General features: G+C 41.5%; 5 protein-coding genes across 6 annotated transcripts; 4 read left to right on the top strand and 1 right to left on the bottom strand.

Moving 5' to 3' along the window:
* Positions 1-7119: 7119 nt before the first annotated feature.
* On the top strand, positions 7120-16457 carry smad5 (SMAD family member 5). Its single transcript, XM_061235774.1, has 6 exons — positions 7120-7882; positions 8705-8974; positions 11797-11907; positions 13365-13589; positions 15122-15378; positions 15624-16457. The coding sequence occupies exons 1-6, from the start codon at positions 7480-7482 to the stop codon at positions 15765-15767; spliced, it is 1410 nt and encodes a 469-aa protein (XP_061091758.1). The 5' UTR covers positions 7120-7479; the 3' UTR covers positions 15768-16457.
* An 8810-nt stretch (positions 16458-25267) lies between these two features.
* Positions 25268-37114, top strand: syvn1 (synovial apoptosis inhibitor 1, synoviolin). Of its 2 annotated transcripts, none has more exons than XM_061234440.1 (16): positions 25268-25895; positions 27526-27669; positions 28224-28316; positions 28527-28679; positions 28784-28832; positions 29720-29823; positions 30160-30286; positions 31182-31281; positions 31471-31536; positions 31969-32085; positions 32305-32462; positions 33338-33487; positions 34066-34206; positions 35248-35431; positions 35729-35826; positions 35922-37114. In XM_061234440.1, the coding sequence occupies exons 2-16, from the start codon at positions 27535-27537 to the stop codon at positions 36098-36100; spliced, it is 1854 nt and encodes a 617-aa protein (XP_061090424.1). In that variant the 5' UTR covers positions 25268-25895; positions 27526-27534; the 3' UTR covers positions 36101-37114. The 2 variants fall into 2 exon arrangements, with proteins under 2 accessions (XP_061090424.1, XP_061090423.1); XM_061234439.1 differs by having other exon boundaries at positions 27523-27669.
* A 987-nt stretch (positions 37115-38101) lies between these two features.
* On the bottom strand, positions 38102-44715 carry gpr137 (G protein-coupled receptor 137). The gene is made up of 8 exons (XM_061234441.1): positions 44577-44715; positions 42511-43539; positions 41377-41426; positions 40764-40995; positions 40139-40288; positions 39861-39989; positions 39641-39756; positions 38102-39315 (listed from the first exon to the last, which is right to left on the bottom strand). The coding sequence occupies exons 2-8, from the start codon at positions 42886-42888 to the stop codon at positions 39219-39221; spliced, it is 1152 nt and encodes a 383-aa protein (XP_061090425.1). The 5' UTR covers positions 42889-43539; positions 44577-44715; the 3' UTR covers positions 38102-39218.
* An 891-nt stretch (positions 44716-45606) lies between these two features.
* pld7 (phospholipase D family, member 7) lies at positions 45607-57204 on the top strand. Its single transcript, XM_061233906.1, has 13 exons — positions 45607-45998; positions 46765-46932; positions 49115-49816; positions 49880-50245; positions 51403-51584; positions 51702-51885; positions 52417-52531; positions 53046-53173; positions 53313-53516; positions 53748-53887; positions 54116-54281; positions 54626-54725; positions 55072-57204. Exons 1-13 carry the CDS (start codon positions 45918-45920, stop codon positions 55269-55271), a joined length of 2736 nt encoding a protein of 911 aa, XP_061089890.1. The 5' UTR covers positions 45607-45917; the 3' UTR covers positions 55272-57204.
* Positions 57205-60335: 3131 nt separating this feature from the next.
* On the top strand, positions 60336-69671 carry polr2g (RNA polymerase II subunit G). Its single transcript, XM_061234975.1, has 8 exons — positions 60336-60480; positions 62038-62147; positions 62276-62435; positions 64391-64441; positions 64558-64623; positions 65182-65253; positions 67230-67263; positions 69092-69671. Exons 1-8 carry the CDS (start codon positions 60469-60471, stop codon positions 69103-69105), a joined length of 519 nt encoding a protein of 172 aa, XP_061090959.1. The 5' UTR covers positions 60336-60468; the 3' UTR covers positions 69106-69671.
* Positions 69672-70748: the final 1077 nt, after the last annotated feature.

Here is a 70748-nt window from a genome sequence, read left to right as displayed (position 1 = left end):
TTATCTCGTATTTACGATTTGACGTGTAATATAACTGCAACAATTTGTCGAAGTTAAATCCAGAACAAAACGCAATTTATATCAGAATTCAGATTGGGATTCAGATACGGTCTCCATCGTGTTCTCAATTCTAGGTTGTAACACGTTTGGTTGGATAGATGGCTGTAGCGAAATTCAAGTGAAAGAATGACTCATTTAGGCTGAGATTCTTACTGAGGATTGCAGGAAGGATGCGACATGTAGTCTTTAAGCGTCATCTGTAAATTGGTTAAATTAATTTTATTTAATTTCGTGTTATCGCACTTTTTATTTTATTTTATTTGAGACATCAGGTTGTCTTCAAAGTGGATATCAAATCATTTTTACCGAACTTGTCATTTACATGAAATCTTATGTAATTCATGATTCTGACACACCAAACCACACATTGAAATCGTTCGGTTGTATTAATTCTTTGTTGAATTCGTTCGAAGAAATCAAATCAGTTTGTTAATTTATAATCATACAAAGTGTTGTGTTTAGTCTGATGTTCAAAGTAGACTGAAGTAGATCAACACAGATTATTGTTTAATTCTTGCAGTTTTGTAGTCAAAAAGAAGTATGGTGAAAGTGGTATAACGACGTCCTCTGTTAAATATGATGTGCTTTATTGGAAAGGATCAAATTGTGTAGTGTTTCAAGCAACGCACCCAAACTAAGCCACAACTTCAGAAAACAGCTTCCATGCTTAATAATTAATCTGATGATGCAGGTCACTTTTTGGGATTGCTTCCTATCTGAAGTGTACTGCTTCAGATTTGTAACTGTGTATAGGATTGTCAATATGACTTATCCAGTGTTATAATTGAATGATTAGAAAAATGGGTTTATATTGGAAAAGCAATTTCCGCATATCCGTCAGTTAAGTGAAGTGAAGTCTCTGTATATTTAGCTTACCTTCTTTGCAGTCCAAACATCTGATGTTTCTTCGGGCAAGTTGTCATTTTTGATATTGTCTTGTCACCATTTCAAATTTTGATTAAATTTCTATGCAAAAATGTGCACACGTCAACGGTTTCTGTCATGCTGAAACATTTGACAACTTTTGGGCACATTCATATTAAAATCAAATTCAGATAATACTCATTGTGCATTAAAAAACTGACCACAAGTTCTGCAGCCAAAATGATTTGGGTTCAGCCCACACTTGGCAACTCTGTGCACTGTGGCTACAGTATCGAAAAACAGCCTGCCGTCCATGGCATATTGGAATGGTGGAACTTTCCAGCATTTCAAAGAACTATCGCCATTAGGCTTGCATGCCTAGTGATCAGAGACTTGCAGAAGAAGTGGTTCACACATAGTGATAGCAGGTTGCCATTCTCAATATTTTCAGCTGCGGTTAGGTCACCTGTGAACAAACAGCTGAAGTGTTGACTGGCAAGGTTTAATTTAAGCTCTGGTCAATCACTGCAACAGTTTACTCTTATAATATTTTTCAAGAAGGAAGTGAGGAACTAGTTGTCTAGTAGTCTTTGCTAAGGACTATGGCAAAGCATATTTGGGACTGTAGACCTCATGGGAAATTTGGATAGATTGCTCATGAAGACAGCCAATGGTCCTCTCTGTATAGACTGCAGTGGCCTGCCCTGGGACCCTTTGAGTTCCAAACAGGGCAGGCGGGGGTGAGTAAGCCTAGATATCGGGGCACCTGTGAGCATTGATGGGTGGAATGGCAGAATATGCTAAAATGTTGTACTCGTGCAGTTCCAAGTGTACATTCAGAACCCAGGTGTAAGCCTTTATTTTTGAGTTTTGTGTCATTTATGGGCCTTTTTGTTTTTTATAGCTTAACTATGTAAGCAGCTGAACATCAGTCAGGACATTGCTTGGCTGTTTATGGTAAGACAATGCCATGGTATTCTGAACACACAGAAAATATGATTACATTAGTTAACATCAATAATTTGAAATCTCCTTTGTCCTAAAGTGTATCAAGTCATCATTAAGAGTTCATAGTAGTGCCTTCAGTGATTTGTGAATGTGGTTTTGTGAATATACACTCACCAAGCACTTTTACTACACCTACTTATTCATGCAATTATCTAATCAGCCAATTGTGTGGCAGCAGTGAAATGCATACAATCATGCAATATGGGTCAGGAGCTTCAGTTAATGTCACATCAACCATCAGAATGTGGAAAAAATGTGATCTAAGTGACTCTGACCATGGAATGATTTTTGGTGGCAGACAAGGGTGGTTTGAGTATCTCAGAAACAGCTGATCTCTCACACACACTAGTCTCTAGAGTTTGCAAAGAATGGTGCAAAAAACAAAAAGCAGTGGGCAGTTGTTCTGCACACAGAAAGACCTTGTTAATGAGACGTCAGAGGAGAATAGCCAGACTTGGTCAAGGCTAACAGGAAGGTGACAGTAATGCAAATAACCACACATTACAAGTGTGGTATGCAGAAGAGCATCTCTGAACAGAACGCATCATAACTTTAAGTGGATAGGCTACAGCTGTAGAAGTAAGACAATATAAGTCTAAAATACCTAATAAAGTGCTCACTGAGTGTATATGTAGATGTGCGTATATACTATGACCACTTTATTAGGCATTAATCAGACTTTTTTGGACTTAATTGTTTTTTTGCGGCTGTAGCACACCCACTTCAAGCTTCAACATGCGTGTTCAGAGATGCTCTTCTGCATGCCACTGTTGAAATGCATAGTTATTTGAGTAACTCTCCCATTCTGGCCATTCTCCTCTGTCCTCTCTTATTAGCAAGGCATTTTTGCCCACAGAACTGCTGCTCACTGGATGTTTTAGTTTTTTGCACCATTCTCTGTAAACTCTAGAAACTAGTGAAAATCCCAGGAGATTTCAGTTTCTGAGATACTGAAACCAACCTGTCTGGCACCAACAATCATTCCACAGTCAGTCACTCAGATGAGTGTGTCTTAACTCCAGTCCTCGGGACCCACTTACCAGAAGTTTTTTTTGTATCCAGGAAATTGCACGCCTGATTGAACTTATATTTTTTAGTGGTTTGATTGGTTCAATCATTAAATCACGTGTCAGTTCTCCATGCTTTTGTGCATTGGGGTGCTGCCTCATCATTGGATAATCAATGGATCATTGCATTTATATAGTGCTTTTCTAGGCACTCAAAGTACTTTACAGTGTAGAGGGGGAAACTCTCCTCAACCACCACCAATGTGTAGCACCCACCTGGGTGATGCGTGACTGTCATTTACTGGCAGAACGATCACCACCTACCAGCTGAGGTGGAGAGGGAGATGCATTTTTTTGCCAGTTGAATCGGGGTCCAAGCCCACACCTGTTGAGCTTCAGCCATTTGGTAGGAGCAGGGAGCATGATGGTATGGCTGCTGGCTACAAATTAGAAAATTGCTTTAAGGAGCTGGTGTACCTAATAAAATGTGTGTGTATGTATATACACTCAGTAAGCACTTTATTAGGTATCTACTACACCTATTTTTTGTAGATTTAAGTCTTTTGCTGCTGTAGCCTATCTAGCTACTTAGAGGTTTGACGCGTTGTGTGTTCAGAGATGCTCTTCTGCATACTACTGTTGTAATGCATTATTTGCGTTCCTATTACCTTCCTGTCAGCTTCGACCTGTCTGGCCCTTGTCCTCTGACCTCTCATTAACAACACATTTTTGCCCACAGGACTGCTGTTCACTGGACGGTTTTTGTTTTTTCGCGCCATTCTCTGCAAACCCTAGATACTGCTGTGCATGAAAATCCTAGGAGATCAGTGGTTTCTGACATACTCAAACCACCCTTTCTGACACCAACAGTTATTGCATGGTCAAAGTCACTTTGATCTTATTTCTTCCCCATTCTGATCGTGTGACCTCGTCTGCATGCTCTTATGCATTGAGTTCCTCTCACATGATTGGCTAATTAATATATGTATTTAAGTAATATATTTGCATTAACAAGCTTGTGTACAGGTCTACCTAATAAAGTGCTCAGTGAGTGTGTATATATATATATATATTACACCTACTGATTTGTCCAATTATCTAATCAGCCAATTGTGTGGCAGCAGTGTATTGCATACAATCATGTAGATACGGGTCATGAGCTTCAGTTAATGTTCACATCAACCATCAGAATGGGGAAAAACACACAACGCATCATAACTCTTAAGTGGATAGGCTACAACAGTAGAAGTCTTTTTTTATTTTATTTTTTTAAAGTTGAATAAATACCTAATAAAGTGCTCATTGAGTGTATGTGCATTTGTTTGTATGTGTGTCCAGATGCCAGCCCTAGAAGCTTGCTGGACAAGACATTTCCACCTCTGTGCTCATTGAAAAATTGAAAGTGCTTATGGTTTGCAAAGCCCCTTCATCTGTCTCTCCCATTTATTAATGTATCGGCAAAACCACTGTTAGCTGTGCCGTGTCTGTGCAGAAACTGTGGAAGCACTTTTATTATGCCATTTTGAGTGGCTGTCGAGGCCCATGCCTGGTCACCGGGTTGGTAAATAAGTGTATTGTGGTTGTGTTGAGTATGAGCTGAGGTGTCACCCCAGGGACAGTATGAGTGCATTTGGCCCTGAGTCAGAGGCAATTAAGCCTGGCACTCTGTCCCTGGGGCATTTGGGCTGGGGGGCTTGTGCACGCTGGGGCAGAGATACACAGATCTGTGTCGCCAGAATTGTCGCTACTGGTGTCCCAGGAAAGCCGCTGCGCTGTGTGCATGTTATGTCAGTGTGACGCATCTTTTGGTGTTGGGGAAAAACACACACTGCTCTGTGTCCTTTAAAACCAAGAGACCAGGCAAGTAAATTGGAAGGTTGTGGTATCTGTAAAAGGAATTAGATTCTTTTGGCATTTTGGGGCCTTTATGAACAGGATAACAGACACCAGAAGCTACGGGATTTTTAGCCGGGAAAGGAGATGCTCGAGTGACTGGTCTGTATGTCCGACTCTCGCTCTCCTTGTACAGTGAAATTGCGCAGGTTTTTACGGGCGTATAAACAAGGCACGTGCTGCCTGGATTAATGTCATGCTGAAAGAGCACAGCCATTAGAGCTGGACTGCAGCGAGGGGCATTATTTCCGTAAGAGCCCTGGAAAATCAATAGCGGGAGCCGGAGTGGAAGTGTCCTTGTCTGACTTTGCAGAAGGCAGAGCGCCGGGCCGCTCTCGGCCCCAGAGCAGCGGGAGAGCGGCGGGGCTCAAAAGCCGCCTGCCTGGGCCGCGGTCACCCGAGGCGGGGGGTGGAAGGAAGTCTTCGGAGCGAAGTGTGTGCACGTTATCGGCGCGGGCCCACGGAGTCGCGGCCCCGCTTCCTGTAGTGGAGATTACCGCCATCGCCGCGCTCCCTTACCGCCGGCGCGGGGGGAGGGAGCGGCTGCCGATAAGGAAAGGGAAGTCGCCCCCCCCCGGCTCGCCAGCTCCTCGCACCCTTCGGAATAAAAGATGTCGCTTGATTGTTTTCATTTGTGCTGAGCCGCTGCCCCACCCTGCCCTTGGCTCTGAGAGAGGAGGAGCAGCGCTACGGCTGCGCTAGCGTTTTCTCGTGCGAAATGAAAGGCATCGGGATGCATCTTCGCTCGAAACACATTTGTTTCTTTATTTAGTTTTCTTTTTGTTTTATTTTGTCTTCTGGGGGAAAAAAAACTTGACCAACATGTGTAATGTAGCTTTTGTTGTACGTACAGTTGAGCCAATTAGCATGAATTTGTTGATGTGAACAAGCATTAATCCTGGGATTAACTGGGATTAAAATTTGAGGCTAATGCAAAAGAGGGCTGAAACACATGGGTTTCTCGGTAGTGTGAGAAGTGTTCGTCTTGGGTGAATTCACATGATTTTTTCAATCCAGTTGGGCACAAATGAAAGGGCATTCAGGCTGGTTAAAGTAGCCTTTGGTTGAACATAGGATGAAATGCAATGCCTCATCCATCCTTTTTCTAATCCTTCGTATACCGGAGAGTTTATCTATCTTTTGCTAAGACCTTCTTCCTGCATCTTGTCTGCAGATGTGAAGGTCTGTGAGCTCTCTCGATGATCTGTTGTCCCTGTAGTTTATTTCCCTCTTAGGAGCCACAGGCCACATGAAAGGGCTTCTCTTGAGTTTGCAGGACAACATGGCAGTTCTGTTCTAAGCCTGCCCTCCTGCTTGATTTAAGGGATGCAAACAGAGGAGCCATATACATCAGGTTGTCCTGTTAATGGAAATGCAGCCCTTATAGCCAGCAGCATCAGGACAGTTATGAGGACAGTCGACGCATCTGCAGTGTACCACACACCAGGAAGTTGGCTGCGTAACGACTTGCACATCTGTGTGTAACCCCGCTCAAAACACCATTTTTTTTTGTGTCTGCATCAGCCATTGTTTGCGGCCGGTGTAAAAAAGCAGTGCCTCTGCGAGCCCATAGAAAGTTCTTTCCTGTGTTTAGACCGCCCAAGGTCAGCCTTTGAAGAGCCCAACCACCTGATGCCCCAGCGGACAGCTGTGGGGTGCCCCTCCTGTCGGAAGGCGGGGGGAGTTCACACCGGGAAAGGATAAAATGCCCTCTCCCCTCTTGCAGCCTTCCTCTCCTCCATTTCTCCTCCCGAGAGCCCAGGCGAGGAGGAGGAGCGTGCTTGCTCCCAAAAAGGCCAAAAAAAAAAAAAGACACGGTGATGTCTCAGCTGTAGGCTGGGGGTGGGGTGGGGTTAGAGGAAGCGGCTCTCAGCTTTGACATCCTCTTCGGGTGGGGGAAGGGGGTTGTGGGTAGTTGAGCTCACAATCTTTTTGGCCATGCAGCTGTGCCGCCAAGAACGCTCGCCGGGTGAGGTTTTGTGGGCCCGCTGGTCCTGACCTGTTCTAATTCAGAGCAAAAGTGCGTGTTCCCGCAGAACGATCCAGGTGGAATTTGAGCCGGATAATGTCACTCACCTCCAGCAATGTGTTTTTTTTTCAGGTTGCTGTGAAGCTTCACTCCTGCTGTAGCTGATGGTGTGATGCCTTTTCCTTCTCTGTTTTAGGCATTTTCCTCGGGCTGCGCGCTCCTGGTGTGGCATGGATTAGCCGACCGAGCGACCGGACGCCCCAGACGAGCTCCAGGCCGCTGTCTTCCAGCCTCTGAGACGCAGAAGCAGTCCTCGAACCCTCAGCCACACGAGTCCAGAGCGCGCCGGGCCGAGCAGCCCCTCGTTTCCCAGAACCGCTCCCCGCTCCCGTTCCCAGGCGCGGCTCTGACCCAGCGACATCCCGCTCTCCCCAGGCCTTCCTGAGCACAGGCAGCTGCTTCCTGCCTCTACTTCCTGTCCTTGGTGGTGCAAGGCTAACCCCTCCTTCCACCAACCCCCCACCCCCCCCCACCCCGGCTCTCTCTCTCACACGCTCACACACACGCACAAACACCCTAACCCACACCCTCACCCCGCCTTCGCTGCTGCCGCCTGCCCGACAGCTCGCGCCTGGACTCTCCGAGTCCCCCCCCTTCTCCCCGGCGCGACTCAGCGCTATGACCTCCATGTCCAGCCTGTTCTCCTTCACCAGCCCGGCCGTCAAGCGGCTGCTGGGCTGGAAGCAGGGCGACGAGGAGGAGAAGTGGGCCGAGAAGGCGGTGGATGCCCTGGTGAAGAAGCTGAAGAAGAAGAAGGGGGCCATGGAGGACCTGGAGAAGGCCCTGAGCAGCCCCGGCCAGCCCAGCAAGTGCGTAACCATCCCGCGCTCTCTGGACGGGCGGCTGCAGGTGTCCCACCGCAAGGGCCTCCCACACGTCATCTACTGCCGAGTGTGGCGCTGGCCCGATCTGCAGTCCCACCACGAGCTCAAGCCCCTGGAGGTGTGCGAGTACCCCTTTGGCTCCAAGCAGAAGGAGGTGTGCATCAACCCCTACCATTACAAGCGCGTGGAGAGCCCAGGTAGGTTCACACACATCCTGAATTACTGTTAGCAATGTACATCTTTGTCCGCGCATTTATGAGTCACACGCATTTAATTGGTGAGGAGGCTTGGCCTTTGTGCACTGTACTGGTTATTGAAACGTGTGTGTTTTGACACAGTTGTTTGTTATTTATCAGGAAAAAAACTGTCCATCCTTTCCTCTTTGAAAAAGCCACCAGGAAATCGCAAATGGACGGGAAACTGAAGCTTTTAGCGATTCTCAGAATTAGATTACCAGCAATGTTTGATGGATGATGCTTTAGATGGTGGAACGTTTTAAATTGAATTTGAAGGGAGATTTCTATCCATTCTGACGATGCTTTTAAAGCTCTCTTGTGGAAGGGGCGGGGTGCCCTGATGGCTCTCCTCCCTGGTGAGCTGCAGGGGCTGCGATGTGTGCGGTATTGAACTGCTCAAGGGCAGATATCACATGTCCCCCCTGGAGGAAAAGCACACTCGTACTACAATCCCTTTTGTCTTATTGCCTTGCAGCCAGAGACGGCAGCTAAACCACTTCAGTGTGCCCGATTTCTTCTCTTGTATCGTTCTGCTCTGAATAGCTTTGTTCGTTTTTTTTTGTGTTTTTATTTTTGTATCATAGGGATTGTGTAAAACAATGCGTACATTTCAGAATTTAATAAACGGTGGATTGAGCTTGATATTGTGAGGCAATTGTGTTATGAAAGTTGGTTGCATGTATTCCAAGTATCGATTGTGACACGCAAAGCAAATAAAGGATTTCAGTGAAAACTGTGACATCTGCGGTCCAGTACGGGTGAACACACTCTCTCCCACCGCAGTGCTGCCTCCGGTCCTGGTGCCCCGCCACAGCGAGTTCAACCCCCAGCACAGCCTCCTGGTGCAGTTCCGCAACCTGAGCCACAACGAGCCGCACATGCCCCTGAACGCCACCTTCCCCGAGTCCTTCCAGCAGCACAGTGGCGGTGGAGGGAGCGCCGGCTCCTTCCCCATCTCCCCCAACTCACCCTACCCGCCATCCCCGGCCAGCAGCGGCACCTACCCCAACTCCCCCGCCAGCTCGGGGCCCTCCAGCCCCTTCCAGCTGCCAGGTGAGCACATCCCAGCATGCACAAAACGGGGGCTGAAGGCTCAGGGACCGACACGTGATGTCAAATAAGCAGGATAAATAGAGTAAATGCACTCATACACTAACAGTGCTCCTGGGTCGATAAGAAGGATTTTCTTTGGGCATTGCTGGTTGGCAAATGCTATTCCTTTTAATGAAAGTTGAGAGACCATACGTTGACATTTGATTTGCTATAAAATGAAAGTTCTGAACTATTGGTATAAGTGGGTGGGTATAGGTGTGGGAGAGGACCTCATTACGTGACCTGATTTGTTTTTAGTATTTGCTCTGTTTTTGTACAAATATTTCTATTTCAAAGATATGTTACTTTCATTCAGTATCTTTGGAGGTAAACCTGGAGGTAAATGTGACACTTTCACGCTATAGTTTTCCCCAAGCCTGTGGTTTTTAGTTGTTGTCTTTGTACCGTCTCCATGGAAACCAAGCGCTAAGCGGCAGTGGGCTGTTCCTCTTCTGGGCTGGTAAAGGGTCGTGTTTTTCCAGAGGTGTGGAAGAGAGGTGAGGTGCTGAGTGCTTCACCTCACATCTGTACATCTGTCCAACAGGCCAGCTCACCAACTGGAGTTCACTTTCTCAGGTTTTCTGGTATTGTTTAAGCTTTAGTCTGTGTCTTAGATTGGCCCTGATTGTTCTCGTGTACGATGAAGGATATATGAGATAATTTGAGAAGTTTCTGAAGACCTGCCAGCTTTAAAAGGGCTGGTGTGGGGGCATTAGAAATATTGTGGTCTAAAGAAAGATAATTCACTAAGTATCTCCAAGGTAGCTTGTACAGTGATGTTGTGTTCCAGAGGCTGAATTTATTTTTAAAGAATGTATCAGAATATATTTATATTTTCATGACATCATGGTTCCAGTTATTTTTCCTTGCCTGTTGTTTTAGCATTATTCTTTACAGATGATCCAGAACAGCCAATACAACTTCTATTTGATATAGCATTCATGAATCCAGCTATTCATGCCATACTTGCTATCGATGAGCACATCTGCTGTTGGTTTATGCGATATCCATTAATCAGTACATCTTTTTTATTTTATTAATGTCCTGAGTCTCATTTAACCCTGCCCAGTTGAGTTAGGGTAATAAGACAAACTCTGTGTTCGCAACTCTATGCAATATACCGTATGGTTGACTTTCATTGTTTCTTGTACAGCTGCTTCTGTTTTACATCACATCCATCTTTCATGCAGCTGCATACTTTCAGCAGAGTGAAGGGTCTGGCAGAAATGGCCCATCGGAGGTTACAATCCGCAGCTGTTCCTTTATGGGTTTAGTTCCCCAGCTACTATGCACACAGTTCACTATGCTGGTATGACAAAGTTCACAAGAAGCCCTGTGTGCTGGGCTCGCCGGCTCTGTGCCATGCTTGTGCTTGTAGGGTCTCGCACTTTCCAGAGATTACCTTTCCAACGGCAGCCAATTTCAGGCCTTGAAATGGTGTGCTTACTCTTTATCATTTACTTAAAATGAGCACTAAAGTGCGGAAACCGAAATGAGGCCCTCCAGGATGTGTGTTCTAGTGATTCGGTGTAGATACCTTTTTTTTTTGTTTGGTTTGGTTTGGTTCAGGCAGTCGTCATTTTCAGGCTGTTTTGCCCAGTTGTGCGATCAGGAGCCCACCCGGCACAGCACGGAACGTTCCAGACTGGGTTCCGGTGTCAGGGCTGGCAGCGGACAATGAATGTGCCGGCTAAGCGCCTCTGCAAAGCCGCGTGGCACACAGGCACAGGTGCCCGGCGCTGGGCACGGGGCGGCCCGCACCGATTCGCTGAGGCACGCACGCGTGGCCAGAGCGCAGTCAGGCGGAAGCCGGCGAACGATTGTCCAGCGGCGCTGTTAACGGGAACGTTTCTTTAATCCGGGTGAATTACCCTGATCACACGACTGTGAATCCAGGCCTTTCTAACGCGGGGGCTTTGCCAGACAAACACTCCGCCACTGTGTCCTCAGTTGATCTCGACCACCGACTCGTCAGCAAGCTTTGGTGTTGGGAAATGCAAACTGTTTCACCCGTACACTGGCAGATTAGGCCCACTATAGAAGCCAAAGGAACCCAGGCAGCACGATTAGATCTTTCAGCCATTTATTGCAAGTCTTCTTTTTGAGTATTTTCTGTGCCAAGTACTTGCGGACAGTCATCATTTTAAGTTTCATTGGGATTAATTCTGAAGTGCTCACACAAAGTATTTACTTGTGTGTCATTTAACAGTAAGGTAAACCACCGATATCTTTTGAGAAACATGCGATCTTTAGTGACAGCCTCTTTTCCGTCTTAGCAGTTGACATGTCTAGTTGACCGCTCTGTCAACTTGAGAGCGAAAGGTTTGCCTTCAGTGTCGCCTTGGCATATCACCTGTGTGAAATGTTAAAGGTAAATGTGAAATACTTGCACTCTCCCAACCTTCATACCAGTGATAGAATAACAGGGCTGCTTCACTACACTCGCCCTGACATTTTACACTCCCCGAACCCACCCCCCACTCAAAATGAGGACTACAAGATGTTCTCTCGTGTCCCCCTTGTGGACCGTTTGTAAATTGCTCTTGAGTGCCTTGCATTTATTAATCTATGCAAGTACTCACTTCTTTTTATGACAAGTGGCGATTATACCCCTGTTAAAATCCAAATTTGGATTGCCAGCATTGTAATCCAGAAGTCTGTGTCTGGGATGAAAATGGTGTCGGTCCAGGAACATCATTCCCCCGAGGAGAGCTATGCTGGCCCATTTGTCTGCAGCTGCTGTGCCTAGCCTAACTGTTGTCTTTGTGCTCTGCCCACCCCAGCTGACACCCCACCCCCAGCCTACATGCCCCCTGATGAGCAGATGGGACAGGACAGCTCTCAGTCTATGGAGACAGGGAGCAGCATGGTACCCCAAAACATGCCCAGAGGAGGTGAGGCCGCACGTGTACTGCAATGCAGAGCAAAACCAGTACTTTACGTCCTACCCAGTAAACACTACAGTGCCAAACAACACGAACACCACTACATCATGCAATAGACCCAACAGCAGAACATAAACTCACAAGTGGGCTGTCGCTTTTTCCAGAACTGAGTTTGAACAAGTCTCATAAATAAAAAAAGGTTTTTTTTTGTTTTATTTCCACTGTCAGTATTTCAATAAAACAAATTATGGCCCAGTTTCCATTTCACATTTAACCTGTTGTTAAATGGCTTAAATGAGCTATGCTCTAACTAGGAAATAATTACAACATTATCTTGGAGTTTTATTAAACAAATTAAAACCAGGATCAAAGTGCCAATGATGCCATTCACAGATTTAACACAGATTTAAATTAACTGTTGCTCAAACAAAACAAAATAATTATAACAAGTTCATTCATTCAGAAAAATGGCATGGCTTGCTTAAACTGAACTGAACTGATTGATGTCCTTTAGAGGGGGAAAAGTGTCCCAAGCATTTGGAGGGTTAGTAGGGCAGTTGCCGCTTGCATAGTTGCAAGCAACTTTGTTTTGTCTCCCAATGGCATATAACCCATAATATTTCCAAATGTGACTCCTGAGGTGTGGTGGAGTTCATTTGTCTTGGCTCCTCCATTTGGAATGTATGGACTACAGGCTATGCGGACAGCATGACCCACACATGAACTTTATTTTTAGGCTACCTAATGGTATTCCCTCCAGACAAAACAATAACATGGTTTGTTATTGTTGCTTGTTGCTCTACCTTGAGTTCAACATAGATGATCACTGAATGGCTCCTTATTCTGCCTAGGCAAAGAGAGTCCCAACCCTTTATTACATATTCATAATCTGTAATTTTCCAGAGTTTTGGACAAGTGTGATTATCAGATAAAAATTGTGACAACCCTAACACACCCTACATCCACATGTGTACCTGTGCCAGGAGAGAATGGTGTTTCTTAATCAAAGCAGTGTTTAATCAAGTCAGCGATCAAAGCTCAGCTCTGTCTGAACTCGCCATTATTTAACTGGCCACATCCCCACTTAGTGCTCTTGAAACAATGGAAGCACTTCTTGCTCATCTTTTAAACGGGGGGTAAATCACCCTGATTGTCACAGTTATTCAACAGCATTAACTAGCCCTTCTACAAGTCAGGGCTGTTCTCCCATGAGATTAACCTTCAAAACAAGTTTGTCAAGTCAAAATGTCTTCTCGGGCATTTTGTCACACAACCCCATTTTATGGAAATGGATGGGCAGAAGCTTTGCATGTTGATGGAGCTAAAATAAATCCAGGGTTAAATTTCCACTTAGTAAAATGTGAAGTTATTAATGATATCCTGTATATTTGACATCATGTTAATGAATACAGTGGCAAAGGGATCTCTATGCTAAATTGTTTTGTGTTTGCGTTTCGCCACCGCAGTGGATGTGCAGCCAGTGGAGTACGAGGAACCCCTCCACTGGTGCTCCATCGTTTACTACGAGCTCAATAACCGCGTGGGAGAGGCCTACCACGCATCATCTACCAGCGTGCTGATCGACGGCTTCACCGACCCCTCCAACAACAAGAACCGCTTCTGCCTGGGCCTGCTCTCCAATGTCAACCGCAACTCCACCATCGAAAACACTCGCCGCCACATTGGCAAAGGTGTGAAGCCGAGCCTCTAACTACACCACAACCGCGAATCAACCTCCAACCACACACCACAACCATGAATCAACCTCCAACCACACACCACAACCATGAATCAACCTCCAACCACACACCACAACTGCGAATCAACCTCCAACCACACACCACAACCGCGAATCAACCGCCAAGCACACACCACAACCGTGAATCAACCGCCAAGCACACACCACAACCGCAAATCAACCGCCAAGCACACACCACAACCGCGAATCAACCTCAAGCCACACACCACAACCTCTAATCGCACACTGTAGCTGCAAATCTACCTCTAACCACACACTGTAGCTGCAGTCTACCTGTAACCGTACACTATAGCTGCAAATCTACCTCTAGCCGCACACTATAGCTGCAACTCTACCTCTAACCGCACACTATAGCTGCATATCTACCTCTAGCCGCACACTATAGCTGCAACTCTACCTCTAACCGCACACTATAGCTGCATATCTACCTCTAACCGCACACTATAGCTGCAAATCTACCTCTAGCCGCACACTATAGCTGCAACTCTACCTCTAACCGCACACTATAGCTGCATATCTACCTCTAGCCGCACACTATAGCTGCAACTCTACCTCTAACCGCACACTATAGCTGCATATCTACCTCTAACCGCACACTATAGCTGCAAATCTACCTCTAACCGCACACTATAGCTGCAACTCTACCTCTAACCGCACACTGCCCCAACATGGGGATATGGGGCCTCCATTAATAGAAATCTGTGTGTAAAGACTTACTTTTTCAATGATTTATGTGTATGTGTTTTTTTGTTTTTTATTGATCCCTGGAAAAAGTAAACATTGCAAAATGAACCTTGCTGGATGCCGTTTGATAGGACCTTGTATGTGCCAAGTCTAATTCATGAAAAAAATATATTTATTGATGTGTGGTGTGAGTTTAAGTGTATGCTATGGAAACATTTGCCACACATTGTTAAATCTGTATGTTGCTACTTATGCTAATTGTGGTAGTAATCTGATACAAAAATGCAAATAGCTATATTTTGAGTTATGCTCTGAATAACTGGTCATTAAATTTGCCATTGTACCACAATTCCCTCCAAAAAGTTATATTATGAATGGGTGGACAAGTATTTGAAAATCTATACATAATTTTTGAAATGCCACTGAAAAGATAAGTTGTTGAGAGCATGAATGCTGACGAATTATGCGATTTTGTATTGTATTTTGAGGTGATGTGGATTTTGTATAAAACAAGTAGTTCTTCCTACCTAAAAATTTGTATGAAATACTGTGCAATACTGTCAAACAGGGTAGAAACTTGGTGTTGGCTGTATTATCACCTGCAGAAAGTCAGATACATTTCTTACATTTTCAGGCAAGTAAATTGAGATGCGAAGATGATGACCTAGGTGACCGTACCAGTATTTGAGTATATGATTTTGGTCCTCTTACCTTAAGGCCTCCTTTATGCGTTTTGCCGCCAAGTTGTTTCGCGTTAACTTTCGCCCTCTCCTCCCCCAGGAGTGCACCTGTACTACGTGGGTGGGGAGGTATACGCGGAGTGCCTCAGCGACACCAGCATCTTTGTCCAGAGCCGCAACTGCAACTATCACCACGGTTTCCACCCCACCACCGTCTGCAAGATCCCCAGCGGCTGCAGCCTCAAGATCTTCAACAACCAGGAGTTCGCCCAGCTGCTGGCCCAGTCTGTCAACCACGGCTTTGAGGCCGTTTACGAGCTCACCAAGATGTGCACCATCCGCATGAGCTTTGTCAAGGTAAGCTAGGCGAACAGCGGCTTTGAGAGAGTGGATAACTGTCTGAGCTCCCACACGCAGTCTGGAAACTGAAACTGCACTTTAAACATTTGGCACTAACTGTATGGTAAGAAATGTGTCATAGGAAATATCTTTCAGTTTATTATGATGCCATTAGAAGTGTATTTCCTTTGAATGTAGATTGTAGGTTCAAGAATATGTGATGTTCCAACTGTCAGTGACTCAGGGTGTTGCTCTTCCTCTAGGGCTGGGGCGCAGAATATCACCGACAAGATGTCACTAGCACCCCCTGCTGGATAGAGGTGCACCTGCATGGCCCCCTCCAGTGGTTAGATAAAGTTCTAACACAGATGGGCTCTCCTCAGAATCCCATCTCCTCGGTTTCCTAATGGTCGCTCCCTGAGGAGTCTGGCGCCTCTTTTTTATTTTATTTTTCACTTTCCTTTTTTTAAATTTTACAATGTTTGATAATGAGAAAAGGTGGTCTTTAAGGCTGAACTGTTTACACTACCTGCAGAAAGGGTGTCTAGCCCTGAAGCAGTCCGAAAGATGTGTAGAAAGACTCTGTGGCTACGGTCAAATCTTCTAGTTGAAAACTCAAAAGTTGTGGCACAAAATGGATGAACTACTGCAAAAGAAACCAAACAAACAAAAACCTTTGGAAACAGCCTGTTGTCACTTGCTGCATCTTGTCAGAGTAGGACTCTTATCAGAGAGCAGTTCACTTTTAATTGTCTTTGTTTTTGCATAAATTGCTTTAAAATAATGCTTGTATGAGCAACTTTTATTCTTTCAGTAGAATGTTGAGTAGGTAAGAGGAACTGAAATAGTTTTTTCATATGTACCCCACCCTACACCAGCCATGAACCTTTGTTTTGTTTTGTTTTTTAATTCTGTAAGAACCTTTTACTTTGTATTTTGTCTAATACTAGTTATTTCCAACTGAGGTGACATTGTAATTATACATTTACTGTTAGACCCAGAATTCAATACAAAGATGTTCCTTTTTCGCACTCCTGTTGCATTTAGACAGAACACTAAGTAATGGCTTCCTTTGAATAAAGTCCGTCTTAAACCTTCATGTTTCTTCTGGGAGATCCATTGCTGAAGTGACTGAAAATGCAATTTTTCATGTTTGCAGGTGAATTGTGTCAACACTGATGTAACTAACCTGAATGGCAGTAGATGTAGTTGTTGATTAGGTTCCATAGATTGGTTTGAACTATTAAATCAAACTCTGCTATGGTGGCCAGTATTTTATTTTTTGATTCATTTTATTTGATCCTGTGTATAGCTCCTTGCCACGACAATAGTTTGAGTTCTTTATAATACAGGTCAAGATCCAAGCATGTCCTTGTGATATAACCTAAGCAATGGAAAATCCACAAGTGTCCATGTGTAACAAATCTTTCTTCTTCCATTGCCTAGATATGTTGCACTTTACTAACATGCATTAATTGGGATACCATACAATACAAATTATAATTATAAATCTAATCATAAAAATTAGCTCTCGTGTTCATGCCTATTGATAGGATTGACAGTAGATGTCAGCCATCCACCTCATTTGAGTATTCTGTCTGGCATATCTCACAGAATGAGAGCGGGATAAAGACATTGGGGTCTTTTATGCCATATACCACATAATGGAAGCTAGAAATGAAGTCGGACCAGATCAGAATTCTGCATCCTGTGGCAAGAGAGCTTGCCTCATTATAGGTGTAAATCGTGCTAAATGCTGAGCTCTGGACATCTGGGTTCAGGTAGACTGTTGTAATAGATTCACTGTGAGTATAATCCTGCCTCCAGTTGGGAGGCAGGGTTAAGCAGGCACTCACTCAAGCAGGCACGGAAATATGGAAACCGGAACACTATGGTGGCAGCATGCACAAATGCACGGCAGTTACTTACATAGTGGTATGCTGTTCTGACCCTCTGTAATGGCGGGTTCAGATCTTCAGTACTTGTTGCTTCATAACAGCCTGTGAGACTGTCAGACAGGAAGAGGTACATCAGGATTCCTCTGCTAACTTTAGTATTGCTGTTCCACACTGGTTGGACTGTATTTTAGGGGTCTGATCAAGATGCAATATCTGTATACATGCAGGACTTGCATGGCAGGGGTTATAGGGATATAAATGGCCTAGGTGAGGGTTTGTTAGCTGTATGACTGATTGCAAAATGAACATTTATGATCGCATATTGGTATGAAATAATACTTTAATTCCTGTCACACGGTTATAAGTTATTGAACCTGGTACGAACCATGAACACCAGCCTTGAGAGCTTTTCTCATATGATTGACCTTAGCCTAGTCGTAGGTATACCGGGCCTGTTCAAAGCTGATTAAGGCTGAATTGTGTTTATATTGGTTACTACAACATTGTATTTTACCAGAAAATATATTCTTATAGTTCCAAATAAAATCCATATGTTCAACATGGAAGCTGTGCATGTGTGACATATCAAAGAAATGTGTTGCTTTTGGCTTAAGTACAATTTTACTCCATTTTGTTATGAACATGATTAGAATGATACATTTCAGCTGAAAATGTTGGCTGTTAAATGAAACCTATATTTATTGGTCTGTTGACAAGTGTGAACAGGTCTTGAAATGGTAGGCGGTGATAAATAAGCATCTTTTTAAAGCATCACTGTTACGATGCAGCCTCTGATGCAGAGGAGGGGCAGCCCATGAAATGGAAAAACTTGAATGTACTGGGTAGAATACACATTTAGCTTCTGCTGTCTTGGTTTTGTGCAGTTTTCAGCATGTGGCGAGTCAGTTCGATGTGCTGCAGAGCTCACCTGTCACCTGTGGGTCTGTGCCGGACCATACATTCAGGAGCAAGCCTTTACTAGGCTCGGAGAGGCTCCCCAGTACAAACTGCTTCTCAAACACTGCGTTCGTAAGAGATGTCCTACATGAATTTCTGATTTCGGGTAAGGAGAGAAAAGTACATTTTCCGCCACAGAATAATTGACAGACTTTCTATAACAAAAAAATAAAATATTTTAAAGATATTGTGCTCATTCTGATACAGCACTAAATAAAATATGAATATTGTCCATTGCAAAACTGAATTCTCATCCCTACATTTGTCTGTCTGGCATCTCAGTTTGTCTCTGTTGGCGATTTTCATTCCAGTCTCAAATTCATACAGTACCTCTCTGAATAGTGTGAGCTGGTCCGAAGCCATGGTCTTATTTGGAAAGGAAAGCCTCATGCGAAATTTCTCCCTGTAGTCATCACTGAAATATTCTCCAAAAAGAGTAGTCTCCTTTCCAATTGTCTGAAAGGGTGAGAGCAATTATAAATGTGTATTTCAAATGTATACAGAACATTTAAACAGCAATTTTCATGATCAGATCTCAAAAGTCCTCTATGAAAGACCCTTTAATTATTGTTTGGCTGGTTTACTCTCTCAAACATTCCCTGTGTGTCTGTATACTGTTACTGCATCCTGCCTGGGCTTTTTTTCGTCTTCCCACACAACAGATTGGCTCATGTTTGTCTCCTGAATTCCCACCAAAAAGTGTAAGCATGCTCTAGGTTATTTGTCAGTGTTTTTGTTGAGATCTTTTAACATTATTTGAAGACCTACTGTGTATTCTTCCCCAGTCCTTGACTTTTTTGTTCTGGTGGCATAGCTTGGAGCCTCACTCCTCGTTCAACTGCGGCTAATATATGAGAGGAATCGGAGAAGTCTTTATATGACCTATCATGTCATCCTGTCTTCTGAATAGAGAAGACTCCATGTACAACCTCTGTCAAGCCACCCAATCCTTGTTGCCCTCTCAGAGAAAATGAGTTCCACCAGTCAAATTCTCTGTTGTGCAACACATTCACAACCAGACCGTTCCCCCTGATGGACGTTTCTGAGCATAACTCCAGACTCAAACATAGAATACAACTCATCAATACCCCGCACAAGGCCCCACTACCATCATATAATACATATAATGTCCCATGTTTATAATTTCCTGGGGAGCTGGAGATTTGAATCATACAACATTAATAAAAAGCTCTGTTCCAAACCAATGGCTCAAGCTGCTGGCCCCTTGGCTGATTCTACATATGGGAATTTTCAGAATTCTTATGATGTAACCATAGATTTATGCAGTAGTGAAGTACTGTAATATATTATAAAACAAAGTACTTACAGCCACAAATTGTCCTTCGAAATGTGGTGGAGGCTCTGAAAAGTGAGGCGAAAAGAATACATCGATTTGCACTTTGTTGTATGTCGCTCTGGATAAGAGCGTCTGCTAAATGCCACGTAATTTGTATGTTGAAAACTTTAGATCCATTACTGCAATTCTCATGATCTCACTCCCATATGTAATTTTTTTCTCCTGTGTTAATTTTGTTATGGGGAGTTAATCATTTACATTTATGTTGCACAAACAGATGCAGTATTCAATTTCAAGAAGACTGCTTTATAAAGAATATTGCTAAATCAAAGATCAATGTTTTGCTCTATTTTTTCTCTATAATATAATATTTTGTGAATCTAGCAATATATTGGCATGTATTAAAAATATAGCTGGAGTCCATACATTGAAATATATTGTTAAATCTATTATAATGTTTCTCAATATGTGGTAATATATTTTTGTTACATAAGGGATGCCAGCTCAACATTGAATGCTGTGCATAAGAATCGATCCTCAAACATCAAGTCTTGTTTTCAGATTAGCAGAATACCAAATAATATTTAAGAATTTTCTTTTAACAGTTTGCTAGAAAATAAAATCTTTTAAAATTAAGACAGCATATGTCCTATCATGTCATGTGCATATTAACTGATTAAGAACTTACTGCAAGGAGACAAGGTTTTTCAGCCTGCATGTTCATAACCAGGCATAGAAAGACCCAAGACAAACAGAGGAAATGCATGGTACGATACAGACAGCCAGACACATAATAACTCTGTTACCAATAGGCTGTCTTGCCATCACCTTATATATATATATATATATATATATATATATATATATATATATATATATATATATATATGAGGTCCAAAGTCCAGCATCAAGTTTTTACCAAGCATTGTATGTGTCTGTTTGCGTAAAATGAGTCAGCACCTTGCATGTTGATTTGGATCTGCATATATGGTGCTACACATACAATGGAATTATTGCCAAAATCTGCACAAAAAGTGCTGTAAACTAAAAAAATAATAATAGTTATTGGCATAAGCTTCATTTCCCAACATGCATCAAGTAGTGTCCTTTATTAATGATTCAATGGAATCAACCAAAGTCTTAGATACAAAATGTATTTTACAAATCTGGTATACGATTTCCTGTATTCACTATATTCCTCTAAAAGAATCTTTATCACATATGATTATAGTCAGATATACTTTATTATAATCAAAAGAATCAAAAGAATAGAGTTATACAGCTGACAGGTTAAACATCATCTTTCAGTTTGCTAATCACATACAAGTTTCATATAACCCCTTTAGCTCTTTCTAATTTACCTTTCCACCAGATATTAAATTCAAGGTACACCCCTCAAATATCCATCCTCTTTGGCCTTAGCCTTATCCTATAGCTCCCCCTTCTGGACGTTAAAAGAAACTATTCCTACATTATTATGTGCATCTAAACTCTAAAAACTTCTCTACATTTTTCTACCTTATATAGTATCTTAATGAAAAATAAAAGACATAAAAATAAAAGGAAACTTATAACTTCTATGTGCTACTTTTCCTACTTCTACAAGTAATATAGATTATAATTACCACTCAAGCTTGATTATAGTTGTTCTGCGTTGCTCTTTCGACATCAGTCCTGTTGCCACAACTCTTGGGCTGAGTCCGCACCGCGTACATCACTCTGTTCTCCATATCCAGATCCTGGAGTGGCGCGCAGAGGGAGCGCGCCACTCCAGCTTGACTACAGCTGTCCTGCGTTGTTCTCTCTTCAACAGCCCATTGATATCTTCAACAGCGAAATTCTAAGATGCTTTTCTAACGTCTAAAAGCTTATTCCTTATATATTCTTAACTTGTATAAAAGTGTACCTTTTTTGATAAGAAATGTCCCCAGTATACCGAGTGTGAAGACATTTATCTTTTATGCAACTTTTTTAATGAACATATTCATCACTTTTATTTGTCTCACTGTCATTTCCCCACACCTTAAAGGGAGTTTCCCCAATACTTTATCTCATATACCCCTCCGGTTGGGAGTTTTCCACCATCTCAATACACTCTTCAGGTGCTCTTTTTTGTGGCGCCTTAAGGGATCTTCAAAGGACATCCAGCTTATAGCTGAGTGTAATTCATCACTTAACTCCTCTACTGTTAGTCCTTTGAATCTATCCGATAAATTATTCGTGCTATAATCAGGAAGGCCCTTAAAGCCTCTTAATCTTCTTTCGGTATTGACATCCCTTCCGTTTTCCTTATCTTTCCTACATTTTTCCATCTCTTCATCTCTCATTCATTTGATTTCCCAATCATCTACATTGTTTCCTCATCTTTTTGCTTTAGCCAGGCATTGTGCTCCTCCCCTGTAGGAGCAAGCCCACACGTCTCAACTAAGTATGTTATCACATCTACCGTTTCTTTGAAAGCCAGACTCCCTGGGTCACCAATTACCCATTCAGCATGTTGAGTATCCTCCAAGGTCATGCTAGAACACATTCTACGCATGGCCTCAGTCAGACCTTTAGCCTTGCTCTCTAAAACCCTAAATCTAAGTCCTCTGACTTCAGACTCCTCAGTGTCCATAAATGGTTGAACATTTATCTTGAACCACATATTTCTCCTCTTACGGGCGCTTTTACTCCTACCCCATTGGCGTGTGCGAGGGGTTAACAATGCATTCCTGCCTAACCCATCTTCTGTCAATCTCTCATCAGGGGGGCCTAGGGCCGGGTCCTCGACAATTTCCCCAAAAAACATGATGTTCCCCCATGATTCTTTTCATATAATCTGTAAGGTTAGAGAACACATATGAAGGGATTTTTGACCATTCCTCCATGCACAATTTCAGAATCATTGATATGCTTGGGATTCAGTTCAGACCACAGTTTTTTATGGGATGTAAGTCTGGAGACTGAGATGGCCATTGCAGACAAGTTGTTTTTGATGAACCATTTCTCTGTGGATTTTTATGTATGCTTGAAGTTGTTGTCCTACTGGACAATCTACCTATGACCAAGACTCATAGCAGAGGCAACCAGATTTTCTGCCATGATTTCCTGGTACATGGTTGAATTCATTGAATTCAATCAAGACACTTGGTTTTGTTTATTGTGCTCTGTAACGGCTGTTTCATGCTGATCCTTGCTGGTATGGAGGTGCCATTTTATGTTTTTTTTCTAGACTTGGTGACCCCAAGACACAACCAATCTCTGCAATTCTTAAACTGCGATCCTTGGGTTACTTATGGCCTCCCTCCCCATCTTCCTTATCATCCATGTGGATAATATGAACTCCTCTTCCTTGTATGTTTTTGTACTCGTTACCTGACATGTGATGGTCAATTACCAACTGTTTTTTTGTTGTTGTTTTTTTTTGGCTTTTCCCATGCTGATGGTTGACAAAGGGATTTTACATGCTTGTTACCTCATTTTTATACTCTAATGAAACAGGAAGTGATGGAATGACACAATATAGTTCCTTTCGACTGAGATAAACTAAATTAAAGTAAAATTGTATTGCCAATTTCACTTTGTTGATTTTATTTACAATAATTGTTAGAGGTGCCAATAATTTTGGAACCTGTAGTTTTCAGAAAGAACAAGATTACTAAATAAAAACCATTGAAAAATTTGAGTAAATGTATTGAAATAAAAGTATATAAGTATGTTTGAACATAAAATATAGATCATTATCCATGTTGTTTATTATATGCAGGCTTTTTACAACGATAAACTTTTTTTAATGATAAAACACAATGTAAAATATTACTGGAAAACAAATACTGACACTAGTCACTTCTGATTTTATGAACTCAACTTACACTGAACTCTTTTGTGAAGAAGGAATTGGCACATTTTGTTACTATTTTAGAATGAAAACAAAATCTAATATGATAACAAACATATTTCTGATTGATAAATCAAGCCAGATACAAAGTTTTCCTAGTTTATTTACACTTAGCCTATAAAGTACAATGTGCAGTGACATGAAATCCAATGTCCAAACATCACCTTTTATCACTAATGTCATGAACAAAATTAAAAGATAGTAGCAGGAGGTGCACTTATGTTTTCCCAACACTGTATATTAATGTGTAACCTTGATTTTATGGTGCAAACTCCACCCCTGGTACCTGTTTTTCCGTCTGCTCTTTCAAGTATGAGCATGGAAACTGGAAAACTGTTTGATGTTACTTGAGAAAGTTCACTGTTAATTGCAATTCCTCATGTGCCTAATGAAGACCCAACATGGTTTGAAATGCAAATTCTCGGTTATTTTCGAGCTCCCCTTTCAGTAGAAAAATTATGCACACAAGGTATTTAATCTGGGTGGAATGGTCATGCAGTGAATAGCACCTCACAGCCAGAAGGTACCGACTTCAAATCCTGATCAAGGTCTTTCCTGTATGGAATTTGCAGGCTCTCCCTGTGTCTGAATGGGTTTGTGCTGGGTACTCCGGTTTTCTCCCACGGTCCAAAGACATGCAGTAGGCTAATTGCAGACGCTAAATTGCCCATAGTTATGAATGTGAGTGAATGGTGTGTGGGCCCAGCTTCAAACGCCAAATCTCAGCAGAACTATTTGGTTAGATCGATGGGATAGGTACTCTGGGTACATGGAATAATACCTTAATTTAATTTATGAGTGAACTGCCCTAAGGTTCAATGAACAAATTCAAATGAAAGCAAAAAGACACCAGGGCCAGAGTAGCCTTAAGCCTGTGTAAGGAGGGTTTATTGTATTTACTGCATGATTGTGGTTTATTATTATTGTTGCACAAACTTGATTGTAGGAAGTATTCTGAATTATATTACATACTACTGGAGCTATTGGCATGTGATTTGCTATGTGGTAAAGAAAAGAAAAAAACTTGAGAACTGTGTTGTTATACGTCATCTACGAGATGGAAGCAAAAGCCTTTTCTAACTTTCTAACTTTGCAGCAATCCCTCCCTAGAACAAGCTAGCAATGTGGGTATTGTGTGCATCTTATCGCAAATTTCATGTTGTGTTCGTCTTGGCATGGATGTTGTACTCAGAGGAGCGTACCAACTGACAGTCAGCTCTGAGCAGACAATTTCTTTCTTTCTATCCATCTAAATTAGCTGAATAATTCAGAGATACAGGGGTACTTCACATTTTATAATATAACCTATTTGGAATAGACTTCAATTTGCTTAAGCGTGATTACATTTGCTTGTGAGCGACAGAACACTTGCAAAGCTCTGATTGGTGTAAACGTATACTTTCCTAAACTATTGGTCCGCGTTGACTTCTACCGTATATCCCAAATAAAGACGCATTAGCAATGAAGTTCTGACGTGTCAGTTTCAAAATGGCTTTCAGATTGTAAGCCGAAACAATCAATAAAATGCTTTGTCAACCAAGAAAATTACCGAATTTTGGCGAAATGGCTTTCTTAGTACTTCAGAAAAATATTCGAAGTCGAAAATATGACATTCGCAGAACATGAACAGAAAATTTTACCAGTAAATACGACAGAGTTGACAAACATTATTAAGAACGCAGCGATTAATCGGGTTAACGATACGAATAGTGATCTTCAGAATGAATCAGACGGGTAGCTATCAATTAGTTTTACGTAGGTTTACGGTAACAGTATTTTGATCTTCGTGATCCTATCCTATTACGCTTCGACACGGATTCGAAAAGTATGTGGCTGTATATAGGCGGGGCTTTGACAAAAAACATAAATGAACTAGTTAGCTGACGTACCCCCCGACGTGAGTGTATAACACTGTATGTGTAGAGTATGTGGACAAGGGTAATTTACAAAATTATGCGCTTTGCTATTGATAATTAAATGTTTCGAATTAACTTTAGTTTGCTGACTGTCCATCTAATTTTCTGCACTTCATAAACTTACAGCAGAGCTAGTTGGTACGGTCTGAATAGGGGTGATAAAGAACATTATCAATAACAGCAAGCAACAACCCGTCATTAAATGTACTGCTATTTTTAATTCTTGTTTTTTTTGTTACGTTAGATACACATCTAAGACCTCTAGCGAATATAATCAAGTGTTGGAGTAGAGAATCGTAAATAACGGTCACAACCTCTGGAATTATAGTTTCTGGTTTGGACAGTACCGGAAGTGAGGTGTCCATTCTTTGCTGAGCTGCAAGATGAACACTTAGCTATCTTGCTATCTGAAAAGACAGCGACAGGCCAATCGTGTAGTGGTTGGAGGCTAGGCGTTTAAATAAGCAAAGACTGGAATTATATAGAAGTAAAACGTTAACGGAGATATCACGTCTCCGTCCACACTCCACCGGTTGGAGGTCGGCCCGGACTGAACGTGGAACGCATTCCGACAGCGACTGAAGTCGGTAAGTCAGGTCTATGTTATAACGTTACTTAGCTAGCTAACTTGCACACTTCACTAACAAGCTTACACACCGGCGCAGACAACATTATCATAGTTTGTCATTAATTTCTTAGCTATATCGGTTAGTGTGATGTCTAATATTGGCAAAGGAATGACGGTCAACTACTAGTTGACGGCCTGCTTAGGTGAATAAAATGATACATTAGCAGCAGGCTAAATAGCTAGCAAGCTAGCTGGACGATTCAACACATAGCATATGCTATAACGTCAGTTAGAAACGGCTAGATTAACGCCAGTCATTTCAAAACGTACTGTTGCGCTAGCTAAACGGATTCTTTTTAAACATCGCATTATTTGTAACTACGTTTATGACACCACAAAATAACCTTGTGTCAAAATGAAGGATGGTCAGAGACGTCCAGGTTCGATTGCTTGCTCCTTCACGAACATTAAATGTGGGGATTTATTGCATTTAAACGTTATAGCCAGTTGCACTTAATTGTAATCACCTTTTATCTATTTATTCATCTAGCTAGCAAGACAGCTGTTCCGGTGACACCAGGTAGTTGACGCTTGGTTAATTACACATTACTCAAATCCTGTCGGTTGTGTGTTTCCTCGTAAATTTCAAACCTCTCCAGTCTTAAATGCATTTCCCCCTATATATTAAGGACATAGGTTATGCAAAACTGGAGTCATCTAAATTTATACAGGCCTGATCCATATCCATACCCCCCAGGCTCCAACTCTCGTTTCATTTCATAACTGGTTTATTTAAGTGGTCGCAGTAGACAACATTCAAACAGATTAGCCCTACATTTAAGTATCTTGTATCTACATTGGTTAAATGCAACCTAGAAATATTAAAGTTATTTTTGCAATTAGAAGTTCATGGTGGAAATTGTGGGAAGGGTGTGGATATTCAGGAAGTGCTACTGAAGCTATTGAAGGTGCAACACTTTGAGAATGGCCTGCTGTAGAATGTAGAAAGATCTAGTGCAATAAATCCTCAGGGGAAGATGGCTGATCAAGGAGTGTCTTGATTTCCACAATTTGTTCTACTATGCTGTGTTTTAATTCTAAGATCAGTCATTTATACATATACTGCAGTTATGCAGTCATGGGTATGTGCGCAGTTAACTTTAGTTCTATTTTTTAAGCCCCTCCACCCCCTCTGTCTTTTTTAAGAATGCAAGGCACTTAGTATGTAGCTTCAGGTGGTGAGTCCAGTTTGTTGTGTGTAGGTTTTGTTTTAGTCACTTCTCACTGGGAGAGTTCTGAAGAACAGGCATTCTGACCTGCAGTTGGGTGCTCTGGTCTCTTGCTTTGGGAAGGTGAAATTAGCTCACTTTACTTTGTTGTCACAGTTTGTGTGGCAGTTCCACCCTTTTCATTGTTATATAAAGTACACTGTGTTTGTATGCTTCAGTTGCACATATCACACCGCTGTTTAAGACTGGGAACAAAAAAAAAAAAAACAGTAATTGGTTTATAGAATTTTGAACATTCTAACCCCTTATCTGTTAATAGGAGAGCTAAAAGATGCATCAGTGAGGGATCTATCATGCCCTCTTTTCTGGACTGTGCCTTCATTTTGACGTGCGTCTTTTGTTCCTCTTTCTTTCCAGCAGCAGGACTAAATGATGGTGCGAGCAGCCCTAGTAACAGCCACTAGTCTGGCCCTGACTGGGGCAGTGGTTGCCCATGCCTACTATCTCAAGCACCAGTTCTACCCCACTGTGGTCTACCTCACCAAGAGTAGCCCCAGCATGGCTGTGAGTCAAAATGCTGTTATCGCAATTTCTCATCAGACATCACATAGTGTTCTAGGCTGCCGCTTGGAACTGGATAGATTCAGTTTATTTAACTTAATCACTGACTTCTTTCATTTCACATAATGTGTATTTATTGGGTTTATTTGCTCTAGCAGCTCTGATGTTGTATCTTGTTGTAACAACAGAATAGAATTAATAGTTTATTGTCACATGCACACTTTCTGTTTCTCCAAAGTGCCACCTACTAGACAATTTGTTGAAAAAAGTGTATTGAGCGTAATGTGTACTGGGATTGACTTTGAAATTATATTGTTTTTGTCAATTCATTATTTGATTGGATTAAAATAGCTCACTAAAATAATTAATCATATAAAAAAAAGATGTATGATGTGATGAATAGGTTGGTTAATTTATTTCCATATTAGGCTAGTCTAACAGGTTCTAGCAAAGGTCAAAACTTTTTCAGAGTGATAAATATTAATCTTTACTTTGTTTGTATTTCAAGGCAGTCACTATCCCTTCTGCCTTACTCTCTATTTGGCTTCCTGCTGCAGGTGTTGTATATCCAGGCCTTTGTGCTGGTGTTCCTGCTGGGGAAGTTCATGCGGAAGGTCTTCTTCGGGCAGCTGAGAGCTGCAGAGATGGAGGTGTGAGCACGTTTTCCTCTCCCACATTTCCAGTGTTTGTCCTTGCTATTTTCTGTATGCATTCTGTGTTTGGGGATGTCACTGTGGCAGTACAAGGTTGTGTACATTTTTGTGTTAAGAAAATATTTGTGCATACATATTCATGCATACATTTTTCCCCCTGCTGGAAGGCGTCTAACTTTGTTCAGTTTTGTTGTCTTCCCCCTTCAGCACCTGATCGAACGCTCCTGGTACGCTGTAACCGAGACCTGCTTGGCCTTCACCGTGTTCCGGGATGACTTCTCCCCTCGATTTGTGGCCCTTTTTACCCTGCTGCTCTTCCTCAAGTGCTTCCATTGGCTGGCTGAAGACAGGGTGGACTTTGTGAGTTTTCTTTTTTTTGGGGGGGGGTTACTGAGATCAAAAGGAGGGTAAATGTAATCATTACTGTTGTGATTCTAACACCTGGTCTCGTCTCTCTCCTGCAGATGGAAAGGAGTCCTAACATCTCCTGGATATTCCACTTCAGAGTGTTGTGTGAGTATGGACCGGAGGCAAACTTTACCCCCGTTTTCAGTAGTTAAGTTAACGGCTGGAATTCAGTAATTCTTCTTTGCCTACCTGACAGAAACCCTCCAGCCAAAGCTTATGCAATGGTGTGAACTGATGTAAAGCATGTTTGAACTGAGAGCCTTGCAGCGCAATTGCGTGAAAGAAATGTATCTGGATGAGCAGTATCTACTATCTGCTTGTTAAAGTCCAGTAAGAACCAGCTCTGTCCAACACGTTTCTCAATCGGTTACAAATAACTGCAGCTTGCCACATTTGCAACCACATAATGTGAGAGTCAACGATGCGTTTCCCTTGAGATCTGAAAACAAATAGTGGAAAGCCCAAGTCTCCATTTCAGACATATGCAAATATCCAGGCTGCAGCTGCTCTGGAAGCAAGCTGGTCTGAGGCCACCATTGATATAATATCAACCGTTTCCTTTGCCACTGTTTTCACTTTGCAACTAAATGTGCATTGCCTTTAATGGTGTTTGCCTTTAATGGTCAATGCCTACGCTGACCTTTTATATTCGGTAACTTTTTATTCGGCAGATTTATTGTGACCTGCGTCTTATTTTTATGTGATCCATGTAGCCACTCACTCTTATTTCAGGTGAGACTTTGTCAGCAGTGTGCAACTGTAGATGGCACTTTTTAAGTCCTTAGTCTTAGAAGGATAATTTGCACATTGTGGAAATATCTTGCATACAAATTCAATGAAAGAATTGTGTTTTGATGGCTATTTTTTTTTAGAGAGGTAAGACATGCTCAAAATGTATGTTGATGTAGTGAAATTATTTTTTTTATGTGAATGGGCAGGACAATGAATTTTATTGCTGCTCTTTCTGCTGCTAACTGGCCTTTGCCTTACAGCTCTGATGCTGTTGCTGGGAGTCCTAGACTTCCTCTTTGTCAACCACGCCTGTCACAGCATCATCACGCGTGGAGCCTCAGTCCAGCTGGTCTTCGGGTTTGAGGTTTGTAAAGCTTCAAACTCTGCAGAGAATGTGCAAATCCACGCTAATGCAATGAACAGGGGCAAGAGAGGAAAGGGAGGGGATTCTGCCTGCTAGTTATCCAATCACGGATGGTCTCATTTGGGGAAAGAAAAGAAATGGAACATTTTAAAATGGGTCTCCGAGTGTACTTTGGTCACCATTAAGTTATGTGAGCGGCCTGTCGAAATAACTTCTGTGTGTGGTAACGCTGGTAATCTCATCTTTGATCTGTGATCATGAGTGTGAGCATAGTACGAGTTTCTCCTAGACGGCTGCGTGTATGCTTGGTAAGATGTGTTCCACTTGTTCTTTCAGTATGCTATCCTGATGACCATGGTCCTGACCACCTTCATCAAGTACACCCTCCATACCATTGACCTGCAGAGTGAAAACCCCTGGGACAACAAGGCGGTCTATATGCTGTACACCGAGCTCTTCACTGGTACTTCTTAACATTTTCCCCAGCTTGCTTCTCCAAACACAGATACTTCTGTGGGCCATGGAGTGCTAGTTTGTAGTCTTAAAACCCGGAAGGGAGTTCCATCCTTTAATAACTTAACCATGAATTTCAAAGCTGTATATGCTTTAAAAATTTAATTGCTATATTGAAACTACAACCGTAATGTCGCTTGCAAGCAGGCTGGTTTAAAACTAGAGTGGTGGCTGCTGAAATACTACCATTGTTGTTGTTCCAGTGCGGCAACTTGTTAGCAGTTTGGTCTTAGAAATTGCTTTTTTTAAAGTGGCAATATATAAAATTCTTGTTTTTGGTTGTTTTGGTGAAATCAGTGTTGGTAAGTGGTAATTATAGCAGAATTGCATACTGCAAATCCCATGTACCCATTCAAATATCAATAGTGCCACCTGTGTTGACATATTCTGGGAATTTTATTTTCGTTTCTACAAAACTGAAAGTAACATTATTGGGCTTTCATAAGCACCCTGCCAGCAACAATATTCAGATGAAACTTGGCTGACTTGGTTATCTAAACTCAAGCTGTAATAGATCAGTTTCAAAAAGCCTAATGATAAAATAATTAAAGAGAAATTTCTTTATATTGGAAAGAAATGCATATTATACCTGTTTCATACTTGCACATGACAGCTTAGAAATACACGGCTGAGATATTAACAGATGTAATTTAACTTGAAGTACAAAACGTGAAACTCTTAAGTGTACGTTTGCTGTAGACTTAATATTAGGCATATCAAAATCCCCATGGGGAAAAAGTATGGGAAATCTACAGAGGGAACCCATAGCAGAAGAAACAGCCTGTTTGGTCAACAAAGACATCATCACTGTATGTATTAAGTTTTAATCCCTTGCCCTGTCCTAGGTTTCATTAAAGTGCTGCTCTACATGGCGTTCATGACCATTATGATCAAGGTGCACACCTTCCCCCTGTTTGCCATCCGTCCCATGTATCTGGCCATGAGGTGAGTAGCGTACTCTTACCCCAAACAGAGTGCACTTACTGCTGTGTAAATTCATAAATTCAGTGCCTGAGGCACTTGCAGGTTCACTGAATCACCACAGATCATACACTTTCAGATAGACAATGAATTAATCACTGGGTGTGTATTAAATCTCCCTCTCCCCTCCGTTTCCCCCCTGTACTGTTTCAGGCAGTTCAAGAAAGCAGTCACTGATGCTATCATGTCCCGGAGAGCCATCAGAAACATGAACACTCTGTGAGTCCTGCAAATTCAACCGACCAATAAAATCACGGCTTTGGCATCGGTTATGGCCAGCAAGCATTGTCTGTTAAAAACTTGTTTCGGTTTTACATTTTGGCATTTTTATTTGGTGCAGCTAAAATACGTTCCACTTCACAGTTCAGGGTTAAGGAGCTTGTTCAAACCAGCGTCATCGGGTTATGCTACCAGTCATGGTAAACCGATGTAAAGGGGCATAGCCAAGGATTTATTGCCATGTACAGACCGTGGTTTTGACATCCAGATAAATTTGGACTGAGTTTTTAGGTTGGCTTATGAAGGGTACGTCTATAATGTTATGCCTCTGGCTCTCCCACTGAGTAGAATGGTGGTTTGCTGTCATTTTATCCCTCAGCTCCACAACCGTCTGTCCTACTTTCTCATTTTTATTTTCCCCTGTCCTGACAGCTACCCAGATGCTACTCCTGAGGATCTACAGGCCACTGATAACGTGTGCATCATCTGCAGGGAAGAGATGGTCACCGGTGCAAAGAAGCTGCCCTGCAACCACATCTTCCACTCCAGGTTCGCTTGCTGACTTTTGCATTAAAGCACAGGTGTCAGGCAGAGTTTGTACTGCTCCCCTGCATTCCTTAATATACCTGACCTCTCCAGAGTTTTCACTCCCTTAACACCCAGGAGAGGAACCGCTCCGACGCGGTCAGGTTGATGCGGTCGGGCAGTCGTGTAATTGGATATTATTGCAAGGTGACCAGGTCCTTTTGTTCCTCTCCCCTGTGCCAGCTGCCTCCGCTCCTGGTTCCAGAGACAGCAGACCTGTCCCACCTGTCGCATGGATGTCCTTCGTGCCTCACTGCCCAATCAGAATCCAGCCCCGCCTCCTGCTCAACCGCCAGCCCCGCCTCCACCTGTCAATCCTCCAGTGCAGCCTGCTGGTAATGGTGAGTGACAGCCCGCTGTGAATGGCCAGGGAATATATATTTTGAGTTATAAACAATGATCTGTTTATGCAATTGCCTTGGAGCTGCAGGAATGTGGTTGGTGCACTTTGGAGGAATTGCGTGTAGTTGTCAAATGTGTTTAAATAAAATGTATTTCTGTGTGCGTCTTGGTATCAGTCAATGAATCGTGTACAATATCTTTTAATGTCCGACTGACTAAGTATCTAAATATATTCCAGTGGTTCTCATACCTGGCACTGGAGTATCACTGCATATGGTGGTTTTAATCTGAACTTGAATTGAATGTTTAATGTCTAACAAGGGAGGGATCATGTCAGGAAAATATTCCTGGAAGAATATTCCATATACATTTTTTGTTTAACTTACCCCAAAAATTATTCATGAATTGTTTGAGAAAGGTCTACGTCCATAATCATAACGACATCCTCTTACATGATCTTGTTTTATTAAAACCCTGCAGACAATCTAATCTTAAACTTCTCTTACACTTGTCCGTGGTTGCAAACCAAACCTATTAAGAGAGGGTGACTGTTGAGAACTGGAGAAAATGTGTGACTCTCCTACACTATGCACAAGAGCTCACCTCCTGTCAAAAGGGCAGGCTAGCCCCCAGAAAAATGTAAATCATAAGATAAGCTTGTTTTGAACCATTACCATGGTATCAAGCATTCAAAATCAGCATACCCTGGCATACACCAGAACCACGGTTGAGGACCTATGATCTATTTTACTGCCCTCTACAAGGTTTTTTGTTTCTATTAAAAACTGCTATATGATCTCCAAGCAGTTGATGTGCGATGACTCCTAGCATAGACATTGCTGTAACAATATCTGGACCCATTCTTCCTCTTTAGTGCCCCCTGGAGTGATGCCTCCATTCCCCCCAGGTCTCTTTCCATTCTGGGGCCCCTTCCCTGGGGCGCCACCACCTGCAGCTGCCCCTGGGGCCCATGGAGGTGCTGCTGAGCCCCCCCAGCCCAGCACTGAAGGAGCCTCGGCAGCTGGTGAGACCGTTAGCCGTGCCCTCAGGGGAACTCTGATTGGACATGGGAACCTTGAAGCTGACTTTGGGGAGTCACGTAGAGGGGTCCAGGGGCCCATAGGTCATCATGCTGGGGCATTCAGTCAGAAATCAATTACTTTCTGACCTCACCTTTTTGTAAGCTTTCCCATATATTTTTTTTCTTTAGGGTAATATTGGTCAACTTTGAGGGCTACCGTCTTGAATGGTTAGTCATTCTGGTTAGTAACCACGTTCTATCACTCTTATTTAGGTTAGCATGTCTAAAAGTGTTCTAATCTAAAAACGTGAGGTCAAAGTAATTGATTTCTGACAGAATTCCCCTGCTGTCAGACCCCAACCCATTGCAGATTCTACAGTTATGAGAATGGCACCCATTCACTACTAGTTTCAGTTTCCACTTATATTCATCATTCAGTACTTGGTGTCTACAGAGCTCTCATGATTTCCAGTAGTCCTAAAGGTCAAATGAATGCCAGGTTATTGACTATATGTTGTTTCAGTGTGTTTGTTTGAATACTTAAAAGGCATTACAAGTGCTCTCTGACCTTTTTGTTTTAGGCCCCAGTCAAACAGCCCAGCCTGGCACTGAGACTGTACCCCCACCACCAGGAGGTGCTATGCCAGGATTCCCCTTCTCCTTTCCCCCACCATTTCCATCATCTCCCTGGCTGGCCATGCCCCCTCCACCACCACCCTTTGGTAAGAACAGTAATGAGAACCTGGACTTGGCTGCAACCCAGCTTGTAACCAGATTTTATTTTGACCGTATTAATGTGGCAAATACAGCTTGAGTGTAAAAGTTGTTGTCTTGTCTGTGCTTGTGCTTGAGTTTGTGTGTGCACATGCAAATGCAGGCAGACTTGCGCAGTAATGGTTAGATGGGTAATAATGAGCAGCAAACAGATTTGATAACTTAAATGTTTTTTTTGTTATTTTGCCATTTACTAATTTCTTTCAACTTACAGGCATACTGTGCAAGATTTTCTACTTGAACTGAGCAAACATCAGTCATTACTATGATACAGTAGCTACCTGTGTCTGTTTTTTCTTTTTCTTTTGCCAAATACCTTGCTTGTCTACTTGTATTTGTTATTCTAAACTGCTCAGGCCTCTTCTGGGTGTGGACCTTTTTTATTTCCGTGTTTTATCTGAAAAGCATGTGTCCAATATGCTGAATTCATACGCTCTATGATCCAATCAGAGGGGAGGGGGCATGAGGAGAGGATTTAAGCTTTCAGTAACCTTATTTAGCTGCTGTGTTATTAGCTAACTAAATTCAAACTAAATATCAGCTGGCTGGCTGTGATAGCTGCTTCCTATCATGCATGCTTATTTTACAGAATTGTGCAGACAGGATAACCCTTAGCGCAGACTGAAATCCATCGGTCTTAGTAGCAGCAGTATCTAGCATCACCACTAGCTAACGTTGAACTACCTTCAACTGCGTTTAATGTGTAACTAAATGCAAATGCCAGTAATGTCAGTTAAATATCAGTTAAATAGCTTGCTAAATCGCCTATGTGGAAAGCGACTGCTAAAGCTGATGTTTTACAAGTCATATTGGACTGATTCCTTAGCTCATTGCTATCGGAGGGAGAAATCTTGCATAGCAGGTGAGCTGAAGCTCATTTTTAATTTGAAGAGTCTCTAAGTATATGAAAAGGAGGTTTTTCAGTTATTAAAAATGAAACCTGTAAACTTACTAGCTTCTCCTAATACCCCCCCCCCCCCCCCTTCTAGTGTCTTCCATGCCTCCGCCCCCAGCAGCGCTATCCACCCTATCAGAGGCGGAGCTGAGGGAGCTGGAGCAGGAGGGTAGGCGGGGCCTGGAGGCCAGGCTGCAGTGTCTCCACAACATCCACACACTGCTCGACGCGGCCATGCTGAACATCCACCACTACCTCACCACTGTTGCCACACTCAGGTACAGTTTTCACCGCATTCTGCCGCAGTTGAAAGTTGACTGATGCTCTGCTGACTGCAGCTGCCTGTGTGGATTGTTTCATACTTGCTGTACAATTGATGCTTTTCATTCAGCCATTCACACACACTCGCACACCAACGGCGATTGGCTGCCATGCAAGGCACCAACCAGCTCATCAGGAGCAATTGGTGTTTGGTGTCCAATGTTTTCTCTAAATTGATACATGATACAAGTCCTGTCTTGCTCACTGGTCATAATGTAGCACTGACCACTTCTACCTCTTGCTCTTGTCCTCAGCCCTCCCCGTTCTGAGACTGTTAGCAGTGAGGCAGCTGAAGGGGGTCAGACCGAGTCGGCGCCCCCTACTGGCAGTACCGAGAACAGCACTGAAAGCAGTAAGTCACCACAGGGGTCAGGTCCATTTAGTGCTTGTGTTGTGGAGTGTCTAACTGTCCTGTGCCTAATTTTCATCATCCTTTGTCTCCTCAAGTCAACGGGGCAGCAGGCTTCACCCCGCCAGACTCTACCACAGAGAGGGAAAGCGAAGCGGCTGGAGAAGACGAGGGGAACGAGGAAGATGAAGAGGGTGAAGATGGGGCACCTAACACCGCAGAGCTGAGGAGACGCCGCCTTCGCAAACTGGACACTACTCCTCCCCCTGATCACTGATATATGGCTACTGATCTTCACTGATCCCTTCTGAAACACAGACTAACGGCTGACCCCAACGAAAAGACCTACATTTGCACACACACACACGCACACATACGCACACACATATGCACACACACACACACACACACACACACACGCTAAAGAACAGACAGGCACACTGGCATCAGCTCTGATTATAACACAGCGCAGTAGCTCAAGCGGGACACTCCTATTTGCAGTGACCGAGAGGATCAATTCGAGCTCTGCAGACTTTCTAACACTGTAGTTTCAATCCTCTTCAAGCAAGGCCTTGCTTTATATAGGAACAAATTGTGGATCCCTGTTCAGAATCAGTTCTGTCATTTTGGATTTTCTTTCTTTAAACTGATAAACATGCACTCTGCTAGGCTGTGTGTGCTCTCCTGTCCTGTTCTCCCCACACTGAAGATTAATGGTGAAGTGGTCAGCCAGGATGCCTCAAGCGTGTGGCCCATGACAGGGTTCTTGGTGGAGTGTTGGGAGTCTCGTGCTTCAGACTTCCTGAAGGTCTTCACGGTAATGCAGCCCTCCCAGGCAAAAGATTACTGTTGGGGTGCATCTCTTTCCCTGTCAGGGCAGGCCCAAGTCAAAGGGTTGAACATTTTACTTAACATTTTCACATTCTTGCTCGTTAAATCTTTTTTTAAAAAATTTTTTTTGTTATTTTTTCCCCCCTGTTGCTTTGGCAGTCCAAGTTACACAAATCCTTTAGCCTTTGTAAATGGTTGGATGAGACCGAGGGCTTTGTGGCTGGTTGTACTCTGAATACTAAACTTGGAGCGGCAAGCTGGCCCGTTCCCTGGCCTATTGCGTCTTTTTCTTTTTTTCTTTTTTTTTTTCCCACTCTCTCAATGACTATAGAGATGTGAGCTTTAAGCTTTTCAGCTTGAACAGAAACAAAGGCGGGTTAATTTAACTTGTACATAATGTATAAAGAGTTTTATTAGGAGAATATGTACATACTGCTGAATAAACCATTCAAATGAAGAACTGGCTATGAGTGTACATGTGTCTCTGGGAGTGTCCAGACTATTTAAGGAATAGGTTATCTGTATTACACACAGGGCCATACAGTTTAGGTGACCAAGGTTTGAAGACTACTTCTTCAGCTGTTCTACAGAAGGAAACCAATTGGCTGTAAGGAAATGCCAATAACTGGAGAAATCGACCCTCCATCTGATACTGCAAATGGCCACATTGTCAATTCTGCCATTTGAAGAAATCCTTACTTGGAACAAATGTGTCCACAATACAGGTTACAGTTTCTTCTGCATAAGCTTCTAATTTTTTGTGTCAATCCATACTTAATGGTTGTTAATTGTGGTTTAATTAAATGTAAAGGGATTTCATGCAGGATATTTGGCCTTTGTTGTGGCCCTGTGTTCACAATCGAAGAGGTCTCCCTGCTCAAAATGACAAGCAAAATGTCAAGCTAAGAGATAATCACAGATGAAAGGAACATTCATGGCAGCATTATAACTGTGTGGGAACATGGTTACTGTGACTGTAGAAGCCATGTGTTCTTTCCCATTCAGTATTGAGCTATTCTGGAAATGTATATTGAAATGGGATGTAAAGACAAAATCGCACTAATCCTACAAGGCTAATCATGTGAGTAACTTTGTTAGTCAAGTTGGCTACATGTAGCTAGATGGCATGTATACAAAACACTAGTAGTTACTAGTAAACAATATGTTAGTTTCAAATTTCATAATTGCGTATCAGTTCAGTTTCATAATTTGGCGTTTTTGAAAAAGGTCTCAAATAGAGGCTGTATCTGCTACTGTCTGAATGGAAGCTACAAAAAAAAAAATGCAGTGTCCTAGTCATGTGGCATATCACTCGGGGGGGAAACCGCTTGTAGCTTTGTATTTGGGTTACAGCTGTGTCTCATTGCAAAAGCATTTTGAAGTGCAAGTTAAAAAGGTGAAATGATGGAAAATTCAGAATATACTTCATGCACAGCCACCACAGCCATTTTTTTAAAGGTCCACGATTTATTTACAAGTTAAATATGTCAATGTATTTTACAGGCATTATCTATGAAAATTATATATAAACAGTGATCATATTTTCTATTTTAAGGGACTGGCCAGATTCAGACTATTGCAACAACTCTTACAAAACCTACCATGGAGTCTCCAGCCCTATGTAAAAGTGCTAGAAAAAGAACACCAATTCTGTGACTAGAAAACTGTTAAGCACTCAATGAATGTTTGATCCACACTATTATAATACACATGGTACTTTGCTCACGGAGAACTGCTGGAAATCCATTACTAGTTTGCACATATCTCAATATTCCAAGAATTCCTGTTCTCATTTGAGCATGTTTCATTGGTAAAAGGCAACCAACACCTTAATGTATTCAAAGCATGTTAATGTCTCAAATTCTTGGAAACCACCAACTATTTAATTCAAAATAAACCTGGTATACCATTGTGCCAGGTTATAGCTTATAGTGAAGGTTAAAGCATACAAGTACTAATTCAAGTAAAAAATATTTGCTAGTTTTTGCTCTTTGTCCCACAAGTAAGAAGGTGGAGGATCAGTTCAGCCATTTTAATTTTAAATGGCCACCTTTTGGTCCACAATTTCAGTGAGAAAGGAGGTGAGGTCAGGAAATAGAAATAGTTTGTGTAAATCTAATTTCACAAAGGAGTCTAAAAGAAAAGACTGCATTTTTTGCCAGTGAAATTACCTTTGAAGGGCAGTTAAATTGGCAGCTGTTGCAGGCATGGAGTTCAATGGTTTTACAAGCTGGTCAGCATGTAGAAGTCAAAAACCTTACAAAATGACTGCCTCTGGAACTTTTGGCTCAACAGTATTTACAGAAACTGAATCACTTTTAAACCTGCGAAAAAGGCTTAATTTCTAAAAGACACGGTCCTATTCCCCATGTCCTATCTCATATATCCATGCTGATTAATATCAAATCTATGGAGGTAACACTGAATGCTGCTGTTTAAATGGGTATTCCATTTGTTTTTTAAGATGGGAGGGCAAACGGTGTAGCAGTGGTCAACTCCTATTTGTCCACTCAATGGAATGATGAATAAAGTGGTTGTATTGTGGGCCATCACCCTTTGGTTGGTCAATTCTGGGGGGTTGAGTAGAGGGTGTGGTGCTGATTGGTTGGATCAGAATTCCTTGTGAAGAGAAGAGGTTCAGTCTCACTGGGGCCAAACCAGCTGAGAGGAAGAGAAAGCGTCACCAAGCAATAGTCATCAATGGTGTGTTGAAATGTATACACTAGGTGAAATACAACAATCTTGATATTTATATTATTATTTATATTGATAATGATTAATATACTTCACGTACAGCATTACTCTTAGCTACAGCTGCACTAAAATATATCACGAAGGATGTGATTTTCAAGATTTAGTTTTTTCAATAAGAAATTGAGTAACAATGAAAATGCAGAAAATCACAACTGCACATAAATGTACCATCTGAAATACTCCATTACATCACTACTAATAGGAAAGCAGCATGAGAGATGGTTGAACTCACCTGTTGTGTGGGTGTGCACTCTGGGCCCAGGAGACACCCAGGTCACTGTCCATCCCCCGGGGATCATCAAAGAAGTAGGAACGATGGCTGCGACTGTTTATGACTGCATTGCAGCCCTAAGGAAGGAGAGAGGGAGAGACAGATGGAAAGTCATTTCTAATGCCCAGAGGAAACCTGGAAAAAAAACAAGCAGGTACTGTGGTAAGGGAGACGTGCTGACCGTTTCTTGAGGGGGCTGTCGGACTCTGAAGATGAGAATGAGTAGGCTGGTTGGTAGCAGCTCCCACACAAAGAGAATGACTCCAAATGCCAAGTAACCCCTGTCACCCAGTTCACTGCGCAGATCAGCCTGAGGGTGGAAGGTCAGAGAGGATTTCTGTGGTGCCAACCGCCATCTTTTCATGAATTCAACGAAAATGGCTTTCATGCCCTTTCAACCATCTACAGTCTCTGTGATTGTCAGTTTATGTCTATGTTCTCCTCGGTGTCGATGTATACCTGGTCAGAGATGTTGTACCAGTCATAATCAAAGGACTCCACCCTGTGGCTCTGGGAAAGAACCAGAATGAACAGGTTGTAGCACGCCCTACTGGAGAACAGCAGAATCACACCTGCCCCGAGAACTGCGGTTCGGCACACTGTTGTACCCTGATGAAGGAAAGACAGAGCATGGTACTTTATTTTGATTAGTTCTTTGGATTCAGGAGTAAGGTCTTTGGTATTAGCTGATCTACAGCTAAGGATGGCCAGAGAAAATGTGACTATAGTATGCATTTGCTTTATTTGGATATTTTACTCATACCAGACTAATAACTGACTTTCGGGATCCATTTTCTATTCAATCTTTTGTTTGAGATAAGCAGGAATTACCCTTATTAACATAAAGGTTTGGACTGTTCATTCATATATCACAGTTTCTCAAAGCAATAGTATGTTAACCATTTTCAAGGAAGATCTAGCTAACAGGAATCCCCAATGTGGTAAATGCTAAATAGTTTTGTGTGTATTCATTAAATATAAATAAATCCTTAGTCCTTAACTCTGTACTGTGTGTGCTAATAGGTAATGCTGTAACATGAGACAGTAAGATATGCTGTCGCACATCTGCCCAAGGGGCAGTTACCTTGCTATGCAGGTAAGGACTGGTGGAGGGTGCGAGCCGGGTAAGGAGCAGGAGCGAAGAGGCCAGGGTCACAGCTTCGACTATGAAGAGCAGGTCATTGACAAGTACTCGGATAAGAACGAGTCTCCAGGCTTGATCTCCCCCTCCCCCTCTCTGCCCGAGAGTGGCGCATGCCACGTTGACACAGAGGAACACAGCACTCATCGCTGCATATGCACAGCGAGCCACGCACCTGAAAAACCACAGCAGCAGCTGAATATACCAGTGACTGGAGGCGTAAGCCATGAATAAGTCATCAAAACAGCCATCTACCTGAAAAACACTTCAATGTCATGATATATCTGCATAAATTCAAGAGACATACAGTATATTTTACTATTACAAAGGCAAATGCAGACTGCCCCTGAAATAAAATATCAATTTTAACAAATAAAATCCAGACTTTAAAAAAAGGAAACACTGACTTTGTATTTCTATCTGTATTTGTCGTTGTTCTTATGGAAGCAATGTACTTTGGAATTAGAAAGAGACAGGAACTTGTGAGCAGGGTTCAAGTTTAGTTTTAGTGGGCTATAAATATGGCAGTAACAAGCGTTTCTATGCGTGTACTCACAGTCCTTTGCTTGGCTCCGAGCTGAATTTGCCTCTCACTTTGAGCAACACCTGCATGAAGAATGAGACAGAGGAAACAAACACACAGGAAGAAACACAAACCAGACTGAATGTACAAAAAACTGAATGCAAGCACAAAACAGTCCACCATAACTATTCATAAGAGGAAATAACAGGTTCAGGCAGTAGCGTGTGTTTTCTGTTAATCATTTTTCATCCTACTTTGGTTTAAAAATCTCCCTTGAGCAAGTACTGATATTTTCATATTTTGACTGTTTGGAGTTTTCCTATGACAATTTAACTGAGAGGCCTATATAGAACGTGGAACAGTTGTCATATGATACAAGATGCATTGTACTTTGATCATTAATAATGAAAATGAAAATGAAATTCACTTAAACCAGTATTCTCAAACCTGTAATACATGCAAATATATCAATTCAACAATTATCACAGGCTAACCAAGTATACTTTATAATGTGGGGCGACATGGCTCAGGCAGTAAGAGCAGTCGTCTGGCAGTCGGAGGCTTGCCGGTTCAATCCCCCCGGGCTGTGTCGAAGTGTCCCTGAGCAAGACACCTAACCCCCAAATGCTCTTGACAAGCTGGTCGGCGCCTTGCATGGCAGCCAATCGCCGTCGATGTGTGAGTGTGTGTATGAATGGGTGAATGAGAAGCATCAATTGTACAGTGCTTTTGATAAAGGCGCTATATAAATGCCAACCATTTACCTTTTATAACTTTATCATTTCGGGTTTAATGAAATCCTGTATAATCACCCATGAAATGACTCTGAGACTCCAAATGGTCAAAGAACTCAACACAGCTCTGCATTTAACCATTTAACAGGTGATCCTGTTCATCAATCCCATTCCCCTCTCATCTTTGCTTTCTGGTCTTAAGCTTCAGAAAAGCCACCACACCGTGGTACCATTTTTCCTTGCATCTGATCTTAATTGTTTCAGTTAACTACCAATTAGCCACTCCTGATTTTTTTAAGATACTGGAAAAATGGCTGATTCAATACCCAGAATACACACACTTTGGTTTAACTGAAAAAAAACAAAAAAACTAAATGAACTAAAGAAAGCCAGCCCTGTACTCTCCATAGCAACCAGCCAGTCTGGCTCTTACCTGGGTGAAGTAAAGGTTGATGAGGCTGAGGGTGAAGAACTGCAGGCACACCGGGAAGCAGTAGAGGAGCCAGTAGGCCATCATGGGCAGGTGGTTGGCCCCCAGGGCATTGTGAAAGTAGAAGGAGAAGAGTGTGGTGCGAAGAGCGGCCCAGAACAGACACAGGAAGAGGAAAACACTCTGGTAGCTCCAGCGCTTGTGCCGGTACAGCAGCAGGAGCCAGAGCTGGACATACACCACCAGGAAGAGGCAGCCGTACAAGCAGGTGTACAGGATGGTGACTCCCTGCTTCACAGAGGGGGCGATGGCTGGATGGAGTGGTGAAGGTGAGGGGATGGTGGAGTTTGTGGGCAAAGGGAAAGCTGGTGGGAGGTTCATTTAGGTTTGGTGAATAGTATGAGGAAAAGTAGTGATTGCCTATTTGCCAGTAGGCGAGCCTGGGGGCTAATTCGTTTCACAAAAGGAAAGCAATCAAATTACATACAGTAGGGTGAAGGCAACATCAATAAAAATGGATGTGTGGTTGTGTGGGAGGCCAGAATATATGTCAGTGCACTGAAGCTTTCTGTTGCAATCTCGGTTTTCTCTCGTCTGCTCTCAGCTGTAAACATGTGCAAGAATGTTTTGCGAAGGAGGGGTCTGGAAGTGTAAGAAAGGAAGTATGGCAGTGTTTCACAGTGAATCTGATGAACAAATTCATTAATTTTAAAAATGAGATGAACATAAAAAAAATACATAAAAAACCTGATGGAGAGGGAGAAGGTGCCAGTCCCTTCTATTTCACAGCTTTCAACGTGTCCTATTCCTTTTGTTCCGAAGTCGCCTTTTCAGTGTCCGACTTTGTTTTACAGTATTTTTGGAATACAGAAAGAAACTGTTATTCTATCCAGTAGGATTCAGCAAGTGTAACGTTTTGCAGGACAGCCATGTGTGGAGTTCACAAAGAGACAAGTGTCACAATATTCAGTCATCTTCGGAACTCTTTCCTGCAACACATCTCCTTTGATACATAATTGTATGTGTCATTTTCTGTGAAAAGAAAGGAAATGCTCAGCGTACAATAAACTCAATCAAATTAATGTATTGGTTAGACTTGCTGCTGCAATTATTTTCACTTACTGTACCTCCTGATTTCGTCGCCAAGATGGCTAGTTAGCTACTCGTTACATTTACCATTCACGTGTACTTGTTGCGTAAGATTATTAATAAATGTATTGTAAAGAAGAAAAGAAAAAAAAACGAACTTTATCTTTAAATTAAATCCTATGTTTTCAAATTAAGATCTTAATTGCAAACTAGGCAATGGTCATTTACGAGCCAACTAGCCCAGTGTTTATAAACCTTAGACATGGGGACCAACTGTGTATGCTTGGTTTGTGTTCCAACCAGATAGTAAGATCGGCATTGTAATGATAATTGATATTATATTATACTTACAGGACCGAGTTTGGGAGCCACTGGGTTAATTGCATCAGTCAGAACCAATTACGTTAGCCATGGCTGTGTTATTTAGAGCCATCTAATAGTTTGTCCAGATTAAGCACGACGTCAACTAGCTAACATACCATACATACTCGTTGTCTTATTCCCATCTAACGTTAGCTAGCCAACTGACAATAGCTAGCACAGTATCCGTTCGACGGTGTCACAACCAATAACTAACGTTACACTGCGTTATGAAGCATAAATAGTCAACTAAATTGGAACATTAGGTAACGTTAACGCTACCACAAAGAATCGTTATGCAATTCAATATGTCGCCAAGTTATTTGACAATACATAGGTGCATACAGCAACTTTTGACTGTACAACGTTACATGTACAATTCAAATTATCGAGTTAAATTAATACAATATAATGTTAACCACTTTAGATTCGCTGACAAGACGATAGTGCTGGCGAGCTAGCAACAGAAAAGCGAGCTATGTAACGTTAACTGTTAGCTTGCTAACAGCTACGTTAACAAAGAAGTAATTTCTCTTCACTTCTTGTTCGCTAACAAACCACAACTCGATGCTAATCTAAAGCAGTTTTATGGATCTAGCTAAAAAACAACATAATCTTACCTTAATCGCAGTTCACCTATCTTGTTAACGGCTATCGTACTCCAACTTTGTTTATCCCAATGGCTTCCTGGTGCATTTCGCGATTTACTTTCGCTTCGTTCATTCGGAACTTCACCAGACTTTGGAAATATGGGTCGAAGATACGCAGACAGCGGAGATGAGCTTTCTGAATTCCAAAGTCGTTCATCCATTGACATGCTTGACAGAACTGGGCATGCGCAACAACACACGTTATTCCGTAAATAACATTGAATAATGGTAAACAAGCAAAACCAAAGTTCCGTTTTTTTTTTTTTTACTGCGGGGGTTGCGTACGATGACATACGATAGGGAATAATAGGAAATTAGGAAATATAAACCATCTATACGAAGGAGATGAATAAAGCAATGTCACAACGTACTAAAGTATACCAAAACTGTAAATGTATGCCAGAAAGCCTATACCACATTAATACGTCGGTACTGGACGTATGACAGTGTGGGAATTTGTTGGGAAAAATGTGCATGCGTGGGCTCAACAATAATGATCATCATACTTTAATGTAATTGCGATTAGCTGGTGAATTAAAGTACCCGAGTACGTGATTCTGTTTACTTAAATGTTCATCGCCACTGATTTAGTCAGCCAATTAATTTATTTTTGTTTTGGTAACAATAATAGCTTATTGTGAAACCTCAAGTAGGCCGACACTGTCCCGGAGCATTAAGCAAATCATACTGCAAATATGTATTTAAACATATTTACAACATTAACGCGCACATTTAAAACTCCATGCCTGTGCACAATTAACTTCCATCTCACGGGCTTGAAATTACACTTTATGTGGCTATATCAGGCCTACTTGTGTGGACGATTATGCATATTCATAACCAATTTCACATATTGCCTTGATGGTGGGTTGGATTATTACCGTTTATATTAAAAGCGTGCTAGCCTAGCAATCTGTCAAGCATGCACAGTGTTTCTGTGGACTACCACTAGGGAGCGTTGCTTGTTGTTTTCAGCCTAATCGCGAGCATGGAAGAGGATCCTTAAACCGCCAATTGTCTGTCAGAACAGGAAACCGCGGCCAATTCAATTTGATGCATTTTGTTTGGGATATTTACCACCGTGTTTATCCACTTTGTCTGCATGAGTTAGAATACAACTACTTGCACGCATCTGAAAGTATTGTTTAAGTTAAGACATCGAATGGGACTATTTCTTTTTTAGCTAGCCAGCTTGCTATCTGTGTTCAAATTAAATCCTGATTTTTCGCTCATATTTAGCCAAGTTACATAGCTAACGTTAGCAAGTTCGTGTTCATATCAAGGAATTGCGGTCAGTTGGTTTCAGTCGCAATGGGTAGACGGCGATCGGATCGAACGGTCACTCCGCTTCGGCGGTCGTCTCGTCTGAGAAATATCAACCCAGTCCCAGAGGTAGGTATTTTAAACTTCAGCCTACAGTAGTTTTTTCCGCTTTGCTTTTTCATTGGGTTCTCATAGCCACGTCGTCGAGACACAGTAGCACCAGAGGTAGGCTAGCTAACTGGACAGCGACTAAAGTAATGTTGCATAGCTAGGCTAGCGATAACTCAATTAGTTGTGTTCTATTGGTTTCCGTTTTGTGTCCGCAAACAGTAAGTCTGATTTTAAAATGTATTTATAAAAATGTAGCTAACGTTAGCCTAGCCCCTCAACAGAAATACATTAGCCAAATGGTGTTACCGCTCACTTGCAGGCGGTGCACTGTTGCTAATTCACCGGAACTAGCTAATAATATGCAAACGTGCTTAAAAAGTAGCTAGACTAGCAACTTACTTAGGCTAGCTAGCTAATATAACGAAATGGATTAATGGACGGCTAACTTGCAGATTTTGTAAAGAATATTTCTGAAGCAATTTTGTTCACGAGGCTAGTGGCATTTTACACTTGGCGTGTTAGCCAGCTAACACAACTTAGCTAGCTAGCTAACGTTTGCTGGCGTGAAATTGTTAGATTGGTGTCTAGCGAACAGCTTAGCTCCTTTGCTTAAGTTAACGTTGTCTTGAAAAATGTTTCTAATTTCTTCTGATTTTCCCTAATGCGTAGACCCCCGTTTAGACTAACGTTTGGTAGCTCAACTGATATCTGCTGATCCGCCTTGGATCAGCTGAACACAATGAATGCAGTAGCGTGCCTAACAGTTATGTCAAATGTGTTCAAGGATACAGAGAAGATGGATAAGGTTACCCTAGAAGAGCAGTCAGAGGGGGATGAAGAGTTGAGTGAAACAGTCGCCACAGCCGAAATGTCCAGTATACCTGGTCAGTCCCACCCAGTGTCACCGGAGGGGTCCAGTGCCAGAGAACAGCTGGAACAAAGCGGCATGATGGTATAATCTTCCTTTTGTAACATTATTATTGTAACGATATAACCGTGTTTTAAAGGGTTGGAAGCTAGATTTATGGGCAGGGCACCAAAGATGTACTCTCAAACTCAGTCCTGGGGCTCCCTGTGTATGCTGTTTTTGTTCCAAACACAGTTGCAATCCCAGAACAAGCTGTTAACTTTTTTGTTTTTTTGTTGTGATTTTCATGTTCAGATGGATTTAGCCACATTTTGTCAGACATAGCCGTGCATGCCATGCATAATAAAACTCCCATGTTTGTATCGTGCTTATTGCGCTATATTGCAAACAATTACATAGAAAGAGGAACATTTTTTTTAGCAAATGATCAACTGAGTCTAATCAGTAGGCTCTTAATTAGGTTGCTGAACCCATCTGTTTAATTTCTTTTATATTAATTTATCAACCACATTGCAGGTTTGGCTTGTTATCATTTGCTTTGTTTTTGAATTCTGTATTATCTTACAGGTGATTCGCTTTAGTGACCAGGTGTCCACAATTTCACCAATTAGGATTGCTTGTCTATTCTTTTTAATTTAATCAGTTAAAAATAAGTTGCCTTTTATGTAATTGCTTGCAATATAGCACAATATGAACAAGCAAATGCTATTCTTCACGACACACATCTATTTCTGACATAACGTGGCTTAAGATGATCCCATGAAACATCAATAGCACATAATTATGAAACATTAACAGCTTGCTAATTTGTTGCTAAAGGATTGCAATTGTGGTTGGAATGAAAACCAGCATACACATGGGAGCCCCAGGACCGAACTTGGGAACCACTGGCATAAATTATACTGTGTAATTTATTAATCCTGGATGAGGTTTCCTGTTGAATCAATAAATAACGACCTGTCTGTACCTTTTGGATTGTATTCAGATACTTATTCAGGGTGATATGCAGCACATTTGTTTCAAGTTACTTCCATGTAACATTTATTTCCAGTGTATATGAATACACTTGTTAACAGTTCATACTTACTTATAGAATGAAGAATGTAACTGCATATTAAGCACCACCTTGAAAGAAAACCTTGGCCCGCTGGTTCCATTGCTCATTTTCTCTTCGGTGTGAATGAGGACTTTATATAGCACCTTTCATAGATAAAATGTAGCTCAGTGTTTTACATTAAGTCGATTACAAAGACAAGACATTGTAGATAAAAGAATACAGAAATAAAATAATAAACACTGATTGTGGAAATATATCCACACAACAAACAAAAAATCCCCTGTGCGTCCTTTGAGTGAGACGACACTGATTGTGGGGAATATGAACTGTAAACCCAAAACAAGACTACCACTTTGGGGCCTTTCACCTGTGCCTCCCTGGGACGACGCTGATTGTGGCAATATTCTGCCAACTAACAAGTAATGGAACACTATATACAAAATAAAAACAGGGAGAAAATAATAAAAACAGTGCTGCTAGATATAGCACAAAGTTAAGAGCAAGAAATAAAAATAAGCCACTACATAAAGCTCACATAAAAAATGAATCAAATAAAAACAAGGCAAGGAGAAAATAATAATAAAAATAATAAAAACATAATAAAAATAAGGAGAGAATGATAAAAGCAGTGCCGCTGGATATAAGGTAGGTTTTCAGTTGCCATTTAAAAATGTTCACTGAGCTAGCTGTTCTGATATTAATTGGCAGGATGTTCCATAATTTAGCGGCATAATAATTAAAAGCCGCAACCCCAATTTGATTTTTTGAACCACGGGGAACAATTAATAAACCAGCTGCAGATGACCTGAGGGCTCGTGAAGGGACATAAAAGTCTGAAATGTGAGGAGCTAAACCATTCAGAGCTTTGTTGACAAGTAAAATAATCTTAAAATCAATTCTAAAAGATACTTATTGGTCCTCAAAGTGGCCTTCAGGGCAAAATGAAATGCTAATGTCTTGATGGAAAATGTAATTTAAGACTGAATTATGGCTAGACTTTACATGCAAGAAGGTTTCAGTGTACAAAGGTTTGTGCAACCTGGATTCAGACATGGTTAAGCCAGTTTAGATAGTGATTACGTTCAGTAATTTAAGACACAAATTCAATAATCACACGGTAGCTTACTGGTATCTATTGTTGATAGCAGATGGTCAAGACGGTTTTTTGTTTATTTTCTTTTACTCTATTTTATTTTTTGCAAATTGTAGAGTCCTGGATATTATACTGTGGTCTTGAACCGATTGAAGCTTGATGAAGAGGATTTTAGTGATGTAGAAAAAGAGGAACAGGAGAAAAAAGAGGATGGAGAAAAAGACCCAAAGACCAAAGCTGGCAGGCATGCCACCTCTCGAATCCCCACCTTTCAAAGTTCATCTGGCCGAAAGCGTGCCACTGGACAAGCTGTGGAGCCAGCCATACAGCCTCCAGCAAGAGTAGAGTCCTCTAACCTTCCGGTCCATTCCAGGGCAAAGGGCAGTGGCAGTGGCTCAACTAGACTGACTGGACCAGGGCACAGGGAGACAGCCCTGCCTCTTCCGTTAGCACGTCTTCCCATTAGCAGCAACGATGCTGTGCTGCACACGACCGCTACCCCACTGGACAGTCCCGTCCCTTCTCACAAAAGGAGCCAGTCCCCCAGACTAATTCCCACCGGAGCTAGTGACTCTCAGCAACTTGATCCACTAGTCATCTCTGCTCGTCTGCCGATCAGGGCAGAGACAGGACCCCCCATCCCTTACCTGCTTTCAGAAGCTGCCCAAGATGTCACAGTTCAACATGAATCTGTGAGCAGGGGTCCTCCCCCTTCTAAAGACTCCAGCACCCCACCACTTCTTGAAGAGCATATGCAAGCTGGGGAGAATGGCCAGATATCTGAAGGATTAGAGGAAGATGTGGAGGTGGACGTGGAGGTGGTGGAGGAGGAGGAGGCGGAGGAGGAGGAGGAGGAGGAGGTGGTGGTGGAGGTGGAGAAGATTGAGCCCCTGGAGGAGGGCGAGGAAACTGGAGAGAGCGACGAGGGGTCTGAGTCTGAGTCCGAGATCAAAGAAAAGGAGCCCAGCCAAAGCATGAATGGAGCAGAGTTGCAGTCTGGTGGTGAGAAGGCCGGGGAGGAAGAGAGTATGGATCCAGATGTGGACTTTGAGCTGGGAGAAGCAGGCTTGAGCTGTCGGCATGGGGCCAATGGAGGAAATGAAGGGCCAAAATCCACCGGACAGGAAGTGGCTCCTGGGAATCAGTCCAGGAGTAGACAAGTCTCAAAGCCGGAAGTTGGGGAAGCCGAAGTCTGCTCCTATAAGCCTGCTAGTCGGCGTGAGAAAAAGTCCCAAGCGTCGACCAAGGTCTCATCCCTAATCCCTCATGTTTATCTCACTGTCTCAGAATGATCTTTGTCATTTCCCTCTCTTTTGCTCCAGCTTTTGCACTCTGTCACTGCTCTCTCCTTTCATGCTGTGTGCTTTCACTTGGCTTCCACAGCAGCACTCATCTTTGCTTCTGGTGAGTACTGTTCTCTTCATGTGACCTGCTGCAGCTTCTCTGGTTTGACTGTCCATCTCTTTCTCAACACCTTTTCCCCCTTTTTTATTGAGTAATGTGTCAAATCTTGTCTTAAACACACCAAGAGTCTAGTACTGCATGACCTGGCAAACTATTCCATGCCATGCCATTGGGTGGGATATTTTTAACACTGTTATGAATCATTCTGTGCTGGTAAATGTATATATATAATTAAGCCTATAAAGGTGCTAGCCGAAACCATAATGCTCCTAATTAGCCGTAATTTTCTAGAGATTCCTAACATATAGGGTGTTTTGTGGGCTAATGGAAAAAGAAAAAAAATACAAAAGGGAACGGGACACATCCACCATTTCCACAGCTGACTCACCTCTGTTGGAAGATGGCCCCCCTATTCCTGCCAGGGCCCGCCCAATCGTCCTGCCTTCTGCAGCGGCGTGCTCTTCTCGAGCTTTTGCAGGAAATTCATATTATGAATGGAAATAAAAAAAGAAACAAAAGAAAAAAAAACACAGAAAACCTGCCTCTAAGCAACATCAAACTATTTCCCCTATGCAGTCTCGACCGGTCTTCACCCAAACCCAATCTATTTTGAGTTTATCCTCCCCCCCCCCTACATCACTTAGGATGCCAACTTAAATCACCTGTGTCCCGCTGCCTGACATCACAGTAGCATGTGCCAAATCGAAACGAAATATAGGGGAAAACTAAAAGAAAGCAAGGAATGTCGACTAGGAATCACAATGTCTGTGTGATTCCTAGTCGTAACAACACCAGTGCCATGTTTACCTTCAACTAATGTTTCCATATGCCCCCTTCTGTCAGAAAAAACATACCTCTAGTACCATCTGTACTCCACATTATTAATGGCCTTAATGATGTTACAATCTTAGCCTGCAGTTTGTGGACAATGTGTTGTCAACATGTTGCACATTTGCACCCTAGTGATGGCCTCCTTCCCCATAATTATTTGTGTTTGCAGAGCTGTTGGCGGTGCTGTCCCTTTTTCCTCTTCCTCTCTATCCTGCTCCTCCTTATTGGGGGTGGACTACACCTGTGGCGCTATGGTACCCCTGCGTCCATGTCTGACGTGCTGGTTCAGCTGGAGTTGGGCTGGCTGCAGGGCCTCTGGGGAGCACAAGAGCCCTGCAGCTCAGACTGCAGGTGAGAGCAGAGCGGCTCGCTCAGCGTGTGCTAATGTGAACAGGCTGTCAGAAGTTTAATATCAGCAGTGTTTCGTGCTTTAACTGGTTCTTGGTCTACCCCTCTCCCCGCGGCCAGCTTTGCTTTGGTGGAAAGTATCCCCGAGGGGCTCGTTTTCAGTGATGGCTCCCAAGTCCTACCCTCCATCTCACAGGCTTGGACCCAGCTGCTGAGCCAAGCCGACAGCACCGTCAGCATCGCAGCCTTCTACTTTACTCTCAGGGCCTCGGATCAGGGACTGACAGATCAGAGTGACCTGCAGGTGAGGGAGCACAACCTGCTAGTGTGTCTCTATTTTTCTTGTTTTCACATGTCACGACCCTTTGCTGTTGTGTTCAGTTGACAATTATGACAATTGTCACAAGACAATTATGATGAGGTCACACAATTGTAAATTTTAAAATTACATTTACTAATGAAGGCAACTTGGTGCCTTTGTGCCTTTGACAGTTTTTATTAGTAAATCTTACGTTTAAGTTTGCAAGCGCTTCCAAACTAAAATGGCTGAGCATGATCTGATGGTCTACACCAGGGGTTGGCAACCCTTGTCCTAGAGAGCCACAGGGTGTGCTGGTTTTCAGTTACACAGTTAACTCGCCTCACCTTGTTTCTTTGGTTGGAATCAGTTGCTGATTTCAAGGTGAAAACAAAAACCAGCACATCCTTTGGCTCTCCAGGACCTGGATTGCCGACCCCTGGTCTACACCTTGCTACTTTGTGTGGGCTCCTTTTCTTACTCATACTATTGACACTTGTATTTGTTGGCATCTGTGCACATTTGTGTCTTTTGCAGGGTCAACAGGTGTTTGACCAGCTAATGAAGTTGCGGTCTCAAGGGGTTAAACTCCAAATCGCTGTAAACGACCCTCAGACCAGTCCCCAGGATACCATCGAGCTAAAGACAACAGGTACTGGCATGGAAGCTACTGCTACTATACTTTATATCATAATTGTAACAACACTGAAAATTTGCTGCCATCTTCTGCAGACATCCAAATTAATGGGAACAGGTTTTGACATTATCGTATTGTGTGTGTAATATATTATTGTTAATAATGGCATTTACTTGATTACAGAACTGGAAGCCATTTTATCAGTAGGATCATAGTTCAGATTAGTTATAGAGGGTTTGTCTGTATGTCTGTTGTATTGCTTGTAAATTGTCTGATTGTATGATGATGAGCAATTAATCAAGCATGCTATCCTCTCAAAAAGAGCAAATTTCCTGTACTTTGAAATGTGTACTTAAAGTGTAAAATACAAATGTATTTTAACGTAATTTCTTAAAAACAAAAAACAAAACAACAACACCTAAGCAGATGCAAAGTCTAGCCTGATTTTTGATGTGCTAGCACTGTGTCCTGCCCTGTCCTGCCCCACTTGCCCTGATCTGTGCCCCCTCCTCCTCTGTGTGTCCTTCAGGTGCAGAGATTCGGGAAGTGAATCTGCAGTCTGTGACTGGGGGCATCATTCACACTAAACTGTGGGTAGTGGACAATAAGCATGTTTATGTAGGAAGTGCTAATATGGACTGGCGTTCGCTTTCACAGGTAGTTTCTCATGCCATTCTGCTCAGCCTATTGAGTAGCTTAAAGGTTGTGAATATTTTGGTTAACTTTTGGTTAGTTTTTCTTTGACATTAACTTCAGTTTCCTGCTTTTCCTCCCTCTGTGTGGCCTGTTTCTCCAGGTAAAGGAGGTGGGGGTTTCTGTGGGAAACTGCAGTTGCTTGGCACAGGATGTGTCACGGGTATTCGGGGTGTACTGGTACATGGGCTCTTCGGAAGGGAGTTCCCTGCCTCCCTACTGGCCCGCTAGCTACTCCGCCCTCTCCAGCTCTGAGCATCCCCTAAACTTAAATCTCAACGGTGTCCCTGCTCGCGTCTACCTTTCTGTGAGTAATACTGAAGTTAGTCTCACTAAATGTAATTGCTTATTCATAATGTATTTTCCCTCGCCATCTTCTCCTTCTGTGTGACACTGCATGTGTATGCCTCAGATTTTGTTGTCACTGCAGGAAACTCCCCTCTGTTTTGTTTTAGTTTGATGGCTGGGGGCTTCTATATGTGTGCATCTGTGTGCAACGTCGCAACCATGACCCTATGACTGATTTCTCTGTCACTAGAGTGCTCCTCCCCAGCTGTCAGGTTATGGACGCACCAGTGATCTGTCTGCCATCCTGTCCGTCATCTCCGATGCTCAGAAATTCATCTTCATCTCAGTCATGGACTACCAGCCCTTTAACGAGTTTACAAAGCCACCCAGGTCACTGTCACCTTTTTGTTTGGAGTGTGCACAAATGAGGAACTGGACATGGAGGATGTTTTTTTAAAACCTTCCTGTGTTGTAGTTAGACTTTGGGTAGTGGTTTATATAATTTGCTCTTTATGTTTTCAGTCTAAGTTTGTCCCCTCTGACGTGTATTACTGACTGTGTTTTCAGTCATCTATGAAATATGAATCATTCGCTTTGTGCCCATGGCTGATCCCCTAGGTTCTGGCCTGCGATTGATTCAGCCTTACGAGAAGCAGCATGTGCCAGAGGAGTGGAGGTGAACCTGCTGGTCAGCTGCTGGCCGCATTCTCGGGGCTCCATGTTCATCTTCCTCGAGTCCCTCCTCATCCTCAACCAACACCCACTGAGCTGCAACATACAAGTGGTGTGTTTTCCGCTTTTCACACCCCCGCTAGATGTTCTCTCTTTTTTCTCTATTTTTTGTGTTTTTACTTACCACATTATTCATCCATCTGGGCTTTGTTATTTGGCTATTCAGCCTTTTCAAAAAATGAAATAAAAAGTACAGTACTTACAGTGTATTGACAATGTGTTGAAGGTTTTCTTCAAAGTATTTATTCTCTATGTGAGAATGAACCCTAGTCATTCATTTTAAATGGGATATTTTAAGCCTACATTAATTAACAGGCCCTGGTTCAGCATACTGACTACTTTCCCTGAGTTTTTGTACCTCATTGAACAGGAAACATTGTGATTATTGTTGTACAGAAAGTGTTTGAGGTGGACTCCACAGCAGAGCAGCTGAAGATCCCCTATGCAAGAGTCAACCATGCAAAGTACATGGTGACGGACAGAGTTGCCTACATAGGTAATTTGATATTCATTTAACCAGCTTGAAATGCTTTGCATTGTATCACTTGTTGGTCTTCCCTTCTCTGATCTACACTTCTCATGGATCATTCTACATTCTCATTTCTATTGACTTCAAACGAATGTCAATTTGCTGTCAGCTTAATATTGATCAGATCAATGTTTTCTTGTTATAAAGCTCTATATTTTAACCCAGGTTTTACTGTTAAATTTTAAAATGCATAAGATGGTTCTGCTGAAGTCACATTGACAGCAACAAATCCTGAAAGACTCATTTACACACTAAAACCTGATTATGCACATGCTTATCATCTTGTACCACACCTCTTTTCCCAAACCCACAGGAACTTCAAACTGGTCTGAAAATTACTTCACTGGGACTGCTGGTGTAGGCCTGGTGGTGAATCAGACGGGAGCTGAGGTGGGCAAGGGCCAGGAAACTGTACAGAGCCAGCTACAAGAGGTTTTTCAGAGGGACTGGAAGTCTAGATATGCCCAAGTGCTCTCATCTGAACATGTGAATCGATGCGGTAAACACAGATAGTTGAACACATGCTGCAGTACAGATAATGGGCATACATTTGGCTTGCATTTGTATTACTCATGGATGTAGATGCTTCTAGAGCAGGGTTCCATTTATCTCGGGTATGCCTGAGCATGGCTTAAAGCATGCTGTCTCAGCTTATGTACTTGCACACTATAAACTCATGGCGAACGGGTCTAAAAATGTGGTTTTAATTGCAGTCCTCTCCAAAAGTATTGGAACAGCAAGGCCAATTATTTTGTTTTTAGATTCGGGGATTCAGATAAAAAGAAGACAAGAGTTCTGAATTTCAGCTTTTATTTCTTGGTATTTACACGTAAATGTGTGAAATTACTTAGAACATAGCACCTTTGGTATGAGACCACACAAACGTATTGGTGGTATTTAAGTAAATTAAAGTAAATAACAAGCCATGACACTTGAGGAAGTGCTTCACAGATGGGCTTGTATGTTTTGGATCATGAGCAGATCGCTTCTTTCTCCACACTTTGGCCTTTCTATCACTTTCTTAGAGGTTGATCTTGGTCTCATCAGTCCATAAAACTTTGTTCCAGAACTTTTGTCACTCATCTCTACTTTTCTCCAAAAGACAGTTCCCTGGTCTTCATCTTTTCTAACACAAATGCAGTCTTCACAGGTAAAACTGAAGGCTAAAACCAAGAGTAGGCATTCAGAACTATTTATTGTTTAATCAATCTAACAGGACACATCTGAGCAACAAGAAACACCTGGGGCGACATGGCTCAGGCAGTAAGAGCAGTCGTCTGGCAGTCGGAGGGTTGCCGGTTCGATCCCCCGCCCGGGCTGTGTCGAGGTGTCCCTGAGCAAGACACCTAACCCCCAAATGCTCTTGACGAGCTGGTCGGGGCCTTGCATGGCAGCCAATCGCCGTCAGTGTGTGAGTGTGTGTATGAATGGAGAAGCATCAATTGTGCAGCGCTTTGGATAAAGGCGCTATATAAATGCCTGCCATTTACCATTTACCTGTCAGTCACATGTTCCAATACTTTTGCTCACCTAAAAATTGGGTGGTCTGATACAAAAGGTGATATGTTGTTTACCAGGAAATAAAAGCTGAAATTGGGATCCGTCATCTCATGTACATATTTTGACCTCAAACTCAGTTGTCTTCAGTGTATAGCAAAAACCAAGGAATTGACCTTGATGTTCCAATACTTTTTGAAGGGACTGTAGGTCTATTTTGTGCTGTCAGAATTTGTTGATTTTACTTTGGTTCTGGAATGTACACTGCCTAATATTCTGTTGCCCTTATGCACCGATGAGCCTTGGGTGCCAAACACCCAGTTGTCTGTCTGGCCATTGTCAAAGTTGCTCAGGCTTTTACGCCTACCCATTTCTCCCACATCCAACACATCAATTATGTGAACAGTTTGCTTACCATCTAATATATCCCAGATCTTGAGATATGCCATTGTTATGAGATAATCAATGTTATTTGCTAATGTTTTGGCTGATTTGAGAGTGGTCATAATGATTTGGCTCATCTGGGAGTGGTCATAATGATTTGGCTCATCTGAGAGTGGTCATAATGTTTTGGCTCATCTGGGAGTGGTCATAATGTTTTGGCTCATCTGAGAGTGGTCATAATGATTTGGCTCATCTGAGAGTGGTTATAATGTTTTGGCTCATCTGAGAGTGGTCATAATGATTTGGCTCATCTGAGAGTGGACATACCGTTTCATCAGATGAGCCAAGACATTATGACCACTCACAGAAGTTCCAACAACATATTAGGCAGGTGGTCATAATGTTTTGGCTCATTGGTGTATATTGCTCTCACATGCTGTTTCAGTTCAACACTATTTGTTACATGTTGTTTTTAGTTCATTTTAATTGAGATTGTACATATTTTCTTTCTTTGCATTCTTGCTATCATGACATAGTCATGAAATTAAAATATATTTCTAGAAAATTCCAGTTTACATTTTCATTCTTTGTCTTGTCCAAAAATCCTTTTTGTTGGACAGAAATTTGACTGACACAACTCGTTTTTGAGGGGGGGTTTTAAATATCACACATTTTACAAACGCTTATCACAATAGACCAGCGCTACTCAACTCCTCATCCTGCAGGCCTCCGTGTCACCACCTGATTTCACTAATCATTTTACCTGCTTGGTTCTGATGATAAGATAATTTGTGAAATCAGGTGGTGTAGTCCAAAAACATGCAGGTTAGGGATTACAGATTAAGATTAGCTCATTAGCGAACTCTGGCACATTTACATTGATGTGGAAACTGAAAATATTGATTAATGTGCACTGTCCCTAGTAAATAAATAAAATGAATAAATAAAATTGCATGGACTTAGCAAATGCCTGCAGACACTGTGGCCTGCTGGATGTGGAGTTGAGTAGCACTGCAAGACCCTGGACTAAACCCCCACAAGAGCAAGCCTAGGAATGTTGGGACAGTGAGGACGAAATGTTGGGAGGAACCAGACTCAAGGGGGGGAAGCCCATCACCCTTACCAGCTCAAGGTGAGTGGGGGTGGTGTAGTGTTGCACTGGTGTTGTGGTTTTTCTACTACATGTTGAGCACTGCTTTCATACATTTGCTGGGCATAAGTAGGAATAATGTTAGTCGGAAAATTTTGGATTAACCCCAAGGCAAAATCGTCTTTCCAAATCAATTCTTTGAACAATTCAATGCATTTGAGGGCTGTCCCAAAAGGTACCACCATTTCAGCATTAGCTCTTTTTTTTGTTAAAACTTCATTTAAATACACTTTTAAAACTGCTTGGTGTTTTCAAGCATGTTCATGCACTTTGAATTTAGTTAACATACTTGCGTTTAAAAAAATATATACATTTGTCTTTCAACATAACATTTATTTTGAGCTTTGTATTCAAATATATTTCTGATTTTGTATATATTATTAAATATTATATTGACAGATTTAGTCCTTAGAGTTTGTGATAGTGATATCTGTGCTGTACATACAAAAATGCATTTATTTCAAAATGAGAAGCCAAGGTATTATAAAATTTGCTTGGATTTAAGAATTTTACACTCCTGCTGTGAAACAATTTTGGGTTGAAATAAAACCACCATGTGAATATACAAATACGAGCAAGTGATCTGTGAACAATAATTTTGTAACTATTTCACTCAACTTAGAACAAGAGACCTACACATTGCCAATAGCTGCAACAATATACGGTATTGGTCTCCGTTTATATACCCACACTACTTCTATTCAGTTATATAGATATATATATATAAATGTTTTAACTCAATTGTAAGAGATTAAATTAACTTCACGCATTGGCAATGGAGTACAAAGGAAAGCTTGATCAGTGACATCCTTCCACAATCCTGCCCTGGGAATGTTGCTGCACAAAGAGCCATGTCAAACTATAGCCTGCCTGGTCTGTGACTATAAGGGGTTTGGGGTCAATTGGGTAAGAATTTGGATGCAAAATCTCACAGAACTCTGGATTTTGGAGTTAAGGCGTGTACATTTTCCCTGTGGATCTAGTAGAAAATGAATGTGCTGAAGTACAGTGACAAAGGAACTGTGAGTCAATGCAATCTTTTGGATGTAATGTCAAAACAAGGTCCAGACTCTTATTAAGTTATTAAATATTATTCCTATTTTATTCTGTAAAAAATGTCCAATATTGCCTTCTCAAACTAACAGTTTAATCATCCCAAATTTGATGGCCAAATATAATTTGTCACTCTTACATAAAATGCCAATCTCCAGCCCCTTTCCTACATTTGCAGCTGAATGTGTTTCACATATTGTGTCCTCCATAGTGTTTGGCCCATTATGTCTTGATTTGCCTCTGATTTGCCACAATTTTAGATATGGAATCACATCATTAACGTGGTGTTAAAGTGCATTCTCTGATTTTATTGAAGGGTATTTTTTATATATTTTGGTTTCACCGTGTAGAAATTACAGTGGTGTTCATGCATCGTCTCTCCATTTTAGGGCATCACAACATTGTGGTTTCACATGTGTTTGTTATTGCTCAGGTGTGTTTAATTGCCTCCTTAATGTAGGTATTAGAGAGCTCTCAGCACCTAGTCTTTCCTCTAGTCTTTCAATCACGTTTGGAAACTATTATTGCTGTTTATCAATATGAGGACCAAAGTTGTGCCAATGAAAGTCAAATACGCCATTATGAGACTGAAAAACAAGAATAAAACGGTTAGAGACATTGGCCAAACTGAAATTGGGGGCGTACTGAAATCAACTGTTTGGAACACAATTAAGAAAGCGGCAAAGGGACTGACAGGCCAAGGAAGACCTCCACAGGTCTAATTATACCATGCAGCTCCAAATTGTGGGCACAGATGCATTAATGCTAAAAAAAACACAATTACAAAGCACTCAGGTGCTTTAGAACATCAACATATTCTTAACACTTTGTTAGTTTACGGTTGTAAGTAAAGTAGGCTCAGCCAGGGAATAAGTACGGTTTAAACATTTATACAGGTTAAAGCATAAATTCAAATATCAGCCATCTTGTTTCTTTGTTTTACAGGGACACTTCGCTAAACGTAAATTCAAAAAATGAAAATATATTTTCTGAATATTCAAAGGAAAAGGCATTGTTGAAAAATTACGTATATGAAACGAGATATGCAATGCAAAAACAAGACACGCACCAAGCCTTGACATGTTTTTACTCGTATAACCGCAAGTCAGAAGCTTATCTGGATTGATCCAGCAGATGGCAATGTTACAATTGTTTGATTTCGAGGACTGAAACATTTTGTTGGAGCAATTGCGTCGCTGGATGCTGGAGAACTGCTGTTCTGTGGTCGGTAGCAAGGAGCATCACAAAAATCTGGCGTACAACGCGAGCCTGTGAGGCAGCAGTACAAATTTCTGTCGTAGCAGTAATGACGTGACGCAGCCAGCCTGCCACGTTTAGATTTACTTGCTGCTATATGGTCATGCGCGTCGAACATTATGTCATATTAAACAGTTCAATTGTCATGCGCAATGCAGGTTGTGTTTACTTACTTACTTCCTGAACTATGACGAAAATAGAAACCCTCCCATTGACATCTCTAGCCAGTAGAAATCGATCTCAAAATACAGTAAGCCCTCCCTCTGGCCGCCATTGTATTTTAGAGGCGGAGCTAGGTATCTAAAATTCATCTCAAACATCGAATGGAAATTACGTGGTTATTCATTTAAATCGAGGAAAAAAGAAGATATGTTTTATCATGTAAGTTGTTTAATGAAGGAGCGTAGTTAGTGAAATAGCTATTATCCTGTATTACAGAACATTTCCCGCTAGCATTAATAATCAACAACCAACTCATGCGTAAGCATTAGCTTACCCGCCAACAAAGCAAGCTACTGTATTTAGCCATGTGATTTGTAGCCGTGAGCGATAGTTTACGAATTGTTTTATAGCGAATGTATGTATCGTATGTATGAATGTAACGAGGTAGCAAGAAATATGGTTTGCCAAACTAAATCAACTTTGCTCAGTAAACCATTATGCGAACCATTCAGTGAGATGCTATCTTGCTAAATAGCAGCTCTAACGTAAACTCACGAACGTGTTCCGAACAGAACAAGTGGAAGCGGCTACTTCCACCAAAAGTTAGCGTCCGTTCAGTTGTAGTTTTTCTCCTAAGCAATATTGTGTACGATAATGGTTGCTTATTGACTATCGCAAGCAATAATTATAGAGAAAACGACACAACGTCCCCCTGTTCGGAAGACCGTGTTCGCTCGCCGTGGTCCGAACACCGCCGTATAAGCCTGCCCGGTTCGTAGTCTCTCGTTAGCAACAGCTTCCCCACCACAATGTCACAGTGGAGCACGATTGTCACTGTAATGCTGAAATTGATCCGGTACGTGACTTGTACCAAGTTTTTATGAGCAATATAACGATTATACCCACTGCCCGCCCGAATCTAACGAGTTACGCTACAGCGATTTTGCTCATCATTTTGGGGTGTCAATGCGCAGTAGCAGTAGCACCTGTAGATTGGATACTCATTCCAATCGCTTTTTCTTCACATTTTTTATTTTCTGCTTGCTCCCTACCCGGAAATCGACAGGTGCGCTATCCTTAAGGACATTCCAACCCCTTAAATGTTCGTTCTCGGGGCTAGAAGTAGAAGTCTCACACTTCCTATCTTTCCTTTGAGCAGGAACGCATCAGTACATCCTTTGCAGAAGTATTTTATCGGAAAGTCTGACACATCGACCAGTGGATCTCCATCTGTCACGTCTGTAATTGACATGGCTTAGAACCGATACTGGGCTGAATGACCTGTTCTCGCTGTTATGTTATGTTATGTTATGTTATGTTATGTTATGTTATGTTATGTTATGTTATGTTATGGTACCTTTGGTCAGAGTTGAGTGTGTAGTCCAATTAGATCAATTTGGAATCTGGATATCCACATATTTATGCTCCTCTAACATCTTTTTCCCCCAAATATTATTTTTTCCTGTGACACTAGAAAGTGCTAGTGAGCTTGACACTATGTTGATTGATGCTGTAATTGTAGTGATAAATGTATTCAGTATTGAATAAGCATGAATTAAATTTTGTGCCCACACAATTTTCTAAATCATCCTTGCGGCTGTGGTAGTGAATGCCCTATGCTTTGTTTGATTCAAATCAAAATTATACACTTGGTTCAAATTAATGAGCCAATGATTTTAAAAACAAATGTCCCACCCAATTTGGGTTAATGAAACATCAGACTCTCAACACTGGATATGGTGATCATCTAGCTCTGACTCACCCATTCATTCACAGATTTCTTTGGAGCATGAGATCTTGCTCCACCCACGCTATTTTGGCCCAAACCTGCTGAACACTGTCAAACAGAAGCTTTTCACAGAAGTGGAGGGGACATGCACAGGAAAGTAAGTGTCACCTGCACAAATCAAGAGATGATTTAACATTCAGTGCGAGTAAAGTGATTACAAAATAGACAGTTCGCAGAGTTGTTTCAAAAACATGGCCAGTGTATTATTCACTATGTGTGTTTCAGGTATGGCTTTGTCATTGCCGTGACAACCATTGACAACATCGGGGCAGGGGTCATCCAGCCAGGCAGGGGATTTGTCCTTTACCCTGTCAAGTACAAGGCCATCGTCTTCCGGCCATTCAAAGGGGAAGTTGTGGATGCAGTTGTTACTCAAGTCAACAAGGTAAAGATGAAGTCTCACTCACTCATTCATTCATTCTGTGGTACCACGTACCTGTTAACCCAAATGGGGTCCCTTAATATTTCCCCCTAGAAATGTATTTTGCACCGGCAAGGGCCGGGGGGCTGAGTTGTTTGAAGGGCAGTGACGTCATCATTACCATAGACATTCTTTGGATATAATTATGTGTATAATTATTTTAAATGTACACATTCTACATTTCTTTCTAATGTTGCCATTATGTTAATTTATTATTCCGAACATTAGAGATGGCTTTTGAATTTTTTAAATTTAAAAAATTTTAGACCCATCACGTAGCCTAACTATGAAAAACATTTAAGGTTTCTGCAAATGCGATACGGAACGCTCTTTCACCATACAAAATAAGCTTGTGTAGGCTATGTAACACAGCACCTAGCGTACTGTACATTGTTTCTCATACCTTGCCTTTATTTTACTGGCCCGTCCAAATAGCTTTCCCCCTGCCTTAAATTATTTATTTGTGTATTATTTGTATTCAGGCCCTAGTGGTTTAATTCTGTATCCTAAGCAACACAATCATGAGCAGCCACCCACTAATTCCCACCCACTTGGATGTTCTCTCCAGATCGCAGCGGACGGGTGTACACATGTTTTAAGTTCAGCATTCTTTTTTTCGCAGAATTCACAATTAGTAACATTCTAATTATACACATTTTTTCATGCTCGATGGCAAGAAAAAAAACAAAGCAAGCTAGACAAAAGGAAATGATCTTGATCGCCTGGCTTTAATAAATGCTCACAGCTAGAGCTTACAATGCAAGAATTGTTAGAAATTTCGAAGCTTTAAATTATGCTGCCACAATTTGTAGCCCACATTACATACAGATAAACTTGAATTTGACCAGGTTGAGCTATCTAGGCTATTCAAGTGATTTGTAAGTAGCTACAAAGAGAAAATAAATGTTGAAGTTGATAAAAAGATGTGAAATTGACCTAAAGCTAATGCCTAATCTTGTTGCTCATTTGATTGCTTGTTTAATTTAGCATAGCAAATTTGTGAAAAACAAAAAGGGTGTTTCTTGCCAACGTCTCAACCAGACGATAACAGTTCCTTTGTGGAAGAGAGACATAACCAATTATCGTACCTGGTGGATGTTTTTTGTTTTTTTAAAGAAAAGTATCGTACATTGTCAAGCGAGGAGACTGTGATATGCGCTTTGCTAAAGCTAGCATCTTTCTAAGCATTCATTTTATGTTTTGACAACATATAGGCTACTTTCTCCAGGAACGAATATTAGCAGCACAATGAGGGGAAAAAAATGTATATTTTTCTATTTTCTAGCAATTAATACACAGCTCCAGGTTGCCCTTACAGTTCCCAACCCCAATTCTAACTTTAACCATTTAACTTTAATTATTAACATCATTATTTGTGTGATGAGTTATCGCACAGAATGAAGAAGTTATGAATATTTCTAGTTTGTTTTAGATGGCAGTTTTGGAGGAGTTCATGTTCTTGAAACTTGGACCTGTATTAAAAATACTAGCTGCCTAATACTAGAAAGGTAGTGAAACCATATGTTGCAAAATGATTTTCTTGGACTAACTGAGTTAAAATTAAAACACAAATTAAAACAAAACTTTAACCAGCACCATTGCTGACAGTGGCTACTAGCGCGTTTCCAGTTGTTACCAATCCGGTGCCTTGATTGAATCCCGGTTTGAGTAACGTGGGATTCCCCCTTTTATACAAATGCCGAGCCATGTCCATCCCGGAGAATTCCCAGGTCGGGAGCTGGGTCGTGGTCGCGATATCCCGGGTTGACCCTTTTACACCAACAGCGAACACGGGACACCCCCGGGTCGTTGCTCCTGTGTGAAAGGGGAACAAGTGGCACAGCAGTGATAAATGCATCTCACTAAGGACAATAATGAATGGGAATTAAATGTATTCCCTTACCTTCTTTTCTGCCTAGGTTGGACTTTTCACAGAAATTGGTCCTATGTCTTGTTTCATCTCTCGTCATGTAAGTTATCCTTCCTATTTTAAACATTTTGTTCTTATTTTTTTAAGTAATATTAATTCATTTTATTTTTTATTTAACTTGCTATGTTTCCTCATATTTTATTTGTCTATTTGCAGTCAATTCCATCAGAAATGGAGTTTGATCCAAACTCCAATCCTCCTTGTTATAAGACTGTGGATGAGGTAAGCAAGAAACTATTAAATTACATTTTATTTGTATAGCACTTTTCACAGTGGACTGTCACAAAGACTCTTTATATAGTAAACACAAGGGAATAAAAATGGGAAATATCAGCCCTAAGCCCCCAAATTGCATATGAGGTTACAGCTCCCTAGTAGGAGAGAAACCCTCAAACAGTGGTGAGAAGAAATAACCCCAATGGGAATCTTGAGAGGAACCTAGCTATAAGGGGATGCCCATCCTCCGTTGACCTATAGGTAAGGATGGTAACAGGGAAATGGGTACTGTGGTGACCTTTTTTCTTCCACATGGCTGTATCAGGATTTTGAAATGGTAAAGTGTAATTTGTAGAATAGTTTTAAGCACAGTGAAAGTCAGTAGATCAAATGAGCTTTGTTAGAAACGAGAAAAGGACACTGTTTAAAGAACAGCTTATGGAGCTGTTCATAAGCAATTTTCTACCTGTAAAATCTAGGTATTTGTCATTGTTGAAATTGTTAATTTGATGTTGTGCAGTCAGTGGCCTGTCTGTAGTTTGATAGTGTGCTTCCTCCCTGTAGGACATTGTAATCCAACAGGATGATGAAATTCGCTTGAAGATAGTGGGAACCAGAGTGGACAAGAATGACATTGTGAGTGTATTCTGTGACGAAACCAAATGCCGGGCAGTGTCAGACTTGCTGATTGATGAGTGTGGATATTTAGACTGCTACACCATTTGATTCTGCCAATGCCTCTAAGTGTTTATGCATTTTGGAGCTGTCATCTCCCGTCTAAATCTTTTGCAGTGCTAATCTATATTTTTCACATACACCACAGCTGTTCAGCATAAGAAATAGACAAAAGTTCCAATACATAATACACATGAAAAGCTTCAGACTCCAGTCAAAGTTTTTTCTCCACCTACTTGTATATTTTTGCAAGTTATGTAAATATGCCAAGTTAGTCAAAATTTAGAATGCATAGTAAATTTCAGGCATGAATCACCATTTTATATTAGTATTGACATCTCACAGTTTGATCTTATATAATAGCATAGTAAATTTTAAAGAAAGGGCCTTAAATCCCATTCAGTATTTAAACCAAATAGTTTTACTGTGTTTAAATATGAAATCCAAAATGATTCATGAGCTCACTTGAGAAGTTTTTGATCAAAGTCACCCACTCTAGGTGATGATGCGAATATATTTGAGAGAAGACACTGGATGATTTGCTTCTATAAAATGATGGGGAATTTTTACAGTGAATTGTACTACGATGCTCTGCAATGCTTTGTTTGAATTCTCTAGCTGTTTTTCACAATACACAAATGAACACGGACAAATTCAAAAGATGAATAACTCCCTTGGTTTCACATGATATTTTTCCTAAAAATTTGTGTGTGGATGATTGAACCATTGGCATTTAGGGGCAACATGGCTCAGGCAGTAAGAGCAGTTGTCTGGCAGTCGGAGGGTTGCCGGTTCGATCCCCCGTCCGGGCTGTGTCGAAGTGTCTCTGAGCAAGACACCTAACCCCTAAATGCTCCTGACGAGCTGGTCGGTGCCTTGCATGGCAGCCAATCGCCGTTGGTGTGTGAGTGTGTGTATGAATGGGTGAATGAGAAGCATCAATTGTACAGCGCTTTGGATAAAGACGCTATATAAATGCCAAAGTAAAGTACAATTACATTGAGAGCAAGCTCCACACTTATTTAAGCCGATAAGGGCCCTGGAGGCACATATTCAGAACTAATTGGTATTTTGTATAAACGCTTAATTTTTTCATCCACTTGAAGGGGTTATGCCAATGTTTAACCCATTATGGGCTAAGGCGCCCTGTACAAAATCCATAGAAAGGCCTCAGAATCACTGTCATGTGTCTTGAAAAACGGTCATATCATCAAGTACAACACTGGCATCTGTTAAGGGAGATGTAATGTGCAGGTCGCATCCACCCATAAGGGGTTAAATAGAATTTGTTTAATTTATTCTTAAAACTTCTCAGATTGGGAGCTCTTTGGATTTCATATTTAAACACAGTAGAACTATTTGGTTTAAATATTGAATGGGATTTAAGGCCCTTTCTCTAAAATTGACCATCATATAAGGTCAAACTTTGAGATAACAATTCTAATTTAAAATGGTGATTCATGCCTGAAATTTACTATATAGAATATACAAATAGTTGGAGAAAAGACATTGACTGCAGTCTGAAGCTTTTTGTGTGTATTATGTATTGGAACTATTGGAACAGCTGTGATGTATGTGAAAATGTTGGTCTATATGAATTCTTGCAACATCTATTAACTTATTTGTGGTAAAAAAACAATAGAAATTGAACCTACAGTAATTAAGTAATAATTGTCTAATTATTATTAATCATCATCTAATTAATTATACTTACTGGTGGGTTTTCTTGGGGCCTCCACCTATTGTGATATAATGATCTGTTGAACTCTTACCATTACTACACCCCGATGAAGCATTGTGCGAAAACATGTCAGTAATTTTCAACAAAAACAATTGAATTGCATGGAGAGAAGTGTGCTATTTTAATTTTGTTACACTTGATTCTAAGTTTCCCTCTTATTTTTAAAAGTCTTATATCCTTTTCTTATATTTTACAGTTTGCTATTGGGTCTCTTATGGATGATTATCTGGGTAAGTCTGTTCTTGGTCTGTCTGTCCCCAAAACATACATACTTGATTTACTTATAGTACTGTGAAAAAGTTTGGGGCAGGTGTGGAAAAAAATGCTGTAAAGTAAGAATGCTATCAAAAACGGTCAATTAACAAAATGCAAAGTGAGTGAACAGAAGAAAAATCTAAATCAAATCAATATTTGGTGTGACTGCCCTTTGCCTTCAAAACAAATCAATCAATCAATTCTTCAAGGTATACTTGCACACAGAGTTTTTGAAAGAACTCGGCAGGTTGGTTGTTCATTAACTGAAACAGAAACGGCTGTGTAGGAGGGTTAAAACTGGGTGAGGAACAGCCAAACTCTGCTTCCAAGGTGAGGTTGCTGAAGACAATTTAATGTCAGAAGTCATACACCGTGGCAAGACTGAGCACAGCAACAGGACACAAGGTAGTTATACTGCATCAGCAAGATCTCTCCCAGGCAGAAATTTCAAGGCAGACGGGGGTTTCCAGATGTCTTGACCAAGCTCTGTTGAAGAAGCACAAAGAATTGGGTGACATTGAGGACCGTAGACGCAGTGGTCGACCAAGGAAACTTAGTGCAGCAGATGAAAGACACATTATGCTTACTTAACTTCGCAATCGGAAGATGTCCAGCAGTGCCATCAGCTCAGAATTGGCAGAAACCAGTGGGACCCAGGTACACCCATCTACTGTGAGGAGAAGTGGTCAGAGTGGTCTTCATGGAAGAATTGCGGCCAAAAAGCCATATCTCCGACGTGGAAACAAGACCAAGCGACTCAACTATGCACGAAAAACACAGGAACTGGGGTGCAGAAAAATGGCAGCAGGTTCTCTGGACTGATGAGTGAAAATTTGACATATTTGGCTGTAGCAGAAGGCAGTTTGTTCGCCAAAGGGCTTGAGAGCGGTACAAGAATGTGTGTCTGCAGGCAACAGTGAAGCATGGTGGAGATTCCTTCCAAGGTTGGGGCTGGATTTCTGCAAATGGAGTTGGGGATTTGGTTAGAATGAATGGCCTCCTCAATGATGAGAAGTACGGGCAGATACTTATCCATCATGCAATACCATCAGGGAGACATCTGATTGGCCCCAAATTTATTCTGCAGCAGGACAATGACCCCAAACATACAGCCAATGTCATTAAGAACTATCTTCAGCATAAAGAAGAACAAGGAGTCCTGGAAGTGATGATCCACAGAGCCATGATCTCAACATTGAGTCTGTCTGGGATTACATGAAAAGACAGAAGCATTTGAGGCTGCCTTAAGCCACAGAAGAACTGCTAGTTCTCCAAGATGTTTGGAACAACCAACCTGCCGAGTTCTTTCAAAAACTCTGTGTGCAAGTATACCTTGAAGAATTGATTGATTGATTTGTTTTGAAGGCAAAGGGTGGCCACACCAAATATTGATTTGATTTAGATTTTTCTTCTGTTCATTGACTTCTTCTGTTCATGCATTTTGTTGATTGATGAAAAAAATAAACTCTTAACATTTCTATTTTTGTAAGCATTCTTATTTTACAGGGTCTTATTTCACACCTGCTTAAAACCTTTGCACAGAACTGTAGTGTTCACTTTTTTTGCAAGCGTGCTCTGTTATCTTGTTTTTGATGATGATTTTGTCGTACTATAATTGAAGTATGTTCATGTTCCTGTTACTAGCATGCAATGAGTAAAAAGAAATGAGTTAAACCTGTGGCTGTGACAATCATTTAATGGTTGTAAACAAATTGGCAAGTAATCATGTATTTACTTGGTTCTTTTGATAGTTTGAAGTGTTATTTTGATGAAAACATGTTTGACGTGTGTTTTTCTCTACAGGTCTGGTCAGCTGATTTTTATTTTTTATGAAGATACTGAGCCATTTATATTTTTATAAACTACTCAATGTATATGCTGAGAATTTAGGCTGGTTTTTATTTGTTCCTTCTCAGTTGTCACGTATGTGTCGGAAGGTTCACCCCCACCCTCCCACTCTCTTGTGGCCATATAGCTCAAAGTGTGCTAAGTCCACTTGTGAAGTCCGATTTAGTATTTCATTTGTTTTTCTATCCAGGTTCATATCAGCCAATGTTTACTATATGATTAGTTTTATACACATGTCATTATGGATGTTCCTTAAATTGCCATAGGCAAGCACTGAAGCTGTTTCTCAGTGTCTGTGTAGAATTAGTACTACATGCATGATCTGAGCATTTAAAACAGTAAGTTGGAACTAGTCACTAGTCACTGTTTTGATGGGTTTGTAGTTTGGGGCTTTTAGGCTGTATCCTTCCAGAGGCACCCTCTGCATTGCTAGATGATAGAGACTAATAGCCTCTGTGAGCTTCATTGATGCTTTGGGAATAATTTTCAATAACAACGTGAACACCACCTGGAATAAAGCCTGGAATCTGCTTTCTGATGATTCTTTTCAATGTTCTTGTCTCAAGGTTTTTAGAAAATCAAGAGAAGCAGCCAGATTGTATAGTAGGATTAACTCCCGGTTTTGGTCAAATTCTCAACTTTCAAATGAATAAATATGCTTGCTTCTGTGCTCTCTGAAATCAACAATGGAGGTTGTGATCAGAGTTGTAGTATGGGCATGGCCATTCTATTATGGGGGGGAGGAAACTGAAGTCATTGTGGCCTTTAACCCCTTAAGTATCACCCCCTTTCTTAACACAAGCTTGGAAATTACATACACCAAATAAAATGGTTACTACTTGAATCGTTTTGACTACAGGCACAATCCTAGTCTCTTCTGAAAGAGGTGGTTACTCTACAGTGGAATTACTGTACATATTATTAAAACAAAGCTACAGATGCTCAAACATAGTGGGAGTGGAAGCTTTTCTTACTGAAAATATTTTTGTTTTTATTTGAGTGGATACAAATGCTCATAGCTTTGTCTGTTGGGCTTAGAAACACAATGGACAATCCCTTTCAGATTTGATGGTAATATCACCAAAAATGAGAATTCTGCATTGCTTTTTCTATGCTATGTTGAGGCCGGTTTCCAAAAATGACATTTGGAAACACCAAAAGGTCACGTCAACTAAGTGATATCATGGGTTGTGTATTTGATGTAAATACTATAGATGCATACTAAATAATAAAACACTCCCTTTTCTTGCTCTCCCAATCCACATTTTGCCACCAAACATGTCAATGGTGTGTGGTCAAAACGTTCAATTTTGGTCTCATCTGTCCATAGCACTTTGTTCCAATCATAATTCCAATGAGGTTTGGCAAACTCAAGATTACCATATTTATCTTCTGAATTGACAGTTCTTTGGCTTTTCCCATGCTGATGGTTGACAAAGGGATTTTGAGTGCTTATTACCTCATTTTTATACTCTAGTGAAACAGGAAGTGATGGAATGACACTATAGTTCCTTTAGACTAAATTAAAGTCAAATTGTATTTCCAGTTTACTAAATTAAAAGATTACTAAATTAAAAACATTGAAACATGAGGTGCCAATAATTCTGGAGCC

This window comes from Conger conger, chromosome 3, assembly GCF_963514075.1.
Source record: "Conger conger chromosome 3, fConCon1.1, whole genome shotgun sequence".
NCBI lineage: Eukaryota > Metazoa > Chordata > Actinopteri > Anguilliformes > Congridae > Conger > Conger conger.
This window is presented reverse-complemented; position numbering and strand designations above follow the sequence as displayed.

Coding starts and splice junctions, on each gene's coding strand:
- pld7 (XM_061233906.1), top strand. CDS start 45,918: ATGGGTAGACGGCGATCGGATCGAACGGTCACTCCGCTTCGGCGGTCG. Junction 50,246..51,402: donor AGTCCCAAGCGTCGACCAAG/GTCTCATCCCTA, acceptor TTGTGTTTGCAG/AGCTGTTGGCGGTGCTGTCC. Junction 51,585..51,701: donor CCCTGCAGCTCAGACTGCAG/GTGAGAGCAGAG, acceptor CCCCGCGGCCAG/CTTTGCTTTGGTGGAAAGTA.
- syvn1 (XM_061234440.1), top strand. CDS start 27,535: ATGATGGTGCGAGCAGCCCTAGTAACAGCCACTAGTCTGGCCCTGACT. Junction 27,670..28,223: donor AGAGTAGCCCCAGCATGGCT/GTGAGTCAAAAT, acceptor TTCCTGCTGCAG/GTGTTGTATATCCAGGCCTT. Junction 30,287..31,181: donor GTACACCGAGCTCTTCACTG/GTACTTCTTAAC, acceptor GCCCTGTCCTAG/GTTTCATTAAAGTGCTGCTC.
- polr2g (XM_061234975.1), top strand. Junction 62,436..64,390: donor TTGTTACTCAAGTCAACAAG/GTAAAGATGAAG, acceptor TTTTCTGCCTAG/GTTGGACTTTTCACAGAAAT. Junction 64,624..65,181: donor GTTATAAGACTGTGGATGAG/GTAAGCAAGAAA, acceptor TCCTCCCTGTAG/GACATTGTAATCCAACAGGA.
- gpr137 (XM_061234441.1), bottom strand. CDS start 42,888: ATGAACCTCCCACCAGCTTTCCCTTTGCCCACAAACTCCACCATCCCC. Junction 41,427..42,510: donor TCAACCTTTACTTCACCCAG/GTAAGAGCCAGA, acceptor TTCTTCATGCAG/GTGTTGCTCAAAGTGAGAGG. Junction 39,990..40,138: donor GGTACAACATCTCTGACCAG/GTATACATCGAC, acceptor TTCCACCCTCAG/GCTGATCTGCGCAGTGAACT.
- smad5 (XM_061235774.1), top strand. CDS start 7,480: ATGACCTCCATGTCCAGCCTGTTCTCCTTCACCAGCCCGGCCGTCAAG. Junction 11,908..13,364: donor CCAAAACATGCCCAGAGGAG/GTGAGGCCGCAC, acceptor TCGCCACCGCAG/TGGATGTGCAGCCAGTGGAG. Junction 15,379..15,623: donor TCCGCATGAGCTTTGTCAAG/GTAAGCTAGGCG, acceptor CTCTTCCTCTAG/GGCTGGGGCGCAGAATATCA.